At 34.9% G+C, this 72,089-nt stretch overlaps 1 protein-coding gene, 1 long non-coding RNA gene and 1 other non-coding gene across 7 annotated transcripts; 2 read left to right on the forward strand and 1 right to left on the reverse strand.

Moving 5' to 3' along the window:
- The first annotated feature begins 14,133 nt into the window (after nucleotides 1-14,133).
- On the forward strand, nucleotides 14,134-21,586 carry LOC120278030 (protein PLASTID TRANSCRIPTIONALLY ACTIVE 12, chloroplastic). Of its 5 annotated transcripts, none has more exons than XM_039284920.1 (11): nucleotides 14,134-14,215; nucleotides 14,405-14,511; nucleotides 14,593-14,663; nucleotides 14,853-15,512; nucleotides 15,694-15,806; nucleotides 18,463-18,722; nucleotides 19,394-19,515; nucleotides 20,559-20,627; nucleotides 20,756-20,809; nucleotides 20,908-21,006; nucleotides 21,280-21,586. In XM_039284920.1, exons 2-11 carry the CDS (start codon nucleotides 14,478-14,480, stop codon nucleotides 21,373-21,375), a joined length of 1,578 nt encoding a protein of 525 aa, XP_039140854.1. In that variant the 5' UTR covers nucleotides 14,134-14,215; nucleotides 14,405-14,477; the 3' UTR covers nucleotides 21,376-21,586. The 5 variants fall into 5 exon arrangements, with proteins under 5 accessions (XP_039140854.1, XP_039140852.1, XP_039140855.1 ...); XM_039284918.1 differs by having other exon boundaries at nucleotides 14,162-14,282; XM_039284921.1 differs by having other exon boundaries at nucleotides 14,164-14,282; nucleotides 14,448-14,511.
- Nucleotides 21,587-32,938: 11,352 nt separating this feature from the next.
- On the reverse strand, nucleotides 32,939-33,045 carry LOC120278351. The gene has a single exon (XR_005541685.1). It is a non-coding gene; the product is annotated as a small nucleolar RNA R71 (small nucleolar RNA).
- A 460-nt stretch (nucleotides 33,046-33,505) lies between these two features.
- LOC120277997 lies at nucleotides 33,506-35,219 on the forward strand. The gene is made up of 3 exons (XR_005541539.1): nucleotides 33,506-33,632; nucleotides 34,127-34,199; nucleotides 35,028-35,219. It is a non-coding gene; the product is annotated as an uncharacterized LOC120277997 (long non-coding RNA).
- The last annotated feature ends 36,870 nt before the right edge of the window (nucleotides 35,220-72,089 follow it).

Here is a 72,089-nt window from a genome sequence, read left to right on the forward strand (position 1 = left end):
GCCCAAGTCACTTGTTCAGCGACCCAATTGGTTAGGACATCGATTCACTCCAGGGTTCTTCCAAATTTGGGTTTTTAGTGGAACATGGTCAGACGGATGGTCTAGGTTTGAAAACCTCAGGAAATAATACTTGAAATTTTCTCTCATTATATTAATTTAATTTTATTTTATATTTATATATTTAGTGGAACATGACTAAATTATAATAATATTATACTGGTTTATTTGGATAGGCCAGAATTATGGCATAATCTGTACAATATGCCATAATTTAATATTTTTAGAGAATTATGCCATATTGGCTATTTGGGTACTTATTTCAGAATATAAAATTATGGCATAATATAGGCATTATGGCATAAAAATATTCCACTCGTAGTGGAATATTTTTTTATTGTAAAAAGTTTCTCACTTTTGATCCAACAACCAACCACCAGTCCACCGGTGGCTCGGCCAGCCTCCGGCCACTGCTACCGATCCGACCGGCGATCTAACCAGCCTCCAGTGACCGGTCATCGGTCCACCGACGGTCCGATCACCAGTCCACCGGCCTCTAGTGACACGCCGGTGATCCACTGGTCCGGCAAGCTTCCGGCAACTGGTCACCGGTCCAACCACCAGTCCACCGCCCTCTGTGACACACCGGCGATCCACTGGTGGTCCACCTGACTAGCCTCTGGTGACACACCGGTGATCCACTAGTGCTCCGACCGACCTCCAACAACCAACCACAGGTCCACCAGTGGTCTAGTTGCCTATCGGTCGATCTCCGTAATTTTTTTTTATTTTAGTAACAAAACACTCATTCTGTAGGAACAAAATATATTATAATCTCTGTAATAATCACTGCACTTCCTACATAATAAAATTATGCCATATTTTTTATTTTGCAACCAAACAAGACAATTTAATTTGAGATTTATATTATAATTTATAATTAATTTAAAAAAATCAAACATTATAAATAATCTAATCATTTAATGAGACAAATATAATAATATAATAATTTATCTTATAAATAGTAAATATATTCTAAATAGTTAATAGGATGCTAATGAAATACAATTAGAATATATAAATAAATTAAGATAAATAATTGTTGAAGTAATATCTAACACTTTAAATCCAAGAAAAAGTAATATATACACTATGAATTTAAAATTTTATAGCAAAGTACTAATTTGTTAACCTCGTCCCCTCTTTTTAGAGTACATGCATATTTTCTTTCCTCTTACCAAAAATGACAGCTAAAACATTGTACAATTAAGATCATAACAATTTGTATCAATTAAAATTTACCTTTTTTGCTCCTCCAACTTTCACGAAATCTTCCCACATCTTTATTTAATTTTACTATTTCTTTATTCTCTCCAAAAATAACCTTTAAAAATTTGAACCAATTAGGAACAATCTAATCTAACCCTCGCCTCTAAATTTCACCAAATCTTCTTACAACCCACTAAAGAAAACCCCTTTCTCCATTATTCATCTTTTTAATTGCCTATCTGAGTGAGAAGTAGTACATAATTTTCTCCTAAAACAACCACCAGGTTTCTCCACTATTTTCCACTAATAGTATGTTTTAGTTTTAGTTTACCTTTCAATATCATTTCCTTTTTAAATTTACTTATCATTGTATTTCCTCTACTTTTTATCGGTTAATTATTGATTTTTATTGAACTTTTATTACAATTTCAAGTGAGATGAGTTCTTCATCAACTGAATTATTGCCATCAAAAAAATTAAATTGAAGGCTAGTGAATAAACTGCATCACATATCAACTAGCTTGGCATTTGTTTTTGAAAGATTTATGTTTATCAAGATGTGAGGCTGTTTTATAATTTTTAGGATTTGTCTTCTATTCAGATACTTAATGTTTGAAATTCTAAGTTTGGAAATGTTATTGATTTCTTTTTATTATGTTTTCCTTTATAATATGATATAAAATATTATATATTTTAACTAATGATGTGATGAAAAATGATATTAAAATATTCATGATGAATGGTAAATGGATCATGAAAAAATTATTTGTCACATTTTCATTCAGCAAATGCCACAAAATGTTAACATTAAATATCTGGTGATGCTATAAATGTCACATATTCAAGTGATAATATACTAATGTCATGATTAATTTAACATTTACATTATCCCGTGATGTTATTTTCCAAAAAATAGTGACAAAAAATTATGCCACCTAATAATGAGATGTTCATGTTTTCGTCATGAATAACTGAACATTTATCTATGAAGATCTAAGTTATCTAGTGACATTATTTTTAAATAATGGGTGATAGAATATGTCACCTATTTGGGTGATGGTTTTCATTCTATCATAAAATGTTGAACATATGTCCTCTATTAGTGTGATGAGATGATTTTCGTCATTAATAGTTAAACATTCAACTCATATTTTGTGATGATCCATGATTTTTGGTGACACTTTATAATCTATTTTATGATAAAGATAAATGTCACAAATGCATAGCTATAATGTGATGTTTGTATATGCCATCACATAAATGTTAGCATTTGATGACAACAATGTGCATATTGTCATAGTATATCTTTACCTACAGTGAAAGGGTGAAGATCATTGTGACAATGTGTTTAATGCCATCAAATATTATATGTGACAAGAATTTCACATTTTGTGACACGACCTGGTGCGCCAATAATATTCAAATTTGTTGTAGATCTACAATAAGACTCACCAAATAGTCTAATGTTAAAAACAGTAATGATTAATGAGAAAATCCTCAATTAGTCCACTATTATAAAATCTTCAACTCCATTCTTATTCCAATCTATATTCTTCAAAATTATCATGGGCTTGTGATCTATATATATCATAAATTATATATTCTTCTTGATATGGTTCTCCTTCAATATCTAATAATTCATAAATATTTCTTGGTTTTGTCTCAATAATAGGTGCTCATGTAGAATCTTTTAATCATTTAATATAATAAACTTGAGTTGCTTGGGATGCTAGCACAAATAGTTCATTTGTATATAGTTTTTGTGTCATGTTAACTCTGATAATCCCAGAATTATCTTTACTATAACCAATACTCTTTTGAATAGTATCATACCAATCACATCTAAATAGTGCAACTTTATCCCTCCTGCATAACGAAGTTCAATTATGTCTAATATTACTCCGTAATATGACAATTCTCTATTATCTCCTTACCTTTCAACCATAACTCCACAATTTTGTTTTGTTTTTTTAATTTTTATTTTCACCATCATCTTTTGTGTGGAACTAAAAATAATTGATATATTGTAACCTGGGTAATACTTTACTCTTCGCTCAAGGCCCTATGCTAAGGCAAGCATATTTATGTCCGTTTCTTCATCATTTTTATTATATGCATCACTTATCTACATAATATATAAAAATTTCAAAAGTTTTACTAAACCTTCAATCCAAGAAATTAGAGGGCAATAAATTACAATAAAATAATTAACTTACTCTTTTCTCAAACCAAGAAGGGAATTCATGTTAATGAGCCTCATCAACATTTCTAACTCCTTTTTTATGATCATACATTTTTATGCTAACTATAAAAATCATAAAGAGACTTTAGTATTAATTTGATTAATGTTATAATATAAATGAAGGATGTGTGTTTTAAAAGTTATTATTTTGATATATACTTATGTATTGTTCATGATTTTGAATATTATTATTCCTGTTCCTTGAGGTTAACATGTTATATTTTGGAAGAGTTCAAGAAGATGCACTTGGTCTTGAACCATAGAACTCCTAAAATGAGAAACATGTGATCACTAAATAAGTTTGCAATCGTGGTAATTAAGGAGGAACATTAATTACTGTGTAAGATTGTCATGTCATCAAAAGTACATTGTAGTTCTATAAATGTTGATAAGGTATTATCGTTTGATGGCATGAATATATAAAATGTGTGTTTTATATATTGAACATGACCTATATAGTTGAAACATTATATGGATTGTGTTTTGTGTCATTGATGTTTCATTGTGTCTTTGGAATCTTAGATTTGAGACGTACAGATTTTCACATGAGAAGTGTACGATGTGATTACTATTTGAATACTATCCTGGGATAGGAATGAAATAGTAGTTCATTGTATACAACTTGTGTGGGAGAAATCTATATGTTAGTCCTATCATTGTCCCTCGATTTCGAGTGATGATATTGTTGGGCCCCTTGGTAAAGTGGAATTATATTGCATGCAATATAACTGATGTAGTTATAATAATAATTCACTTGAGAGACCAAGAAAATGAATATAATGCAAAAATGACACGATCCTATTTTGCATATTATTCATAATATCATGAGACAAGGATAGACACAAAATTAGTGGATCAAGCAAATAAATACTATATCACTTGGATAACTATAATGTAATGATAGAACCTCTTATAGTCAATAATATAAAGTTTTATATTATTACCAAGGTGACATAGATCCTCTATACGGTCACACCAACTGAAGAGAAACAACAGTTATTTTATATTTCATGCGAATGCACAAGATAATGTGCAATAAATGAAATACTAAAATAAAATGTCATAATATGGCGAGCTTAGACAATAAATAATTAAATTTATGGGATTATGCAAATGTTATTTGGTATAATGCTTGAGAGCATTATAAGAATATTAGAGGCATTGCATAAACAAATAGTATGGTTGATATTATTTGTTCATAAGTTTATTTATTGAGCCACTAGGAGGAGAGATTAATGAGAACTTGAAATGGCAAATAAAGCTAGTGGCATTTGTGTAATTTGCACAAATATTTGCCCTAACCCTTGCTATATAAAAGGGATCATAATGAAAAGGTTAATCAAGTGTGTGATGAGTGTGAGCAAGAAAAATCCTCAGCCGACCTCCTCACTTTGGTTCTCCTTGGTTCTCATTATATCTCCTCATGCAAGGTGGTAAAGTCTAAGCTTTGAACTCCACATCCATCTATCTAAGTGGTGTGGTAGTTTGTTGTTTAGGTTCAAGGTGAATCAAGAGGTGTTTTGTAAGAGGGTGTTTTCAAGAGGTCAAGAGGCAAAATACATTTCTACTTATCAAGAGATTCTACAACCTTTTGGTAAGGAAAGATTTCTTTCACTAGATATAGATTTGTGGTTCTTCATGGCTTCTTTTGTTTTCACATTTAGTGTTTGTTCTAATGCTCTTGCCTTGCTCCTTGCCATTGTCATTTTTGAGTTCCTTTGTGTTTTGGCCCAAGTGATAAAAATTTATCACATAGCCATTCACATTAAATCCCAACAGTGGTATCAGAGCTTTAGGTTCCTTTTGTGACAATTAGGCTATTTAATTTGTGCTTAATTAAGTGCTCAAATGTTTGGTTAACTATCTCTCAGTTTTTCATATAAGTTTCAAATGTTTGAAATTTGGTATATGAATATTAACAAAAGATAATGGAGATCTTTTTGGGATTTAAAACGATCTAGGTGGTTCTGGGTCTTGAGAGATATAGGTTTAACCAAATAAGATTAATTAGTGCGGCAAGAATGTATTTGTGTACTAACCTTGTTTTGCAGGTTAGTAGTGGGTTTGTATGGCTCCAGTTTTTCCTGTCTTATGTGTTGTAATGATTGATATATTTAAAAAAATTTGTGTGGGTGCTTGTAATCCGGCTTTTGATGCCATTGAAATTTTATTAGCATAATTCTCTCCTGGCAAAGTTGTTAGGCTGCCACTCATGTATTCATTCCTTCTTGGCTTGCATGCCACCTAAGTTTTAGGATTGGGTAGTTCTAAATGTAATTTTTTTTTTTATATATATCATCACCTAAGATAGGATGGGATTTGGATGGGTTCTTGTAGCCTAGTTTTCTTTTTCTCTTTCCTGAATGTGTTTGGTGGAGCTACAAGAATTCCAGGAGGAGCCATACAACCCACACACACCTTGTGTATATTTTATTTAGTTTATTGGTGGAATGAGGTTTCATTATTTGATTGCATTACCTGCCAATATTATCCTAGATATCACATATTTGGTATGTCTGTGAAAAATCTGAGAATATCTTTCCTTCTCATTTATTCACTTTAAGCTAGTAGCTAAGATAAGCATGAGTGTGATCTGAACTGCTAGAAATTGTGGAACTTGCATGAATTTGTTGTTAAGCCACAAATGAATGGGAGATATGTGTGGCACATCTTCCTACTCATTATGTGGGAATGACTTGTTCATACTTGTTGACAGATAAAATGAGTTTTCTCATACAAATCACCAAGATCTAGGCTTGGGTTTTGGGAAAAAGGAGTTTTATTAAGAAATTGGATCATTCTTTCTTAATGAAAATAACAGGAATCATAAAATTAAGTTTTACTTAACTGTTATGATTGGTAAATTATACCTACCTGGACAAATATTTTAGATGAGTCTATTTATTTGAAAAGGATCCTCTGTGACCAAAAAAAAATTTTTTTATGCATGAACATTTACATATCCCTGAATGAATTTTGCAGTCATGACTACACTTCCTAATCTACTGCGTTCTATGATCGAAAAACATCCCCTTGCTAATGATGGCTCAAACTATTCTGATTGGATCCTCAAATTGAACATTGTGTTGCGTTTGGAGGATCTCTTACACATTCTGGATGGTAGTTGCCCAGTAGAGAAAGAGAAAGGCAAGCCAACTAATGAAGAAAAGGAGGAGCAAAAGAAATGGAAAGATCAGCAGCGAGTTGTGCAAACACTAATCTTGGCCAGTATTGGTGATCAGTTGCAAAGGAAATTCCTTGAAACTCCAGCCAAGGAAATTGTGGCACAACTAGAGAAGATGTTCACTGATAGTGCTCGCAAGGAGCGCTATAAGACCACCATCGCACTCACAAGATGCAAGATGATGGAGGGTGAATCTGTCTCAGTACATTTTCTCAAAGTACAGGGATATCTGGAGAAATTAGAGAAGTTGAACTCTCCAATACCCGAAGACATTGCTGAGGACATCATTCTTGGGTCTCTTCCATATTCCTATAAGGATTTTATCATGCATTATCACATGCGTGAAAAGAAGATGACATTGAATGAGCTTCACAATGCGCTCAAGACTGCTGAAGTTGACATGGGAAAGACAAAGGAGAAATCTGTCCTTGCCATCGCACTAAGTAGCAAAAGGATTATCAAGAATAAAGGTAAGATCAAGAGCAAGACAACTAAGGCGCATTCCTCTCTCAAAGGCAAGAATGGAGGGGCTCATGTGAGCGCTTCCAAGGGAAGCAAGAAAGGAAATGGTCCTACCTCTGATACAGAGTGCTTCTATTGCCACTAGAAGGGACATTTCAAGATGAATTGCCCCAAGTATAAGCATGACTTGGACGAAGGCAAGATTGAACGCAAGCGCCCTAAAGGTATGCTTGTTATTGAACTAAATCTGAACTTAGCCACAACTATCCAAGATTGGGTAATGGATACCGGATCGTGTGCTCACTTAGTCTCTAATGTGCAGGCACTAAGGGATAGAAGGCCTCTCTCGAAAGGAGAAGTAGTGTTGAAGGTTGGAAATGGTGCAAGTGCTTCTGCAATCACTGTGGGCACCATTGATCTTCACTTATCTAGTGGTTTGTGTTTAAGTTTGAAGAATGTTTATCATGTTCCTTCCATATTTCGAAACATTATTTCTGTATCATGTTTGGATGCAGAAGGCTTTTGTTTTGTAATAGATAACTCACGTATGGTTATTAAGAAGGATGATTTATTTTATGCAAATGCTTTCATTTTAAATGGATTGTATTTGCTTAATCTGAATGAGGATAAGCATGTATTAAACGTCAGTAACAAGAGACTCAAGGTGTCTCATTCAAATAAGACACTCTTATGGCACTATCGCCTTGGTCACATAAGCGAAATGCGTGTAAAGAAATTGCATCAAGCAAATCTTCTAGATTTACTTGATGATGAAGCAATTGGAACATGCGAAGCCTGTTTAACTGGAAAGATGACCAAATCACCATTCAAGAAGAAAGGTGAGAGAGTGACTGGCCTATTGGAATTAATACATTCTGATGTATGTGGTCCAATGAGTACAAGTGCAAGAGATGGTTATAGATACTTCATTACATTCATAGACGATTATAGTCGATATGGCTATGTATATCTTATGAAAAACAAAGGTGAGTCCTTTGAGAAATTCAAAGAATACAAGAATGAAGTAGAAAACCAACTTGATAAGAGAATTAAGGCTCTACGAACTGATCATGGAGGAGAATACTTGAGCAATGAGTTTAACACATACTTGAAAGAGTGTGGTATCTTACCACAACTTACTCCACCCGGGACACCACAATGGAATGGTGTTTCCGAAAGGAGAAACCGAACATTGCTTGACATGGTTCGTTCAATGATGTGTCAAACAGGACTACCTTTATATTTTTGGGGGCATGCACTCCAAGCTGCGGCTCACACACTAAACATTGTTCCGTCAAAATCCGTTGTGAAAACTCCACATGAATTGTGGATGGGCAGACCACCAAATTTGTCCTATCTCAAAGTTTGGGGTTGTGAGGCATACGTCAAGCGTATGATGTCAACAAAACTTGAACCCAAAGCGGATAAGTGCTTCTTTATAGGATACCCAAGAGAAACAAAAGGATATAGCTTCTGGCACAAGACAACGAATACTATATTCGTTAAGAAGGGTGCAACATTCTTAGAGAAAGAGTTTCTCGAAAGAATTAAGAGCAGTGGGAGTAGAGTGACACTTGAGGAAACTCAAGAAGACCTACTGATGAATGACCATGAGATGAATGATGACATTCAAGATGGTCATGATATGCCACACAAAGCTCCTTTAATCAATGGGAGTAAAAATGGTCAGGCCTCAGAAGGAATTGTTGAAGAGACTATGACCTCCCCATTGAGTGTTCGTTTGACTCGAGTTGAGCGCGAATCCATTCCGCAAGACATTGTGGATGAGGTTCAAGAAACTCAAGATGAGTCACAACAACAAAGAGAGCTTAGAAGGTCGACAAGGGAAAGGAGAAGACCCGATTTTTACATGGGTCTTCATGAAGTCTTGGTAATGGATACTGACGATCCCTTAACATATGAAGAAGCAATGGAAAGAAAAGACTCCGAAGCATGGCAGGATGCCATGAGATCCGAAATACAATCCATGTATGACAACCAAGTATGGAGCTTGGTAGATCTTCCTGAAGGATCAAAAGCCGTTCGAAACAAATGGGTTTTTAAGAGGAAGATGGACATGAATGGTAGCATGACAACCTACAAAGCAAGGCTTGTAGCGAAAGGTTTTAGTCAAATCCAAGGAATTGACTATGATGAAACCTTCTCACCAGTTGCTATGTTCAAATCTATTCGGATTATGCTAGCTGTTGCCGCATTTTATGATTATGAAATATGGCAGTTAGATGTCAAAACAGCCTTCCTAAATGGGAAGCTGGATGAGGATGTGTATATGGTACAACCTCAAGGTTTTGAAGATTCGAAAAATAGCAGCAAAGTATGCAGGCTTCAGAGAGCCATTTATGGCTTGAAACAAGCGTCAAGGAGTTGGAACAAACGATTTGATGAAGAGGTGAAAAACCTTGGATTCATTCAAAGCAAAGAAGAGCCTTGTGTATACAAGAAAGTCAGTGGGAGCGACATTATGTTCTTGGTCCTATATGTCGATGACATATTGCTTATAGGTAATGAAAAATCCTTGATGGAGCAAACAAAGAACTCATTGAAAACAATCTTTTCAATGAAAGACATGGGAGATGCTCAATATGTCTTAGGAATTAAGATATATAGGGATAGGTCTCGTAGGCTCATCGGTCTAAGTCAAAGTGTCTATATTGACAAAATCTTGGAAAGGTTCCATATGGAAAGATCCAAGAAAGGAAATGTACCAATGAGTATGTCTGTGCAATTAAGCAAGTCGCAATGTGCTGTGACACGCAAAGACATTGAATACATGAAGAATGTTCCCTATGCATCTGCAATAGGTTCCATCATGTATGCTATGACTAGCACAAGACCAGATGTCGCGTATGCTCTGAGTATGACAAGTCGTTATCAAGCCTCACCTGGTCCTAATCATTGGACTGCGGTGAAGAATATTCTTAGGTACCTGAAAAGGACCAAGTGCAAACTTCTTGTCTATGGTGGTCAAAAAGAGCTCATTGTAAGGGGCTACACTGATGCTAGTTTTATGACAGACATGGACGATAGAAGATCTCAATCTGGGTATGTCTTTATTCTGAATGGTGGGTCGTGAGTTGGGCGTAGTTGGAAGCAATCAACTACGGTCGACTCAACCACCGCAGCCAGTCATGGGCTGCCCATGAGGCGAGCAAGGAAGGAGTTTGGATAAAGAAGTTCCTCGAGGAACTAGGCGTCGTTCCATCCAGTGAGAGTCCCTTGGAGCTATTTTGTGATAATAGCGCATCAATTTCGCAAATCAAGGAACCGAAATCACATCACAAGACAAAGTACATGGACAGAAAGTACTTTGTAACTCGTGACTTCATTGAAGAAGGCAAAATTTCATTGTTATGGGTTGACACCAACAGTAACACAGCTGATCCCTTCACTAAACCTTTATCGCAAGCTAAGAGTGAAATTCATTTTGAGTCCATGGGTCTACAAGACCATGGGGAATGGCTTGAAAGCTAAAGGGGTTACTACTTTTAGAGTTTATGCATTTCTTATGAGAAACTTTAAAAACAAGTGGGAGACTGAAGGATGTGTGTTTTAAAAGTTATTATTTTGATATATACTTATGTATTGTTCATGATTTCGAATATTATTATTCCTGTTCCTTGAGGTTAACATGTTATATTTTGGAAGAGTTCAAGAAGATGCACTTGGTCTTGAACCATAGAACTCCTAAAATGAGAAACATGTGATCACTAAATAAGTTTGCAATCGTGGTAATTAAGGAGGAACATTAATTACTGTGTAAGATTGTCATGTCATCAAAAGTACATTGTAGTTCTATAAATGTTGATAAGGTATTATCGTTTGATGGCATGAATATATAAAATGTGTGTTTTATATATTGAACATGACCTATATAGTTGAAACATTATATGGATTGTGTTTTGTGTCATTGATGTTTCATTGTGTCTTTGGAATCTTAGATTTGAGACGTACAGATTTTCACATGAGAAGTGTACGATGTGATTACTATTTGAATACTATCCTGGGATAGGAATGAAATAGTAGTTCATTGTATACAACTTGTGTGGGAGAAATCTATATGTTAATCCTATCATTGTCCCTCGATTTCGAGTGATGATATTGTTGGGCCCCTTGGTAAAGTGGAATTATATTGCATGCAATATAACTGATGTAGTTATAATAATAATTCACTTGAGAGACCAAGAAAATGAATATAATGCAAAAATGACACGATCCTATTTTGCATATTATTCATAATATCATGAGACAAGGATAGACACAAAATTAGTGGATCAAGCAAATAAATACTATATCACTTGGATAACTATAATGTAATGATAGAACCTCTTATAGTCAATAATATAAAGTTTTATATTATTACCAAGGTGACATAGATCCTCTATACGGTCACACCAACTGAAGAGAAACAACAGTTATTTTATATTTCATGCGAATGCACAAGATAATGTGCAATAAATGAAATACTAAAATAAAATGTCATAATATGGCGAGCTTAGACAATAAATAATTAAATTTATGGGATTATGCAAATGTTATTTGGTATAATGCTTGAGAGCATTATAAGAATATTAGAGGCATTGCATAAACAAATAGTATGGTTGATATTATTTGTTCATAAGTTTATTTATTGAGCCACTAGGAGGAGAGATTAATGAGAACTTGAAATGGCAAATAAAGCTAGTGGCATTTGTGTAATTTGCACAAATATTTGCCCTAACCCTTGCTATATAAAAGGGATCATAATGAAAAGGTTAATCAAGTGTGTGATGAGTGTGAGCAAGAAAAAAATCCTCAACCCGACCTCCTCACTTTGGTTCTCCTTGGTTCTCATTATATCTCCTCATGCAAGGTGGTAAAGTCTAAGCTTTGAACTCCCACATCCATCTATCTAAGTGGTGTGGTAGTTTGTTGTTTTAGGTTCAAGGTGAATCAAGAGGTGTTTTTGTAAGAGGGTGTTTTCAAGAGGTCAAGAGGCAAAAATACATTTCTACTTATCAAGAGATTCTACAACCTTTTTGGTAAGGAAAGATTTCTTTCACTAGATATAGATTTGTGGTTCTTCATGGCTTCTTTTGTTTTCACATTTAGTGTTTGTTCTAATGCTCTTGCCTTGCTCCTTGCCATTGTCATTTTTGAGTTCCTTTGTGTTTTGGCCCAAGTGATAAAAATTTATCACATAGCCATTCACATTAAATCCCAACAATAAATACTCTTACAAATATGGAGTTAGAACACATAACAACGATTCAACATCTTTATAATTTTGAAGGATGTAAATAATAGCCCAATTTAAAAAGTCATTACTTAACTCTTGCATATTTAGTTCCACAAAAGATTGCCTAAGTGCACAAAAAAATTGTCAAGGATGAGGTGTCTCTTGAAAATGAATCTCCATCAAAATTTCTTTTTGGACTATTAAATTTTATTACAATACCATGTAAGTATCGAGAACAAAATGTCAAGCATTCTTTTGCTAGGTATCCTTCCACAATGGAGCCCTTAGGTCGTGATTTATTACGAACATACCACTTAAGTTTGTGCATATATCTAAATAAGAACACTCATTATAAATCTTTCAAAAGCAGCAAAGCAATGTAAACAATGAAAAATTATTTTGACATACATCTTTCAATGGAATATTGGAATACATCCATCAGTAGTTCATAGGGCCACCAACTTTGGCCTCCCAAGTTAAATGAATCGCTAGATGTACCATAGTTTCAAAAAATTAAGGAAGGAAAGTTTTTCCCAGCTTACAGATTGAGTGTTAGTGTAATTTATTCTTGGAGATGATCCAAAACTTTTGTTTTAAAATTTCAGAGCACAAAGCTTTGAATATGCTTAATTTTGTCATAGTATTAGAAACAAGCCGAGGTCTCATACAGCTAATGGAAGTAATCTCTCTAAAAACACATGACAATCATGAGGTTTCATTCAAGAAATTCTGTCATCTTTCACATTTACACATTTTGATAAATTTGCTGAGTAACCATTAGGAAACTTGATTTGTTGCAACCATTATCATAAGGCAAATTTTCATCATTCAATAACAAAGAAACCTTTTAAAAGCATAGAAAAAATTCCAATTTTCTAGAATTAGTACACTCTTTTATATGTGAATTGAATGACATATTTACTAGCTTTTAATACTATCAGGTATTATAAGGCAGAAGTAGAAAAACAATAAGAAAAAAAGATTAAAATTCTTAGAAGAAATAGAGGAGGAGAAGATTTTTCTAATGATTTTAATGCATTTTGTAAGCAACATGGTATCATACATAAAAAACCTGCACCTAGACTTCCTGAACAAAATGACTTGGCTGAAAGAAAAAATTCAAAGTATCTTGAAATGGTTAATGCTTTATTATATGTTGAATTGCCTTTTAATCTTTGGGGTAAAGCACTTCTTGCTACATGTTATATTTTAAATAGAATTCCTATAAAAAAAATAAAATAAAATTTCTCCCTATGAATTATGGAAGAGGAGAAAACCAAATATTCATTATTTAAAAATGTGAGGGTGCTTTGTATATTACAAAGATAACAATCCAAAAATAACTAAATTAAAAGATGTAGAATATGTTTTTGTTGGATATTTTTTTAACTGTAAAATCTATAGACTTTTAAATTTGGAGTCTAATATGATAATTGAATTAAAAGATGTAGAGTCATTTGAGCATTATTGTCCTAAATAAGGAATCAATGGTTTTGAGCTTGAATCCTTCTCCATGTCCAATAAAAAATAATAAAAAAAATCTATTGAGAGAATGATTTACCTTTGTATAGAGTATCTCCTCCTATGTGGGTCAACAACCATAAAAATTGAAATAAAATAAAATAAAATAATAAAATAAAATAAATAAATCAATCATGCATGGGGTTTAGGGGTCTTATGAAATTTTACTTAATTAAATTATTTATTTAGGAAGGGCTTAAATGAAATTTCGTTGCAAAACCTCAAATCTGCAATTCCCCTGAATACAAGGGTTTATAGTTATCCATTACCCGTCCGCGAAGAAGCTGCGAAAAATGGCGTTCAGGTGCCCTTCTCCATTTTCTTTCTTCCCGGTTGTCTCCAAACCCTAAGATCGATTGAATTCGATTTCGGTATCTAACATTCATCATCTTATATTGTGCATACATTGGATTATTGCATGATTTTTTTTTTTTAATTCATTCGAATAAATCTTAATTCTTGGGATTTTTTATCCCGTTTTCACCATCTTCAGTTCGATTTAAATCGATCCAAAATTAGTTTGTTAATCTTTCAAGTTTGGGTACTGAGCTGGAAGAGAGGGAAAGATGGCATCTTTATCATCTTCTTGGCTAATTCGAGGTTTTTATTCATGCTTTTCAACTCAAATACTTGAGTGAATGCTGTATACTTGCTTTCTAATTCATGTGCTGCCTTTCTCAGATGGAATTGTCTTTGGTATTATACATGACACAGGATTTGATACGGTTAAATCAAGAAACTGGCTATTTAAGGTGTGTGGGGTGCTGATTTTATTTTCTTGATTTACTTTATGACATTTCTCTTTAATTTATCACACCTTATAAGTCACTACTCGATGCTTAATCTGTACATGTGAAGACTTACAGACTCCTTTATTTGCTTATTGTAAAAGCTTTCTGTCTGACTACAGTTTGTATGTTTGTTATGTGTGCAATCATCAGAGACCTTTCTTAGGTGTGTCTCATTCAAGGACGATACAGGTTCTTGTAAGACCAAACAGGACATCTAGACTACCTCATATTATAAAGTGTGCGAGAAAGGATGGGAAATTTGACCCATCGTCAATTGAACCCCCTCCATACTCTAGTTACATGGATTCCACATCTGGCCAGCTGGAACCTGCGTCTGGTGCCCGCTCAAGCATACCTGGGAAGGAGTATTGGCCTGAGGGCACCATGAATAGGGTGAGGGCTGCTCGCGCCCCTGAACCAGTAGGCGAGTCAGAAGGGAAGCCATCATATGGCAAAAACCCAGGAAGCAGGAGGAAGAAGTATAAAGAAAAAGCTGCCACTTCAGAAGCTGTGGAAACTAGCACAGATAAAACTGATGAATTTCCTGTTCTGGAAACATCCGATGATGCTTCTGATGAACCTAGAGACCCATTTGACGAATATGTGACTTATCAGACAGAACCAGAAGTAGAGAATCTTACCCCTTATGAATTGGACAAGAAAATTGGTCGGCCACACCCCTTTGTTGATCCCTCTAAAGTGAAGCCCATTGAAGAACCTCGTTCAAGTGAAGATTTATGGTGGAATTGGAGAAAACCTGACAAAGAGCAATGGTCAAGGTGGCAAAGGCGGCGACCAGATGTTGACACGGTTAGTCAAGGGAAATCAATGAACAAACTGGTTTGAGAGTAGCTCTTATTTCGTTCTGCCGTATTTCTGGTTGTGTATCATCAGCACAAAGAGAAACCCTCAGAAATATGATTTTTATCCCCCTACTAAGCAATTTATGTCAATTAATCACTAAGTTTCATTTTTTGATTGTCGATTGTAGGTGTTCGCAAAAGCAATGGCAGAGACTGGGCAAATTATACTCTTTGGAGATCATCCAACACGAACTGAGACTGCTCTTGCAAGGGCAAGGAAACAAGTATTAAAAGAGGAAAGGTACTGTTAAATCCTTGATGATTATTTATTATAATTGCCATCTTTTGTCTAAAGATTAAGTACACATTACAGTTACATCACATGAAATAATGTTATTAGATTGTCATTATGAGAATAGCACATGGTGGTGCGGCATGGTGGATTGTTGAACATGCGACTCTTACAGTGAACTTGACCTTGTAATTGACAAAATTGAAACATTCACTGTGAAAGTGACAATAGCAACAACTTTAGAGGTGTAAAATTACTTTTATCCTGGTAATTAGGTTAAGACTGGATTTTGTATTCCCATTTTTCCCATGCTTTTCTGTCTCATGCTTGATTTAAATAAAACTAGTAAAAATGTCAAATGTCTTTTAAATTATTGAAGGTTAGAGTTGTAGTTTCAATTTTACGTTTCTTACTTTAGATTTAATATGGATGAAATAAGTTGATAGGCATTCGAGCCGTACAATAAACAGAAAAACTATGGAGAGGTGGCCCATTAATTGCAACGAAGACTGTTTAATGCCCCAAAGTCATAAGGCAAGGGAGAAGTTCTATTCATGGTGGAGCCATGAGATAAAACCATCCTATTCTGAGAACATTAGCAGTTCAGGGAATAACTGATCAGTTGCACATCGGAAATGATAGTATTTGTTGGGTTTATATGTAGAGACGTCCACCAACCGTGGCACATTTTTCAGAACAAAATTGTAGGGTAGGTCAAAGTGGACAATACTAATGGTTGAAACTTGAATATGCTGTATTGGTTGAGCTAGAGTTATTTCCTCTGATTTGGTCATTTGGCTGTAACATTTGGAGATTCCTTTAGACTTATCCTTCCATGTTTAGTAATTTTATAAAGTACAAGATCCTACAACATTTTGCATAGCTCAGTAGTTCAGCCACTTTCTCTTCTATTCCTCTACCTTCATTTCTCACTCATTCTATTGTATGCATATTTAGATGAATTTGTTGGTCTGCTTACTTGTAAGATGTATGTAAAATTCATTGTACCCTGTAATAGTAGTCCATCTGACGCTGATTAATCTGTGATATTGTGCTACCTTCCTCTCAAATGGGTTAAGCTTTCCCCATGCTTATCCTATAATTCCTCCAATACATTTGATATGACCATTAAACACAAGAATTCACATGCGTAACAATTTTTGTATTCATTGCTGTTCTCAGAATGTTGTTGCTGTAATTGGCAGTTTTTGCACTTGTGGTCCTATTGTATTGATATTGAGTCATTCTGGTTTCACTAGAGTTGGTTGACATTGGAATTTATCACCATATGCAATATATAATATAGTAATATACCAAGCTATGTGTGGCAACCATTTCTGCAGCTATGTTTCGCCTAGATGTTCAGAAAAATAGCATCTGCTTCCCCTGTAGTGAACTATAAAATATAGTTGTTCAGATCCAGGCCTATTATACCAATTCTTCTTCCCAACTTGCTTCCCCGAGCTTTTCTATCATTTCGATTTCTTGCACTTTACTGAAGTTCTGTGAATGAGGTTTGTTCAGTTCTTGTGTTAGATACTGCATTTTCATGGAAGACTTCTAGATACATTCCTTTCAATTAGGTGCTAAGGAGTAAAGCACATTGTGATGCAACATTTTATATGGCCGTTTAGAGTGATTGTTTCTTCTGACGATGAGGAACTTCACCAAACAGTTTTTTTTAAAATGAAATTTTAACATTTTTTCCCTAGGCAAAATTTTGGTAAAATTTATTTGTTCAATTGTTGCTGATGCTTCTTTCTTCTTTTATTACTTTTCCAAGGGCCATTTCTAGGGGTGAGCATAAATTAGATACGTGATTCGAACCCGAAAGTCTAGACCCAATCCAAACTTATCAGTTAGTCATGTAATCAGATAACCAGTTACCCGAATTTTTTTTTTGTTTAATTCCAACCCAAATCGATTATATTTTATATATTTTTAAATTCATTTTTACCAATTAATTATGAAGTTTAATTTCATGTTAGCTTTCAATTTATACAGTAAGTTTGTTGTTTTTTTTTTTTCTAATTAACTGATTTCATAATCATATATAAACTATGTATATATATTAATATATACAATGGGTCGGGTCATGCAGCCAATCTGAATTGTTTTTTACCCGACAACCAGAACATGAATTTAAAAAGCCAACCTGAATGACTGAATGCTAGCTGACCAATGTGGTCAACCAAATTTTCCATTTGGTTTTTCAGGTTTGGTTTGGGTTTTCGGTTTTTCGGGTTTCCTTGCCCACCCCTGGCTATCACCCTTGTATTTAGTTATGTACATTATCTGCTGTTGATCCGAAGAATATTTGATGCTCTTGCTGACAGGCTAACAGCTGATGATATGGGAACATTTTTATATTTTCTTGTTTATATAAAATCGCTTTCTGTTTCTTCTTATGAAGCTTCCTAGGTCTGGCTCACTCTCCTTTTGTTCTTTATTTATATGTTATATCAGTTATTTATCCTGGATAAATTAATTTTCTCTCAGTCAAATTTGGATTTTCATAAATAATGATATAAATTATGTCTCTCCTTTTTCTGGTGATCACCTGAAACCAGAAACTTATTATAGATTTTTGTGAAACGAGCTGAATATTTTCATTTCACTAAATGTTATAACAACTGGTTTGTTGACTTAAAATATGCTATTACAGGCTGGAAGCAGAACAGAGAAGACTGGAAGAAATAGGGCCCATTGCATACTATTCAGAGTGGGTTACAGCGTGGACTAGGGATACTTCACGTGAAGCTGTGCAAAAGCACTATGAAGAGACGGGTGAGGATGAGAATACTCAACTCATCACGATGTTCCAACATCAAACTGCTGAAGAATACCGCATCATGATGGGCACTGATGCTCGGATTAAAAGAGATCCTCTAGCAATGCGTTTGCGTGAGGACCAAATAAAAGAGAGTATGCATCTCATTTAGTCATTCTTTCTGCAGATCTACTGATCCGTTAGCAGTAAATTTCACTTAAAATTTGGTTCTGTATTAATATATTTGTCAATGTTTTGGGTATCAATTCCATAATTAGAATGATGAATTCCATGATGGAGTGTTCTTTTTTGCTTACACATTAAAAATGTCTATAAATTTCAATTTCTGAGGATTTCACCTCAAAGATAGACAGAAATCCATGTGATAACTATAAGGTTCAGGCAATTCTAATTTCACAGATACAAAGAGCAAGAAGAGTACAATGTTAAGGCAATCATTTAAGCTTATGATTGGCCTGCCAATTGTTCTGCTGCATATATATGCTCAAAATGACCAATTATTAAATATATCGCAACTATAGTTTGTTTATCCAATTCTCTTATAATTGCTCATACAGTTTATGGTAAGATAAGTAGCAACTCTGTGTTTCAATTTTCTACATCAATCCTTTAATTTGGAGTGGGGCATAAAATATATTGGTCTTTGATATGGTTAATTAATTTATTGTATTATTCGCTTTCATAGATCTACTTGAACAATCTTATTTGATTTTTATTTTTCAAATTGTTTTTACCATTTTTATTTTATACTGCTTACAGTTCATTAAGTGAGGTTTGTCTACTAATACTCCACTGTCCATTGCAGTATGGGGTGGTGATCCAGTTTACCCAACAATTAATTACATCCAGGATCCAGATGAAGTTATTGATTATAGGGGACCTGATTTTCATGAACCTACACCGAGCATGCTAGCATATCTAATGGATGTAAGTGATGTTTTGCCTGCTTCAATCTTCCAGATACATCCACTACCATTTTGATAGTTCTAACAGGTTTCTATTTGAATCTGTTACAAAAATAATCTTTCCAGACTCCTTTTTTCAATATTTGGCTATCAGTGGTTTGCAATGGGACATGAATAACCAATCAACTCTTAGTTTCCACATTAATAATGCTTTTACATATTTTATTATCTTCTTAATCCCTTGCAGACATGATTTGTTGAAATAATGAAACCGCTTGATTTTTAAATTGAATTGTTGTGTACTGAAAGAACCTGTGAAATTTATTTTTATATACTACTCGCATAATTGTTTCCAGGGGAAATTGTTCATTTCTGTATGCAGTTCTACAGAAACTTATTAGGCATCTTATACCTTTTTATTCATGAGTTTAGTAAGTCATGAGTAAGAACGCTATCTATCATCAGAAACTTGTGACTGATGATGCCTGACAACATCTTTAAAAATAATTTTTTTGATGTCTATTTCCTACTCCATTTGCCACATCTGAAACCATGGCATAGGTTGGCATATAACAATTGCTGATTATATGGGATCTTGATTTCAATCATTTTTTACTGTAACCACATCCAACTTATTTGGTATTTAGAATGCTCACAAATTTTTTTTTAATGAAAAGAGCTCTAGAGCTATTTATTAAAAGAAAAGGACAGATACAAAACAAACATTAAGCTGACCAACAGCAAGAGAAAACAAAGGGAACCAAAACTAGGAACTTTACAGACAGAGGCCTTCTTTAACAAATTTTTTGCTTGTGCCATTATTTATCTTCTGGAAATATCTGAATTCCTTGTTATGCTAATAAAATCTTAGATGTTCATAGTACTTCATACTACTAGCATGAATTTGAACAAAAGAATACTTGAATAGACAATTCAATGAATTCATTACTCTATGTGTTTTGGCCACACTGTTCTTCCTGAAATGAAACAATTTAATCCTTTGACATGAATCCCAAAGTTACCCATTCCTCTCTTGGTGCTAAAAATTTACTGTTCTGTTCTCAGCAAGGGAAAATCATTTCTAGAGAGGAGCTTGAGGAAATTTTGGCCAAAGAAAGAAAACCAGAACTTGAGGTAATTGATAATATTGAGGTTGCAATACAGCTGTCAAACTTACTGATAATTTTTATAAACTAAAACTGCCAAGGAGTTCTGTAAACATTTGGTATTCTCCATCTCATTAGTGTGTTGAACTGCTGCAGGTCACAGATATGGATGAAGCAATGGCAAGTGCAGTTGATATAGGACAAGATGATGTGAGAGAAATGATTTCAATTATGGTTCTCATAATTGATTCCTCGCGCCTGTTTAGAAAAACTAAGATTTCTTTTATGTCTTATGTTTATTGCGATAGGATGAAGAAGATGGGGAGGATGAAGAGGAAGAGGATGAAGGAAAGATCACTCGGAATTGGAGTGTTCTGAAAAGTACACCTCCACTTCGAAAAGGAAAGGTACAATTTCTTTATTAGCCTTCAGACTCTATTCTGCCTGAATTTTCTTGAGTTTCCTGATTTGAAAATCTGTTTAACTTTTCGGTTTGTTTAGGTCCCACTTTGTGTGTGCATTTAATTGCTTAGAAATTTAGAACAATGCAGTGTTTTACTGTAGAAACTGAAGTTAAAAACTAAAGTTTTTTCCATCTAGATATTGTGTTGAAGAAATTAATTCTGATACCATCTGTTAATTAACTCAGGTATGTTCTTTTTGTTGTGTATTCTTTCCAGGAAAAACCAAAGAAAGATAGCCCAATGACATTGGAAGAGGCCATAAACGATTCAGAAAACTTGACTGATTTTCTTATGGACTTCAACGAAGAATGATTCCTTTATGTAGTGCCCACTAGAATTGCTGTCGATCACTTCACAGGACTTCTTATTCATGTTATCATAATTCATCTTTATCAGAAGGTATTAATCACAGCAATTTGGGTTAAACTAATTTTTGTAAATTTGCCATCCTCGTTGTTGACGAGGGAGGGGTAAACCTTGTTGGATTTATGTGAAAACTAATTCAAAATAATTTTTTTTTTAAGGACTTCGAGTTTGCTTCTATTTTACTTCAATTTGCCCACTTTATGATCTTTAATTAGGTGATGGTGGAATTGAAAAATTAGTTGTATAGTGAGACCGACTGGTTGAACAGGGATGAAAGCCGGCCATAGTGATCTAAGGGTCCCGTGTGGGAGAGCTCTCGCTCAACGGATCAAAGGTACACTGGGCATACTCATAAGAGCTCTTATTGACGGAGTCCGTTATTTATATTATTAAAATATGCATTAATTAAGAGTCATTTAAATTTACATCTAATTATAATTTGAATGAGTTTTAAATATTATGCAAATAATCCTGAATGGTTCTTATTAATACATATTTTAATAATATAAATAAGAACAAAAAAATAAATTTAAATTCATAATTAACGGAGTTAAATGTTTTGCTATTTTTTTTTAAATGATTTAAACTATAAGATACTAAAATTTTTTAACTCAAAACTGTTGATAAAGATGCAAATCATAAGATAATTTTGTTAAATTTTTTCTATTTTTTTATTATTAATAGGAATTAGCTTTAACTGTAGACTATTACGGCGACAACTCAATTTGTAAAGTTAAGAAAGCAGGTGTTATTTGACAGAATTATTTATGATGGCAGACTGGCAGTAAATATAGACAGGAGTTTTTATTGAATATTAATAATATGAGTATTAAGTTAACCTGCACTATATGCATAAGACAAAAAAGAACCCATTATGGAAATATATCCCTCAAAAACATGAAATTACTCCTAAACTCTCAAATTTCTTATACACACGCACTGACGCACACACCTATATGGTAGTTAGTCCTGGTTTGTTATGCATAATCAATAATCAACAACATATTATGTAAAAGAAATCCATTTTGTAAAGAATTTTGACATGAAAGTTGCTTTGATCCAATATCAATATAGCTAATGGAGGATATTGTCAAGATATACTTCAAGTTTAAAATAACAAATCAAGGAGCTCATAAAGTTTAGCACATTTAAATTTATATATATGGCCCAGTGGGAGATTATTGGAAATTTTCAATTTAAAGAGCCACACATGTAAATTAAATGTGTGTTATTTTTATTTAAGCCAACTAACATGATCTAATTAAGTTTTTTAATGGGTTAAGGAGTATAATTATTATGGGATTTTTGTGTAGAGACTAGATATACTTTTCAATTTAGTGAGGGGTTAAATTGAATAAAGTGCAATTAAAAAAAAACTAAAGGGGTAGTATTCCCTAATTCATATGTAATTTTTTTCAGAGAGTTTTCTCCATCCCCATTAGAGAGAACGAGAACTTTTTGGATTGGACAAGTGCAGAGAATTGGAAGATTATAACCCATTATAGATCCTTTATTTTGAAATCAGGTACACTTCCGCATATTTAAATGTTTATTCTCTTGATTTATCATCTATTATGATTCTTAAAGTTCCACGAGACTTCCAATTTTGGATCTCAATTATGTGAATATGTGTACTTTATTAATTTTAATCCTGTTCAAAGTTGATAATGATTAACATAAATGTTTGCATTTGGTTAGTTTGGCTCTAACTAAACTAAATTACAAGATGATCAATTTTTTTTTAATTTGTTATGCATGGATACCAAAATGAATTTATTAAATACCTTCAATTCTTATAAAATCATTTTTACCAAAGTTGACAGATGAACAGAGGAACACCATTTGTGGTTATTTCTTTAGAGATGGACAAAGGACATGTTGGTTTTGAGGGTGAAGAGATTCAATGTACCACACACATTAAATATTTTATAAAATAAAAAAAATAAACTATATGTAATAATATTTAGAGAAATTATAAAAAAAAACATGCAGTTTTGGAGTTTCTTCATTTATATCTCTTTAATGTTCTTTTGTTCTATCTTAGCACTACACTTTATTATTTCACATCAATTAAGGGCATGTTTGGGTAGCCCAAAATTATGGCATAGTCGGTACAATATACCATAATTTAACATTTTATGAGAATTATGCCATATGGACTGTTTGGTTACTTAATTTTACTACATAATATGGGTGTTATGACATAAAAAAAATATTCCACTCAAAGGGATTATTTTCCACATTGTAAAGTGCATGGCTTTTACCCTATTTGGCTTCTCATTGGAGTTCGAGGTCTTGTTCTCTCTTTCTCGATCGAGCCCAATGGAAATCTGGTGATTTCTAGGGTTTTTGGAAGGGGATCGAGTTGGGGAGTCGAAGGCCACACTGAAGCATCCAAGACGTATCCTCAATAGGCCAGAACCATCAGGAAGAACGGGCTACATCGTCATCAAGGGCAGGCCCTGCAAGGTATTGTTTGATTCCCTTTTTTTTCTCCTCTTCATTTGTGCTTGATTCTTGATTGAATTGGTGTGTTTTCGTGTTTCAATTTGATTATCTAGTTCTTGGTGATGCTTTTCCTTTGTAACTAATTGGATTGGGTTTTCTTATTGTAATCTTAGATTTAGTTAAGGGGCTTGAATTAATTGCATGAAATTCTTGGGTTTTGTGGGTTTTGATTGAACATTGAACATTTTTGGAAAGTTTTAATTGGTCTTAAGATTTGTTGTAACCTGCCATTTGTCGAATTCTCTTGAATATGGATAGATAAATTAATGAATGAACGAATGAGTTTCAGTGATGATAGGTTTGATTGATTGATTTAAAGTTGAAATTTGATTCTTGAAATTGTTAATCTTTTGATTCATTTGGGAGGAATGAATTTATCTGATTTAAATTTTTGTTTTCTTGTTTGTTGGGTATTATGAGTTCTAAATATTTTTAAATTAGCTTGTGTGGTTTTTTTATATGTATGAAGTGTTGGATCATTAGATAGTTTATATACAATTAATTTTTAAATTGGCTGCTCTTATTTGTATATATGCATCTCAATTTAGGTTTCCATTATTGTTTATTTAGAAATAACATGAATATGCCATGAACTATAGAGCATACTAAATATTTGTTATTTGTAATTTCATATGTTTCTAAAGTTTTCTCTTCGATTAGCTTTCCATCAATAACTATCAATTGTGGATGGCCTTTGTGATGTATGTGGTGTGTTATCCAAAGCCCTTCTTCCTTGTTGTTCAGCACCTCTTATGATTATTTAGCAATTGTTCTTGGTGTGCTTTAAGTAATTAGTATTTTACCTCGTACTTGGAGATTGATCATATTGCTCTAATGGAAGGGATCTGGCTTGCAAATTTATTTCCTTATCTCTAGCTTGAGAATTTATTTCCTTATGCAAGGGGTTTGCTACATTTATAGTAGCATGTTGATCGGTGGCCATTTTTTATATCAATAATTTTTTGTTATTATTTGTGACTTTAAGCCAAATGGCAAGTGAAGGTAAATATGAATGTAGGGCAAAGTGAAATAAAATTCACAAGGAACACTTAGTAAGATTATTGGGTGAGTATAATAGTCCTGCATATCGTTCACAAAATGGATGGACTAAAGAAGCATGGAACAAAATATTACATGACATGATAAGAAAGTTTTCCAATCCAAGCATCACCACAAACGAAATTAAAGCATTAGAATAAAGCATTAGAATAAGAGTTTAAAAAAAAAAACACTTACAAGCTTCTATAAGGCTTTTATGAATTAAGTGGCTTTGGATGAGACTATAAAAGACATATTGTATTGGACCCTAATGATGGTTGGGCACCATTGACAGCGCCCTTTTGCGTGTGAACCATAAGTGCACGGGTTTGTCGAAGTAATAATATCATGGTGAGTGGGTAGCCGTATCCACAGGTAATAGTGATAAAAAACACAAAGATTGCTATTTAACTAAAATGAAGATGAATTGATAGTGGTGCGAACAAAGTCAATGAGAATGGAAATAAAGAAAGAAGAAGGAAGAGAGACACTATAAAGATGAGAGGAAAGGCAATCGATAGAAAGTGGGGCACCCGGACATTGCCTCCCTAGGACAATTGTTTCAAGTGTAAAACCAACTATTATGTCTCCTAACTGATGCTTAATGAGTTGTGAAAATCCTAAAATACACAGTCCCAAACCTAAGGTCAACCGTGACTAACCCTACACTATGCCCTGGCGGAGAAATCTCTTAGTCTCAATACCTCACACTGTGTTAAGTTTCTTAAAGCTCTAGGGACTCCAAGTGATAAACACTATTCCCTAACATAGATCTAATCATTTGGTCCATGCAAAAGATCCCTAGTCACAATTAAGCCCCAGCACTAAGGATTACTTCAATGCTTCACTCTCTTGCTTGCGCAACTAAGCCCCAGTGGAGTTCCTCTCTTAGCACTTCATTCTATTGTGACCCCAAAGAACTCTTGGAACACGGAGGTATGATAAATCACACCAAATGGGAAAGAGAACATTCCGCTACCTCTCGACTCACCCTTTCCACCCTCTCCAATTTTGCTTTGTCAACCCTCATGGTGTGTCACTCACTCACAAGGATTATCAATGTAGGCTCTTAACCCTAGTGTCACTCTAAGGGAAAACCCATTCAATAAGTATTTAAGATTGGAACTCAATTAAAGACATCAATTAAACAAACATAAAAGAAAGGTCAAAGAAATAATATCATCTTAGGGTTTACAAGTCCAAGTACCCACTAGAGATTTAACTCTCCATGGAGCAAGATACAATCAATAATGAAATTGAAAGTAAAAGCATGCGATCCATAAGTAAAATCCCCTTGGTATTTGTGTTGATGGTCTTGTGGAGTGGCCGCGTCTTCTCCAAAGGTTCCCTCGTCAAGCCTAGAGCACACCTCGCTGAATCGATGCCGACAAAAGCTCCCTCAATAACTCTCTTCCGAAGGAATGCAGTGTTGAAAGCTGTAGAACCACTCCAAAAGCCTTACCAAAGCCCCTCTAAACCCTAGCCACTAGCGCCTCCAAAGATGGTGAAGAGATGGGCAAAAGATGGGAAAAAGATTTTTCAATCGGGCTAAAATCGCGGCTTTAAATAGGCTGGAATCGGGCATCTACACTGGCATGTGGAATTTCCACACGCCCGTGTGAATCTGAAGGAATTGAATTTCTGCAGCATGTGAGCAGTGACTGCTATAGTACTTTACTACAACGATTTTCTACAATAACCTGCTACAGTAATCCGCCAAAATACTCCTGAATCCACACTTTTCATTGAGGCCACATAAATGGGTACACATTCATGCAGTAGATCGTGTTGTTTTTTCAACAAAATTATATTTGAGGACAATCTTGCTAGGTTTGCACAAGTCGGAATACATGAGTGTGACTGCGTTTGTGCCCCTCCACTTTGCATGTTCACTCGAGCACAACGGAGGTTGGCACATACTCACGTATCTTTGAGCACGACTTGTGTCTTCATGTTTGTTCACTTCAAGATTTCATCAACATGTATTCACGACCTACTTTGGCTTCTTTCATACTTGTCTCCACAACCCTACATGCACAAAAGTAACACAAATACACATGTATGAGCGATAAAATCTAAGCAAAGTAATGCTCATTATAAGAAAAGAATACTTCGTATTACTAATACACAAGCACTTATCAACCGTTACTAGAGGTATACATGTAAACAATGAATGATATTTTCATTAATTACTTTATATAATTTGGAGCAATTTAAATAGAGGAATAAAGATGCGAGGAAATGGTATAAAAAACCATTTCTATATTTTATGGCATTGCAGGAGGTTTATGAGGGTAAGCATATATTTTCTAATATTTGACTTTTATAAATTTTTACTTTTACTAATATATTATATATTTGTTATGTAGGGAGATATGCTAAAAGTAAATAATCCCATGGTATAGAAGATTATGAAGATATTTTTGAATCGCTAGTGCACACCCTAACCTTCAGTGTTTTTACTCCAAACGATCTACTCCAATCATCACTTATACACGAGACAGAGGATGATCAAGATGATAGCATGCAAGTGGAACCTCCTTGTTCTCAACCACGGAACCCTCAAACTCAAAGTTCAAGCAATGAAATGCTTCGAGGAATAGGATATCAAGATGGACAGAGAAGAAAAAGGGAGTGAAAAGGAAAAAGGCCCAAGATTCATCATTTAACATGGAAAAATACATACATTTCGAGAGCACGAGAATAAAGAATATTTTAATGTTCTCAAGGGCACTCAAGTAGTACAAAAGTATACAATAGAAGATTGCATGAAGGTGTCTAACGTGATGAGTGCATTTTTACAGAAGAAGAAATGTTTAAAGCCACCCAAATTTTCATTAAAGATAAGCATTATCATGAACTCTTCTTATGTCTTCAGCAATAGCATAAAGTGCCATGGCTCAAAATGATGTACACGAAAATGGAATAATAGATGATGAGTGTGACATTGTGATGTGCTTTGCTTTTTTTGTTTTCTTGAATGTTTTGATTATGACTGTGGCATTCTTTATGTTTTCGATAATCAGGTTTCATCCTATTGGGTTTACTATTCTTTCTTTTTTTAAGCATGAATTTGTTAAAAATCCTTTTGGCTTGAAATTTACTTTAAGCTATTCAAGAACTTGCAAAATTTTTTAATTTTTAGATTCTTTTCTTACATTAAATCAGCATGGCCAATGGCTTTTCAACAAGACCTAATATTGTTTAATCCAAAAGACTTAAAGAAACAATTTCATGATAGCTACAAACCTATGTTCTAGCTTTGTAATAGCTACAATAATCATCCCACATCTGCATTGTTATTTCATCTCTTTTACGAGCATTTACATTTTGCTCAGAGTTCATGGTGTCAAAATCCACTATATGAGTTATCTCCATTAAGAAAAATGGTTTCTTTAGTTTCATCATCAAATTCCTTAACAATATCTTCACCATTATGTATACGGATGAAGTTATGCAACATACAAGCAACAACTACTATATCAGTTTGATAGTTGATGGGTGAAAAGTTGCTACTTTAAGTATCGGAAATCTCATTTTCAAAAGGCCGATGATGCGTTCAACATGATTCCTTAATGAAGCATATCACAGATTAAACAATTCTTTATAATTGCTCGGTTTAGATTGTGCTTATCCTTGTTCCAGCAAATGGTAACAGACACCTCTATATGGAGCAATAAAATTTGGAGTATTAGCATATCCTACATCTACAAGATAAATTATGCCCCTTAGGACTTCAACTATATAATTGAAAGATCAATCCCTCTAACTATGTGATCATCAAGTAATTTGATACTATATCTAGTGCTTAAATATATGAAGTAGGAAAAAAAACAGCCATGGGAGCCATGTATAGTAGAAGATTCATAGAATTTAGCTTCTCCTTGAGAAAAGATAGTGTACTTTTCATGTTGTTGGAAATTTTTAGTAGATATAATAGAAAATAAAGAAAATGTAGTAGGAAAAACCATATATGAAATGAATAAGCATGCGTAGCATATAATGGCTCTAGATAAATTAGGCTAGAGTAACAAAATGTTCTAAGTAGAAAGCCAATTGACATTTGAACAATTTTCGGATGAATTCATTACCATTCGGACGATAATCAAATCCCTTGTAAGATTGACTTAAGTGCTCTTGTGGTGGTAGCACCAATGCACATTATAAATTCAAACAAGTGGAAACTTGGTTCTCCCTACATAGTTAAATCATGAGATGGTCAAATTTGTAAACAATGACCAACAATCATTGCATTCATTGCAGCATGTTTGTAAAAAATTAAGAGATTATCAATTGTTTTGACATGTTCAAAAAAGCTCAGCTATGAATTCATCTAATTATAAAAGGATTGAAAGGTTCTTACGCCATGTAAATTCTAGACTTAAAATCCACAATTACACATAAAGAGTCAAAGCTAAATGATTGCAATGGACTTTTGGCCACCAAAATTGATGGGTTTCAACTATTGAGGGTTTTCTCTATATAATGATTGTACTTGGCTATGCTCTACCTAATACTACTACAAAACTAATGTGTAAGCAATAATGTTTGCTACCTATTTCTGTAAAGATCTTGTTTATCCAAAGAAATCGTGATAAGAATATGAGTTCAATCAATGGTACCAACACAATCCTAAAAAATAAACAAACATATAACATTTCATAAATTAATAAAGATAAATTAAATTAAATTCATAATATATAGCTTTGTCCACCTTGACATATGGGAAAATTTTCTATTATTTTGAATAACCGGCGATGAGATTGTTGATGGAGATTCTATGTATTCATGAGCGCATCGATTAACAGCTTTAAGTACTTTACTAAAGTAATGACTAACCATTTCTACAGAATGTTGAAATCGCTCTTGCACATCATGGTTACTAACATTATGAGCAAGAGTGTACATAAACATTGCTAGTTGTTCTTCTGCTGTTGTCCATTTTGAGTTACAGAGGAGAGATTTTTCTTAAACAATCAGCCAGTGCTTGAAATATATAAGGATCCAAATCAAATTCTCTTTTGCAACGTTCCTCATGACCTTTAAGAATTTATTGTAAATATGTAGCACTTGTAATAATGGATGTGTGATGTTTTATACTTTTGGAAGTCGCTAGACGTTGTCTCGACCAATTGCTGAGCATGAATAGACCGACTTCTTCATTTTTTTCCTCAAAAGATTTAAGGAATCCATGTTGAAAAAATGGTTAGAACTATGAAGATTTTCAACTAAAAAAAAAGAGTATGTATAGTGCGAAGGAGTTATGTTGTGTATAAATAGAGAAAAATAATAATGGCTATATTTACAATGACTATTTTCAAACAACTATTTTTCAAATTTTAATTACCAACGGTTATAATCCAATGACTATTTTTATTATGTAATCATTTTTTATTATACTAACTAAACACTCATTCTGTAAGAATGAAATATGTAATATTTTATATAATAATTTTTTATTTGTTAACCAAACATTCATTCTGTAAAAATAAAATATGCCACAATTTCTGTAATAATCACTTGTACTTCTTACATAATAAAATTATGCCATATTCCTTTATTTTGTAACCAAACAATGCCTAAATATTTTATTAATTTCTAATTTCTCCATTAGTTTGTTGCTAGTTGCTATTACAAAATATGGTATAGTGGTCTAGGGGCGAATTCATCATTTTTTTTAAAAAAAATTCATGCAATATCCTAAGTTGCTAGAATATGTTTATGCAATGCTTTACTTGAAACCTATATGGTTTACTTCAAACATATGAGTTCAAAATCACATTCAATGTTTAGAAAATATATCAAACATGACTATGCATCACAAAAACATTTTTGTTGGTGTTATATGCAATTCCAAGATATGTGAGTTCATGACTTTTACTAAAGAAATTAATTATCTTAAATGAAATAATTCGTACCCCGATTAAAAAAAAGTGCAAATGAGATAAGTGACAAGATAAATAAATTCATTTATTTCATTAAAAATATATATGAATTGACTTTGATAACACACAAGCTTGACTGCTAAATTTAAAGATACCCGAAAACCGCAAATGTCGCTTTCCTCTAAATTTTAGCTTTTGCCATGGAGTATTTTGACCATTAAGTTTTCAAGGATAAGCAAGGTCTAAAGCACACGCATACTTGAAATACAAGTTTCAGGATAAGCAGGGTCTAAAGCACACGCATACTTGAAAGCACGGGCATGGTAAACCCCCGTGCATTTACTAGAGTCTGTACAGAATAAGAAGCATGGTTTCACTACCCCTGACACCATCATGATGAGGGAGCACGGGCTTGATTACCCCCGTGCATTTTACTGGAAGTTTCATGAGAAGATCAGCATGGTTACCGTGTTCCTTGTATGAGTGTGCTCTCCAAGCATGGGCAATAAGCATGGGTATACTTACCCTCGTGCAATTTACTAGATTTACGCAGAAATCTATCCCTAGGATATGGAGCCAAGCACGGTCATTAGAACGTCATAGAAAGGAGCATCTTCTCTCTTTTTGGAGGCACGGATTAGGCAGTAGTCAGCACCGTTCAGGGCTAGATCTAGATGGGATATAAGCGTGGAAAAGGAGGATCATTGGCGATAACTATTGTCAAGCCTTCTTCGACTTGATTGTGAAGAAAGAAGGGAGTTTAATGAATTCTTTCAATTTCTATTGTTGCTTTCCTATGGTTGTTTGTAAGACAATGAGGGGCTAACTATCTTTCGGTGCCCCAGATTATGAACCTTGACTTCTAATGCTTTGATTTTAGTTATATTGATTTTTTTGAGTTTGCTTGTGGTCTTCCTGTTGTTCATATCGCTTATTGTTCTATGTGTTTCTTACCTTGGTGCTTGTATGTTGCTAACTTAATGAGGACTTGCCGACTAGCCGTGCATGCATGAATTGCTAGTTTCCACATTGGTTGCCATTGCATTTTATGTTATTATTTAATTTTAGATCGATTTGTTATCTAGAGGGTGATACTCGTCTAGCTAGGGCACACATAAGGAAAGGGGTTGAGTCCACTTTGAGCCTTAGGCAAGGATGTACGTTACCAAACCCTCCGCGGTGTTTACCACAGCCCAAACAAACTCTTGAATCATTACCTAATCATTGCATTTGTCAAGGGGATAAATATAGGGCATTGTCCTTTCCACTGCTATCTCTTCAACCCAAACCCCGTCTCTTTTTTTTTTTCTCTATTCTTCTATTTTTTTGTAGATTAATTAATTCAACCCTAATATTTGAACTGACTAGATATTGGAAAATGAGCTAGTATTGAGAACTATACCAGTCTCTATGGATTCGACTGCCCGATCCTATTAGGCGTATCAAGTTTTTGGCGCAATTGCCGGGGACTGGCAACTCTTGAAAAGCTTTTACTATCTAGTAATCTAGTCATTTTTCTTTATTTCAATCTATTTTGTTTTGTTTTATTTTTATTTTTTTTTGTTTCGTGGTTAACTGAACTGGTTTACAGATGTTCTTGCATGACCAGAGGAAGTTCCTCTTCTCCACTTGTGAGTCCTGATCCGGAGTTAGAAAGGACATTGAACAGAAGGTTAAGACAAGTCAATCTCAGAGGCACATGTTCAGTGGAAATCAGCATTGAGGTTTATTAGAATGAACCAATGGCCGAGAATCAGCAAAGAAGAATTTCATATTATGCTAGGCCAAACTTGAAGGGAGTAGGGTCCAGCATTGTTCGTCCTTGAATTTCAGATGTGCCAGTTTGATGGATTTCATGACGAGGACCCGTAGGAACACTTGAAGAACTTTTTGAAATCTATGACACATTCAAGGCAAATAACGTGTCTGATGATGCAGTTTGCATTTGACTCTTTCCATTCTCAGTGCGAGGAAGGGCCAAGCAATGGTTAAGTTCCTTGCTATAAGGGTCGATCACTACGTGGGCACAGTTGGCCGAGAAGTTTCTTAGTCGATACTTTCCTCCTACAAAGATTACGAAGCTCAGAAATGACATATCTTCTTTTTGGCAGATGGAGTCTGAAACCTTGTACAAAGTATAGGAGTGGTATAAGGAGTACTTAAGGAAGTGTCCTCAACATGGGAATGTCGAGTGGATGCAGATTCGGATTTTTTACAATGGTTTGAACTTGGCTACCAAGCATGTGATACCCTGTCCTGAACGGTTAAAGATTTGACCTAGGAACCTGAACGGTTCATAAAAGAGAAATATCTTGATTTGTTCAGTGAGTCTGGTAAGCAGAAAAGAGGGTCAAGTGTGATACCCTGTTCTGATTTTGACCTCATGCCTTTTTAGATGTTTTTGTGCATGCATTAGGGGAAAAATAGTCATTTTGTATTAGTGGCATCTTTGCATAACTATACAGAAGGTTGTGTGAAAACCAACCGAAAACTAGGGGTAAAACGGTCTTTTGGGCTCATTTTTTTTTTCAATTTTCTATTAGTGAGGGTATTTTGGTAATTTTCCTTTTTTTAAAAAAATCTGAAATTGAATGGATAAGAGAGAAGAAACGTGGCTTCTCTTCTCTGCCTCTCATTTCCTTTATTTACCTCTTTGTTTCCATTTCTTTTCCATTCGGCCGAGAGAGCTTTGTTTGAAAAAAAAAAATTCGTCGACGAGGTTTTTTGGCTAAGCAATGCTTCTATCCTCTTCCTTTCATTGTCCTGAGCTTGGTAAGGCTTCGATTCAAGGTTTTCTCCTTGTATTTTCTTCGTATTTAATTATTTTTGACAATCCTTGAAACCCTAGAAATTAACCTTGGTTTGAGTTGTTATTGCACTCAAATCAAAGCCCTCTATCTTGTGATTCATGTATGTGTATGTTTATCAAGAAATTTTGTGTTTTGGTGTTGTAAATCGTCGAAAAACTATTGAAACAAGGGCGGTTTACTGCAGCAAATCCGCGGGGGTACTGTAGCAATTCCGAAAACACTGTAGCACAAAAAAACTTGCCTCTTTTTGTATTTCTTTGGTCCAAATCGAAGTCCTTCTTGCCTGGAAGCCTTTGGAACTAATTTTCCTTCAGTTTAGGGTTGTTTGGGGCATAAATGATGCCGTTTTCCCTTAAAACCCTAGCGTTACATGTTTGACATGTAACTAGGCATTTGCATGCATTTTAGTTTCCATTCTTGGGTGCATTGGTTCTTAGATTCGTTACTTGATTCTAGATGGTGAAACATCTTCCAAGGGGAAGGAAACTGCTGACCAGTGAGCACGCCTCGAGGCGAGATGACGCATTCAGTGAGTGGTTTACTTGTTAATTGCATAGAGTTAATAAAAGTATAATGGTATTTCTTTATATGTTTTATATCATAAATTTGATGTTCAATCAGATTTAATTAGCTATATATCTATATATGGATTTGTTGAGCCTGAAGTTATATGGCAAAATGATTCTGGTATAGTTATACATATTTATTTCGAAAGAAACATGTTTATATGTAAATGTCTTTTACATGCAAATGGAATATGGATTGTGGTATATTTCCGCATTTATACATCATATGCTTGATCCCTCGAGTTGGAATTGGAAAGAATTGCATTGTGGCATTCGGATCTTGATGGTGACAGCGGACTTAGGTCCGACACTGCAGTGTGGGGTTCCACGGTCCGGCCAGATGGGAGATGGCGTGGTCAACCCAGAGTTTACCCTGGTCAAAAGGTGCGCGGGGCCATTGACAAGGGGGTCTTTCATGTGAGAAACCTGGGGTCACCACACATGGATCTCAGTGGCCAACACCAAGGAAGGAAGCATTTGTAAATTTTAAAAGTCTTAAAACACCTTTGTGGTCCCGTAGCTAGTCGTGGCCACGATTAGCTTGGGAATTGTTTAAGGCCAACCTGTATTTTGAGCGGTGCTCAATGTGTTGGAAAATGTTACTTACCTGTACCATATATGAACCATTGTGTTATCTGTTAACTTGTAGAATACTTAGAACTACTTTTATATGTTATTATTATTGTGGTTACTACTATTTGAAATATATATTTTTTACTCTGTCATCTCTATGCTGTCACCACTCACTGTGTAACACCTGTTACTCACCACTCTCCTTTCTCTTTTCTCAGACTGCGATGTTGGACTGGGTTGTGCTGGACAGGCAGTAGAGTGATCTTCCTTTTTTTTTCCTTGTTTAGGTTAGTGCGGTGTGCATGTAAACTTTATGGATCCACTAGACTTAAGTATTGTATACTGTTTTTGTAGCTATACTTTTTGGTTGTATGTGGAACCTTGGCGAGTCCTGTTATGGACCTTGTACCTTTTTTTCATAAGTTGTGTTAACAGGTTTGTTATGAGCCTTACGGTGAATAGGAGGTGGGACACAGTAGGGTCCACTCCTTGTTGTCGTGGTGATTTCCACATGCTCAGTTAGGGTCGAGGCGTGACAAAGCAAATGTTAGATGTGGTAGCTGGGGGTTATCTTTGCAGTAAAAAACCAACTGAAGCCTATATTCTTATTGATGACATGGCATCAAATGGTTATTAGTGGAGCTAGAAAAGGAACAAGCCAGTAAAGGCTACTGGAATTTATAAGGTTGATGTATTGACTACCCTAGCAACATAGGTGGAAGCTATTGCCAAGAGGTTAGATGTTATGGAAGTTCAACAATAAGCACCGATTATTTGCTGTGAGGCTTGGGGTGGCCAAATAAGGCTGATTGTACAATCTTAGGAGGGGCCTTTGATGAGATTCGCAAGTGCACGGATCATCAAGTAATATCTCTCGTGCAAGCACGAGAGGGTTGTATTCCCTGGGGTCCCAAAAGTTGCTATTACTTTTCCCTATACGGCATTGTCTAGTCTAACAAAGGTAGGTTTAAAAAAAATAAGAAAACTAACAAGAGAGATAACTATAGACAAATTGGACTAAGGCACACCACATAAATAGATTAAAGAAGCAAACAACAATGGAAGTGCGAGGCTTGGGCGATGGTGTTTTTGGGCAAAGAAGGATGTTAGAATTACACAGGTAATGGTGGTTTTGGGCCAAGAGATATCCTAAAGTAGGTTACCCCGATGGTCATGGCGATGCCCCCTAATGCCATACAAGTATTGGCTCTAAATCTCTTCCGACCAAATCATCCTACAATTACATTACAACTAGGGAAATCTCTAATTAGGGTCGATACTCAATACATAAGTTCAGCCCTAATGGTTGGAGGGTTATGAAATACCCGATGATCATGGTGTATTCATACATGAATCTCTTCCAAGCTAAGTGAGTCTAGTACAAGGGCGATGGTCACACAACCAAGTATAAACTAGAAGTTGAATCACAGAGTTCTTATGAAAAACAACACATCAAAGAACACAAAGCTTGAATCACAAACCAAACCAAAAACACTAGAAGTAAATAACAACATCCATACAAGCAAGTTCATCCCAAGTTTCACCGGATGCTCGGTGACCTTGGGAGTCTAGTTCAACATGAATAAAAGAGAAATCTCAAGATATATATAAAACATGAACAAAACAAAGAAATCCCTTTGAAATGTCGACTAGAAGGTAGTACTGAGAACTTGTCGATCTGCGCTGGAAAGCTCCTTGATGATCTCCTTGATAGCAACTTTCTTCTCCCCTTGGATTTGCCCCTTAGATCTACCTTCTCCCACTGCCTTTAAGCCTTAGGTGATGAGGGTGGAGAAAGGATGGCCAAAGACCCTTTCATTGATGCCATAGATCTATTTTTAAACTCAGTCGCCCGAACCTTACGGGCTCCATGCAGGCGCATGGAGCCCGTGAGGTTCACTATCTTTTCTGCTCGAAAATTTATTCGGTGCTATAGTATCTAGTGAGTCTCACAGGCTTCATGCGGGCGCATGGAGCCCGTGAGGTTTACAACCAAATTCCTGTGACACAACAATTCCTCTGCTATAGTGCTAGAGCTCTAAAGCGTAGTTTTTTATGCTGATTTCTTCCTAATTACATTCTTGAGCTCCTCTTACCTTCCTTGAGGCATGTAACAAAACTACAACCAATTTAAACATAAAAGGGGCATTGATTCCATAAAAAACTCATGCTAGCATGTAAGAATATTACATATAAATACATACATTTAGGCTCTTATTAGCCTTCTGGCATTGAGCAGGTTGATTATGTGGGTTAGAATAACATGTTTCAAAACAATCTTGATGGAACGATTATAGGTTGTGTAAATTATGCAAATATATAAGCATGCAAGTATGCACTTAATACAACAATTGGTGTGTGATACCGCAAGTGTACGGTCATCAAGTAATACCCCGTGGGTGGACATGAGGGTTGTATTAAAATAGTGAAAAGCTCCTATTGCTTCTTTTTCACTTAATCAATAGCCAAATCGTTTATGCTCTTTCTTTAGTGTACTTATACAACACTATTAAACAATACACTTGGAGACATTGTTAAACACACTTAGAAGGAGTTGGGAGTATGTACTATAGTTATCTTGATTATTAATTATGATAGGCATTAAGTGTCAATCGTGTTCTAGTGTCAAAGGCCTACTAGTCCCAATAAGCCATGGTGACTAGGTCTAAATCACTAAGAACTTAAAAGATGAAATCTCTTCCACCCCACCCTCCTATGTTTGCCTTAAGTGTGGGAATACCACAAGAATAGACCAATCAAACCCTAAGCTTAAGGGGTAATCAATCCCTAATCTGAAAAACTAGCTATGTCTAATGCATAGATCTATCACGGCATGGGCGCCATCAACATGGGGGCATAACCTCCTCATCCACATCAACCGTAAAAATCAATTAAGAATATGTCTAACCTCTTAGAATCATATATATTAATCAATCAAGATTCATAAATAATAACTGAGGAACCTAGACATACAATTTTCCTCGAATTAGGTTTTTATACATCAGAAAAAGCAAAGTATCAAAGCACAAGAGAGCTACATGACCAAATAAAGAATAAATAGGTGTTCAATGTATTCTTAAACTAACTCCCTATAATAGTTCTCTGAAGGTTAGGGATTAAAGGATCCCAAGATTATCAGAATGATGTGTGTCACTCACGTTCCTCTGTTAATGATCTTTGAAGATTCCTGTCACGCGCGATCTTCTCCGATGATGCTTCTTGATGTACTCTTGAGAAATCCACCGGAATCCACTGGAATATGAAAGAAACCCTGTCTCTCGTTGCTTAGATCTCTAGAAATCCGCCCACACTACCTTATTCGGCAAAAGAGTCTCTTCAAATTTAGAGAAAACTGTGGTATTTATAGTGATCGGCTTCGCCATGGCCTCGCCACAGGGGTTGTGATCCCGTGGTGAGTAAGTTTTTGCGTGGGCTCGAAATTGCATGGGATCCAAATTGATCACATGGTGAGTATGTGTCTTGACAACAACCATGATGGTCTTCACAATGGTCGTTGTGACTTCTGTGTTGCTTCTGGTGGTTCCATGCCTCCACAGCTTGATCACGGTAGTGGTAAGTATAAACACTGGATGTGGTAAGTTTCTTTTATTTTTTTAATTATGAGTCATGGTGCAGCCTTGATTCAGCAACTTGCTTCATTTTGTTTCAAAACACCCCCAAATTCACTTCTTTTTTGCTTAAACAAAAATAAGGTTCGTTGTGAACAAAATAATTAAATTTCGTACTAATGAGGTTCTAAACAAGTAAAATTTCATGTTAAATGTAGTGTAAATGATATAGAAAATATGGACAGTTTAGCACTTATCAAATTTCTACAGTGGTACCTATAATTCGGGATGGAGGAACCACCTATACTTATCTTAGATACAACAGGGGCAAGGACCACAAGGGCAGTTCAAGCCACCACAACCCCAACCTGCACCTCCTCATTATATCAAGAAGGAAAGGGGCCAACTCTTGAATTTTTGTTAGTAAAGTACATCCAAGCTAATGATGTCCATCTTATAGGGAATGAAGAGTTGATGAGGAACCAACAAGCATCCTTGCAGAATTTGGAACATCAAGTGGCACAGATTGCCAAGACTCTTGCTGAACGTCCTCCAAGTTTACTGCCAAGCAATATAGAAGTCAACCCCATTGAGTCCATTAAGGTAGTCACTTTGAGAAGTGGAAGGGAATTGGCATCTATCCCAAATCAAGTGTTTGATGAGGCATGCTCCGAACCTGAAGTGCTAATTATGAAGGACCTATCCATTGGAAGAAATATTGAGAAAAATGAAAAGCAGCAATTCAAAGGAGGAGACCAAGATTCCTAGCTTCCAACCTAAGCTACCCTATTCGGCTAAGGTGAAGAAGGATCAAAAAGATGAGCAATTTAAGAAGTTTCTTGAAATGTTCAAGACCTTGCACATCAATATCCCATTCATTGGGACCCTCGATCAAATGCCTCGCTATGCTAAGGTCCTCAAAGAGTTGTTGACTAACAAGAGAAAATTAGAAGAGATGCCCACTATTACATTGAGTGAGGAATGCTCCGCCGTCATCAACAACAAGATCCCCAAGAAAGAGAAAGATCCGGGAGGGTTTGTCATCCTCTGTACTATGGGGGATGCTTGATGAGAAAGCACTCACCGATCTTAGGTAAGTATCAACTTGATGCCCTATAAAATTTTTCAAAAGTTGGGGCTTGGTGAGCTTAAGCCAACAAATATGACTCTACAGCTCATTGATCATTCAGTTCGTCATCCCATGGGCATTGTCGAAGACGTATTAATCAAGCTGGACCGATTCATCTTCCTAGTGGATTTTATGATTCTTTCTTTGGATGACAAGGCTGAGGTTCCCTTGATACTTAGGTGACCATTTTTGGCCACATCACAAGCATTGATTGATGTTAAGGATGTCCTAATGGAATTAAGAGTGGGTGATGAAAAGGTGGTGTTCAAATTGAAAGATGTTATGTGCCACCCCATGGACGGTGATGACAAGTGTTATGCTTTAGATGATATTTGATGAGCGATCCGCAAGTGCACGGAGTCATCAAGTAATACCCCTCGTGCGAGCACGAGAGGGTCGTATTCCCTGGGCCCAAGAATCTACTCTTACTTCCTCTTTGCGTATTGTCTAGCCGAATAATTCGAAGGGTTTCTCTAATCTATTACTTGAAATAAAAGAACTACAAATGGAGTCTATGATAAGGTAGGGGTATAAAATCAGGGGAAAGAAATGGTCACGGATGCGGATTCCCTAGGGGCTACTAAAGTGCAAAGGATGCTAAGAATGTCATGCAATTGAAGGTTTGGACCTAGAGATTTCCTAAATTAGATCAACCCGATGGTCACGGCAATTAACCCCTAATCCGGTATAAGTATTGACACGAATTTCTTCCGATCAAATCCTCATACGATTGCATTAACAAGTGGGGAAATCCCTAATTAGGGTCGGAACACAACTTGGTCTAGCCCCTAATGGTGGAGGGGTGCAGAATACCCGATGGTCACGGCGTATTCGTACATGAATCCCTTCCAAACTTGGTGTGTCTAGTACAAGGGCGATGGTCACGCTACCAAGTACAACCTAGCGGTTGGTTTTACTGAGTTCTCATGTAAGCAACACATCAAATGCACCAAGAATGAATCACAAATACACAACAATTGCAATAGACAAAAATTAAATCATCCAAATACACAGTTCACCCCAAGGTTCACGGCATCCGGTGACCTTGGGGTCTACTCATCCATGCAAACAAATACAAGCAACAAGTCCATGAAAAACAACTACAAATGGCATAAGAAAACTCCCTCAAACAATAGAAGTAGGAAGACAAGCCAAGCTAGGTGGAAATGCTTCCATGGACGCCGTGATGGGGACGGCTTCCCTCGTCGTCTACAAACTCCCAAAGAAGAGATCGATGAAGATCTAGCCAAAACCGAGCTTATCCCTTTGATTTCCCTTCTCCAAAACATGTGATCTTGCCTCCTAAAGACTGGTGAAAATCGGCTCCGAAAACTCTCCCAAAAACTCCTCTCCCTTTGCCCTAGAAAAATCGGTTTCATTTATATTCCGTCAGTCCATGCGGGCATCCATGCGGGCGCATGGAGCCCGTGAAGCTCACAGCCAAATGCCCAGAAAACATGCCGGTGCTACAGTACTCAGTTACAGTGTTTTCCCTGCAGTATTTTCGCTACAGTAACCTAGTATTGAGAATTTCCAGCAAACCTCACGGGCACCCATGCGGGCGCATGGAGCCTGTGAAACTCACAGCCAAATGCCCACAGCAAGAACAATGACCTGCTACAATACCGCTACAGTGCCGCTGCAGTGCTGGGACCCCAAAAATGCTGTTTTTGGTGTCGAATTCATCCGAATTACATTTTTTAGCATCGTTCGACTCATTTAAGACTTGCAACACCGAAATAACCAATTTAGACATAAAACGGGCATCAATTCATTAACATATTCACAAATGATACAAGATTAATACATATAAAATACATACATTTAGGCGTTTATCAATATTGATGATTGTGTTGTGGATTTTGTGCAGGACACATGGTTGAAGTATAACTTGTCTGAGTTACTAAATGATGAAGAACCACCTGATGGACTCTTGGAGCAGCTCTACCATCAATGCCACATTGAAGAGTCTGAGGGGGAGCTGAAGTTAGTCAATCATAGTGTCTCTCGGACCAAGAAGAGGTGGAAGCATGTTGTCGCAAACAAGAAGAGCATTAGTCCACCGATCTCCCCTAGGGCTCACATGTATCCTTTTGATTTAAGTGAGGGGGAAGTTTGTTTGATTGATACATTAACCCCTACTCATGTGTTTAGGGTGCAGGAAATTTTGGGGAAATCGATTTTATGATCCCCCGTGAGCGCTACAAGGTACATCAAGCTAGTGACATTAAACAAGCGCTTCTTGGGAGGCAACCCAAGTATTTTCGTGTTTGTTCTTACGTTTTTTTCTCTTGGTTGTGTTTTGTTTTCCTTTGTTTTATGCTCTTTGTTAGACGTTTGTTGTTGTTGGGCTCAGGTTTTTCCTCGATTATGTGGGTCATTGTATACTCAATTATATTCATATTTTAGCTCCATAGCTGTACTTTCATGCTAGTAGGTACTCGAGAGAGTATTTGTTCCATTTTTTTGCTCCTATTTGTTTCCAGGTTAAGCACGGGTATTCTTGTGGCCGTGCAATTTACAGGAGTTGTAAAATTTTTGTTTATAGGAGCAAGCACAGGCGTGCTCTCGCCCGTGCTGTTGACCATGCTTGTACAATCACGGTCTGGCTGCCCTTTGCAGGGTCATACTTGATTTTCTAGGTTTTCTGAAATTTTCCTGTAAAAATAATGGCCCTAAGAATGGTCTTAAGAACGACCTTGCTCCCCTAGGGTTTGGCGGTTTTATAAAGGGGGTCAGCATGACCTTAAGCATGACTGTGCTACTAGGTGTGCTCTGGCACAACTGTTCATCTTTCATTTTTCGTTCTTTTTATACTCACCACCGGAGCACTCGCCATCTTCATCTTTCTCCTGCCAAACCTCTAGATCATTTTATGCTAGATTTCATCATTCTCATCGAGTTTTTGAGCCCTTATTGTGTGGTTTTTCTCTCTCATCCATCTTCTTCTCTTCTTCGAGCAAAGATACGAGTCTTCACCATTTCTAGGCCCTTGTTTATTGTGATTACCTTTTGTAAACTCTTGTATTTCATTTTATTCATATTATATATACTATGATATGCTTGAAACTTGATGAATGCTAGAAACCATGCACTATTGCTCAGTTTTCGTGTTCAGGAAGATGACTGAGCACTGGCGTGCTTTGTAAGGAGCATGACCTTGCTAGGTTGTGCCCTAGGTCATTTTCAGGTAATCACGATCATGCTCATTCACCAGCACGGCCATGCTTAATATTTTCATGACTCATTCTTCAACACACTCGTGCTCTTTTCCAATCAGCACACCCATGCTGTGTATGCAACATAGGCGTGTTGCAGCTACAGGTCCTTGCTTGTTTGCTTGTTTATTAAACTTTTATGTAGGATAATGCCAAGGAAGAAGATTACCTCATCTGGGCCTACGCCTGAGAGAGCGAGAGGCGAAAGCAGCTCGCAGGACACCCCTATGGGGCCTACTGTTGGTGTACCGGCATATTAAGTGCGGTACAACCGGCTAAGCACCCGATGTATTGGCGAGTCTAGAGAGATTGATTAGGATGTGTTACATGATGTTAGACTTAGTGTGGAGGTGTGTGGACTACTACGGGTGGGACCTTGGCATCAACTCTTCTCCATCACTAATACGACCTATAGAGAGCTGGCATTAAAGTTCCTGGTGACTTCTGAACTGGGAAGGGGCCCATCAGCTTTCATAGGCCTATATGATTTAGTTTCAAGCATTTGGTGCCATATATAGGATGAGCCTGATCGAGTTTTCAGTCCATCTAGTACTGTACGATGAGGCATACACTTGAACACCTGAGTATGATGCACTTTTAAATGTGCGGCCAGTAGAGCAGTCTCTCAAGTTTTGCTAGTGCCACTTGAGCACCATTGATGGCTACGACCGTCGCAAGTCGAAGGCCACCTGCCTTTGGTCCCTTGCTCTTAGGTACATCCATCATTTACTGAGTTACTTTTTGATAGGACGGGGAGATAACACCGGGGTGGTGAGTAGGAGGGACTTCAATTACCTCCTTAGCATGGTGGATGGGTTCCATTTGCACCTAGCATATTAGATCACCTTAGCTATGCATCATCAGGTGATTGAACATACAGTGGGAGTCATATTAGCTAGCTCCTACATCTTCCAGCTCATCCGGGGGGGAATCAGCGATATGAGGATCGAGAACGATATCACCTCGTTCACCCTCGATACTATTCGAGTTATGAGGATGGTTCAGCCTGTTCGTATTGCACACTTGACTCAATTCCGGGTTATTGGTGTTGTTGTTCCTCCTGCTAAACCTACATCGCCTCCACCTCCACTAGCCCTCACTCACCATCGACACCACCTACCAGACCCTCCAGTAGCCACACCGTATTGTCGATGAGTTCACCACTCTACCAGCATTGGTTGGGTAGGAGCATGATAAGGATCAATGCCCATCTGGGTGTTCAGCTATCTCCCCCCACCATCTTCTCCGGCCCCCGCACCCCGTCACATGGGGGTTGATACTGCTGATTTGGAGTCTGAGGGATCCGAGTCCTCTGATTCCGATGGGGGAGATGATTCAGGGAGCAAGGGAGGGTCTTCTTAGAGAGATGAGCCTGCTGATGCTGTTACTAATGCTGCTGCTGCTACTGAGGAGTCCAGTTCTGACGACCCGGATGCCACAGAGTCTGAGTCCGACTGAGCAGCATTCACCCTTCTAGCATTTTCATTTTCTTTTGTTATATTTGGGTATTATATTTCATTTACTTTCTTAGGACTTGTACTTTTTATCACAGTTAGCAAGGGGAGTCCTTGGTAAACTGATTATCTTACCGCTTTCAGTATTTTATTTTAGTACTTTATTTTATTTATTTTATTTTGGATTTGAGCTTCATGTTGTGCCCTTCTTGCTTTATAGTATGTATGCCGTCTTTGGGAATTTTGAGTTGTTCACATTGAGAGCGGCATCATCACTCTCAATGTCCAGGGAATCCCTGATAAGTCTCCTCAATTAATTATATTGTATTCTTTTATTCGTATGTGTGCTTGCATGTGTTACATTGAGGACAATGTAATTTTCAAGAGTGGAGAAGGGTTATCTTTGTATTCATTGTGATGATGTATGACTTGTTGTTAGGGATTCACAAGACTAGGGTTGACATTAGAGCTAGTGTACTTTGTTGTGCTAAGCGTTGTTTTACCTATGCTTTGGAAACCCTTTTATAGTTTACTTTTCGCCTTAGTTGTGGGTTTACTTGTATCCGAGGAAAGATGGTAGTTTATAGACCATTTTCTTAAAAGGAATAAGTGTGAAAGACAACTTGTTTCTCTTTGTAGTTGTTGGAAAGTAAGATTCGAATGAATGCCCTACCAATGGTTGTAAATAGTTTGTGCAAAATATGGTAGAAAGAGTTATCTCCTTTTTAAGTGTGAATACCACCCTTGAGTATTCGGATCTTGGGCTTTACCATTATTCACTTGATGACCTACCAAGGGAAAGGGCTACCTCTAGGGAGTATGAAGCTATTACCCACTTAGTTTGGTTGGAAATAAGGTCTATTGAACTAGTTTTCTTCTCCAAGGAACATTGGACACATTCCTACGGTGAACACACATACACACGGGGAGTATAGAGTATTGGGTGAATCTATTTATTGAGGAATCAATTGTTTACGCATTAGTCTCTGATGTTCCCCTGCCGTCTTTGAATGTCCTATATTTTATGAGATTCGAGGTCATGCACTCATCTTCTTTTCTTGTGAGCCGAGTGTTTGCTTGGTGACAAGCAAAGGTTTAAGGGTGGGGTATTTGATGAGTGCATTTTATATAGATATTTTATATACCCTATTGTGTGTTTTACTTGTCCTTTTAGCACGTTTTTATAATAAACTGATGCTACTTGAGGTATGTTTGCTAAATTGTGTAGTTAATTGGGTTCGTGACCAAGAGGAACGAAAAGAGACCAATTTGGATGCAAACAACATTGGAATACAAGTTTCGTTACAAGCATGGTCTGAAGCACACCTATGCTCGGAAGCACGGTCGAAAGCACGGGCGTGTTGAACCCCCGTGAGTTTTACTGGAGTCTGCACAGAATGAGAATCATAGTTTCGTTACCCTAGCACCATCATGCTGAGGAAGCACGGTCGGTAAGAATGGCGTGCTTACCCCCATGCATTTTATTGGAAGTTTCATGAAAAGATCAGCATGGTCACAGTGCTTCTTACACGAGCGTGCTCTCCAAGCATGGACCGTAAGCACATGTCTACTTACCCCCATGTGATTTACTGGATTTGCGCAAAAGTCAATCCCTAGGATCTGGAGCCAAGCACGACCATTAGCACGCCTGTCACCACAGGTGTGCTTACTTTTGGAAAATGGTTATTTAAGCCCTAAAGTTAGATTTCAAAAAGAGCATCTTCTCTCTTTTTGGAGGCACAAGTTAGGGTAGCCATTGGCACCGTTTAGAGTCAGATTTGGAGGGGAGATAAGCGTGGGAAAGGAGAATCGTTGGCGACAACTATTGTCAAGTCTTCTCTAATGTGATTGTGAAGCAAGAAGGGAGTTTAATGGATTCTTTTTATTTCTCTTGTTGCTTCCCTATGGTTGTTTGTAAGACAATGAGGGGCTAACCATCTTTCGATGCCCCGAATTATGAACCTTGACTTCTAATGCTTTGATTTTAGTGATATTGATTCTTGAGTTTCTTTGTGGCCTTCTTGTTGTTCATATCACTTATTGTTCTATGTGTTTTTTGCCTTGATGCTTGTATGATGCTAGCTTAAAGAGGGACTTGCCTACTAGCCGGTTATGCGTGAATTTTCGTTGCTATTTTCCTTGTTGGTTGCTATTGCATTTTAAGTTGCTATATAACCTTAGATTGATTTGCTGTCTAGAGGGTGATACTCGTCTAGCTAGGGAACACATTTGGGAAGGGGTTGAGTCCGCTCTAAGCCTTAGGCAAGGACGTACGTTACCAAACCCGTCGAAGCAAACTCTTCAATCATTGCCTAGTCATTGCAGTTGTCAAGGGGATGAATCCGAGGCATTGTCCTTTCCACTGTTATCTCTTCAACCCAAACCCGGTCTCTTCTTTTTTTTTCTCTCTATTCTTCTATTCTTTAGTAGATTAATTAATTCAACCCTAATCTTTGAACCGACTAGATATTGCAAAACGAGCGAGTATTGAGAGCTATACCAGTCCCTGTGGATTCGACTACCCTATCCTATTGGGTACACTTTACTACTTGTATGACTTGTGAACTTGTGAATATGCAAGGGCGTATTAGGTACCATTATATATATACACACATACACACAAACACATTATATTAAAATTATCACTCAAATATCTCCCCTTTTAAGCTATCTTTTCGAGGGATATTTGTCTAGAGGTGGGCACGGGCCGGTTAACCAGGCCCGCTGGGTCCGGGTTTGCTTTGGACAAACCCGGAACCGTCCCATCCTATGCTTTGAACCGTCGGGCCGGGTTGGCCCGGCGGACCCGGTGGGTCCGGGTCACCCTTTAGTGTGACTCGGGCCTCTTTCCAAAACCGGCGGGCCGGGTCAAAACCTGCCGGTTCTGGGCCGGCCCGCCGGGTTATTCTTTTTTTAAAAAAAAATAAAATAAAATTATATATTAAACATTAAATTTTATACGAATTGTTAAAAATAATAAAAAGTTTGGAATACTTATGAGGCTATGACTATTTTATAGGAGGTTATGATGTTTTTTTATAAATTAACTGATGTTGGCCTAAAATTACATAGCATAAGAGTAATTTATTTTATATATATTTCATTAAAGAAAACCTAGCACTAAGAGCTCATAGGTCAGTTGGTGTTGTTATTAAATTGTTCAAGATGCCATGAGTTCAAACTAGAGGTGGACACGGGCCGGTTAACTGACCCGTCGAGTTGCGGTTCACTAGCCCACCAACCCCAGACCCGGCCCGGCTGGGACTAGAACCCGCCGAGCCGGGTTAGCCCATCTGACCCGGTGGGTCTGGGTCACAGGAAACCGGGCCCGGAACTGGCCCGGCTTCCATATTGACCCGGCGGGTCAACCCGCCGGGTTGGGCCCTACGGGCTGGGCCGGGTTGGTGGATAAAATAATTAAAAAAACTAAAAAATTCTGAAAATTCAAAAATAAATATGAAAAAATTCAAAAAAAATTCTGAAAATTCAGAAAAAAAAAATAGAAAGAAATTCTGAAAATTTTTTAGAAAAAAAAACTAAAAATTGAGATTAAGATAAAAGTGGGAGTTGGGAAATATTGAGATTAAGATAAAGAGTTGGGGAATGATGATAATTAATTACTAAAAATTCAAAAAATATAGAAATTTTTAAATTACACTAAATTTGAAAATAAATGGCTTGCACTTAATCCGTTTACTTGTCGAATCAAGTTGCTTACGCATCCTCCTGGGTGTCAAAAGAATCAAAGCCCACGTAGTTCTTTTACATTGTGTAGCTGGTCACCCATTATTCAAATATATATATTTTTTTACTAATATATTTTTTTATAAATTGATATACATAATTTAACAACAATTCTTTGTAATTTTATTTTTTATTTTATAAATTGAAACAAAATAATCTAATATATATGTGACAAATAAGGGTGCCCCTACTTAAGAGAATTTAAGAATGTGCATGTGTAGGGACTTAATGCTAATGAGCCAAAAGACGATTAACAAAATAAATATTTTAAAAAAATATTTATGAAAATTTATTATTTGATACTTTGATATTTTACAAATTGATTTACATAATTTTTTAATTTATTATATGGTCTCTTAATTTTTTATAAATTAAATATATATGTAAAATATTTTGATTCATATCCTACATCTATCTATATATAAGTTTTGCCAACAAATATTGAAAACAAATAATTTCAAATAAATCACAATAATTAAATTTATAATTATTAATTTATTTTGTTAAATAAAAAATATACATTATCTAGAAAAAAAATTTAAATATTAATAATTCTTAATGAATATTTTTTTTATCGTAATTTAGATTTATTTCTTTAAAATATCTTGTTACAAAAGATAAATAAAAAATTTGTAAATTACATTTGAGAGAAATAACAAAATTTTAAGTTAATTATTTATTCATCAAGATTTTAGTGATTATTATAATTTTAAGTTAATAATATGTCTAGAAATACATAAGATTTTAGAAATTTCACCAAAAAATTGACAAACATGTGTAGAAAGATTATAGTTTTAAATTAATAATCCGCTTATACTATTATACACATTTTGTTTTTCTATTCGTTTTAAATAATATTAATAACGGAGGTGAGTATACAAATAAAAACAATGGATTATAATGTTGACTAATACACAAAGATGGTGTGTAATATCTATTTTGTTTATATATAATGGTTACTAATAATAATTAAAGTAAATAAATTGACGCTAAATGCAAAATAATGGGATGTAAAAAGTATATATAAGATTAAAAAGAAAATGAAACATAATTTTATGTTCTTTTTAAAACATGTTTTTAGATTTTTGTTTTTCCCAACTAATCAAAAAATAAGGTTTGGTTTGGTGGTTAAAATGTTTGTTTGATGGGTAGGTCACCGGTTCAATTCTTGGTGAGTGAGCAATTATATATATTTGTTGATCCTCGGTTTGGGTTCACCAGGTTGGGATATACTAACCAGCCCATTGATTTAGCTGAATCGGCCGGCCGGGCCGAGTCAAAAGACGGCTCGTGCCCCCTCTATATTTATCCGCCTGCTATTGGTTGATTTATTTATTTTTAAAAACCCAAATGTTTGTCCTTTTCTGAATTTCTATTTTTGTTTTTTTTTAAATGGTATTAACCCTAGCCATCTCCGTCTCTTTCCTTTTGGGGAGTTTGCAATCAAAAGGGCGAGGAAAGAGTTTTGGGATCAAAGACTACTAATCAGAAGTCCTTTGAATGTGCCATCTTAGAGTTTTTCTTTGTTTGGATATAATTTTTTATGTTCCTTTTCCATAATGTTGAGATTTTTTTTTTCTCCCTCTTGTGTTTTAGTATCTATGGTTATGAGGATATGGGATGTTTTGTTCTGTGCTCCTGCTTTTTTTTTTATTTTATATATATATAAATCTTTTTTTTATATATATAAATCTTCAATTTGTTTGGTTTATGATGTTAAGTTTTATTACCTTTTTGCAATAAATGTTTTTTAAGATTATTTCAACAGTTATAAATTGATGCTTTTGCTTATTGTGTGTTGAAGATTTTGAATTTTCGTTCTTTATATTTGATTTTTCTTTCTCTTTGATCTTCAAGTGATTAAAGGGAAATATATGCAACCTTTCTTGAATTTAGCATGTTAATCTTTTTACATATGGTTTCTTTTCCCTTTTTTTTTGTTTAGTCTAATTTTATAGTAGAATGATTAGTGATCACTTTCATTATCAGTAAAAATAAGTCCATTATCATATGAAGAGGTATTGGCATTGTAAATTATTTTTATACTTTTTTTTACGCAGTTGAATACTGAAAAATTGCTATAATGGTATACAATAAATCTAAAATATGGCAGCAAATATCAAGCACTAAAAGATGGTGAAGTTTTTATAACATTTTTTTTATATGTTTATTTTTAAGCCTCTTTTTTAACTTTTTAATTTTGATTAAGTTTCCTAATTATTTTATATATCTAAACCAATGAATGTAATTATTGAAAAAAGAATCTCATTTTAAGTTATGCCGTCCCCTGCACAATGTGTCAAAAAGATGCATTATATTCTTATCGGATTTGGTATATATATATAAAAAAATCTTCCTCATATAATTTATAAAACAAATTATTTAATTTCCAAATATTTTTGTTGTTAAAATGAGTACTTTAGTCTTTAATTCTCTGATTTTAAGGGCTAATAAAATTTAATGATCCAATATAGCCTATCAGTTAGGACTGATAGGCGGTGAGTAGCCCTTTGGAGGAGACAAAAATTAGTCTATAAAAATGAGGAAAAAAAGATTATTTTCCAAAAAAAAAAATACCACAAATGAAGAGATTAATCATTGTCTACCTAACACACACATATATAGATTTGTGGTGTGTGTTAGGTACATATCAAAGTTGGGACCCAAATATCACTCTAATTGAGTACATATCAAAGCTGGATGTGTTTTTTAATACCTTGGCACACACCTAGCCAAAAACTGTTCAATGTTTTTTGTGGGTTCATAAGCATGGTTTCAAATTAATTCTAGACTACTTGAAATGATTTATTAATTTGATAATGTTTTCATCATGTGCATTCATTTGCTTGGTTCTATTTTTTGATTTTAGGTGTTTAAAAACTTAAAGGAGTTTTCATTTTTTTAATGCAATACAAAGTTTCAAGTGTTTCACTCTCTTCATTTCCTTTAGATATACACTAAAATCTCTACTAATAAACATTATATAAATTAATAATCTCGATTAAATAATATTTTTTTCAGTTCCGGCTTAGGCCAATATGCTAAATTAATAATTTCACTAAATGCATAAGATAATATTTAAAAAAACACTCCTTTGGGCCTACTAAAAATATAAATTAATAATTCATCTAATACATAGAAAAATAACATACAAAATTCACAATATTAAAGTTTTCAGCCTACTATATTTAAATTTTACTCTTTTCTAAAATATACATAAAGCCATTTGTTCTTTTTTATCTGTGAACTAAATTCAATCTTATCCTTAAGTTTTTACAAAATACACACCATATTTGTTATATATATATATATATATATATATATAAGTTCAAAGCATCTATTGCTAGAAATTCTTTGTTTGAAAAAATATTTGGTAAAACACAACTATCATTTGGATTTAGATCCTCATCAACTGGTGTATCCATTACCAATAATCTCCTCATATGTAAGTGATTTCATTATAGTATTATTTTCACCATAATAGTTCAAAAGTTGCTCAACATCCATTTCATGTCAATACTATAGACTAGAATTAACTTTTTTTTATTCCACATATGCTTTCTCTTCACCAACTTGCTCAAAAGTCATTCTTTTTTATGATCAGATTTTGCGATATGGAAAATAATTTGCAATAACTGTTGTTTGTACATTAATATTCCAAGCCACATTAATAAAATTAATAGTATTTAATATGTTAATTTTTTTGAATTTTTGTTGCTTGTAACATATTATATAAAATATAAAAGCTTCCACTATATTAATAAATTATTTATTTACCGATAGATAAATAATCTCTATTAAATAATAATTCTTATTAGTCCCAAGAGAATTATTTTATATAGAGGTTTACTATACATGTATATATAGTTAACTTCTTCAAACTTCACAAGAAAAAAATGAAATAGGTTAGAATTTTAATAAATAAATACTCAAAATCCCAAGCCCTCCAAAAAGAAAATTGCAAAAGCTTGACAATCAGTTACTTAGTTTTTATAAAGAAACCCTGTACATGTTTAAAAAAAACAAAAAAAACGCTTGGTGATGGGTTGCATAGGGAGACGATATCAACATCAATAAATGGGGTTAAAATGCATAGGGTCCCCAATTTTCTCTCCCCTTGCAGCCCCGTTTGGTATTTTATCCAACTTTTAAATTTATGGGTTCCAATAATGTTTTTATTTATATATGTATATATTATATGTATAAATAGAACAAAATAAAACAAAAACCAATTGGCAACACACAAATGCAATTTTATATAATAATTTATATACTAGCATGAACAACTGAAAAATATGACATTGTAATGAAATCTCAAAACAAGAATAAGTGATTTTCAACGGTTTGAATATAGAGTTTTTCAACTTTCTCTGACTTCCACAAACGATGCTCTAAAGTCAATCTTCTCCTTGGTTGAGGGTTTGCAGTCGTTTATATATGAGTAATGCTATATAGAACGAAGAGATCACACGAAACCAGCCACACGAATGATGTGGCTGGTGACGTGTGATCTTTTTTTTTTAAATTAAAAAAAATTGAGGAAGTAGAAAAGAACATCACCACGAATCTCTCTTTCTATCACACTCTCTCTTTCTTGTGGGGCTCTCTCCTAGTCCTTGCCGCCGTTTCCCTCCCCCGCTCCCGGTCCCGCTTCCCCGCCCTCGCTCTCGGCCAGCATCCCTCACCCTCCCGGCCCCGTGATCTCCTCGCTTTGGTTTAGAAGGGAAGCTAGGACACAGGTCGGTGGTGCACCAGAGAACCATGCGGGGGCTGCCATTTCGTCTGGCGCAGCTGGTTTCATTGCCGATCCCATTGCCCCAGAGGCGCCACATCCTTGACCGGGCCTCACGGCGAAGGCTTTGACTTCTCCACGCTCAGCCCCTTTCGAGTTCCCAAGCGCTCGTGCGTGGCCGCATTCGAATCTCACAAGAAGGTTTCTTCACTTCTTTCATATCTTGTTATCTCTCAAATGGGAAGAGTTTCGTTTCCAGCTTTTGGATTACTCGGGGTGCGTTCCAGGTGGTCTCATCATTTGTGTTGTTTTTTTTTCTTGGATCTTTAATATTCGGTTGGAGTTTTCTCTGATAACGTTGTTCCCATAGGGAGAGTTGGGATTTGGTGACTTAGCGGTTAGAAACTTAGAATATATTTTTCTGAGAGATGAATAGGGTGAAAATGTTTTCCAAATTTGTGTTCACCATTTTCTTTGGCACTCCATGTTGATTGAGTTGTAATCCTTTCTACAGGATTATGTGGCTCCTTTTTCTCTAAGGTGGGATTTTTCTTTAGGAATTGTAATCACATATTGTATTTGTAATTTTTAAAACTCATACCAGTCTGGGCATCTTGAATCAAGGGACAACTGTGTGGAAGACATGTAGATTCTTTTGCTATTCTTTCACATTATGTGAGATGTGATATTTCCCTTCTCATTCATTTTGCACTCATTATCAACCCACAGATTTCTTAAAAGAAGTATAATGCCATTGTATGTTGCCTTTTTTAATTGAAGTAGGAATTATAAAGCATAAGAAGTATAATGCCATAATCTCTTATCTGTGTTAATCAAAAGCAAGACATTAGGAGTTATATGAATTGTGAAATGTTCATTTAAATATTTTGCAGTACACACCTGCAATTGACATTTGGAGCATAGGATGTATATTTGCAGAAATGCTTACATGAAAGCCAATATTTCCTGGTAAGAATGTGGTTCATCAGCTGGATATCATGACCGATCTTCTTGGTACTCCTTCAGCTGAATCCATTGCAAGGGTTAGTTCTCTATTGGATTGTGCGTGTATAAAAATTCCTTTGATAACTTTTATTTTTGGTCTATTTATTTCTTCATGAATTTCTCTAAGGTGACAATAATATTGATTTCTGAAGAACAGCTCTATTGATACAATGTTGCAAAGAAGAGCTATTTTCCACATCTGCTATGTTGTTCAGCTCTATGATTCGCCAGGAACATGATCTGAATAAAGTCCATAGGATGTTTTTCATCTTCTGGGTTTGATTAAATCGAGCTTTGAATCATTCCATCTATAGAGAAAGGGGTCATTGCTAGCCACTTCCATCAACTGGAAAAAGTGAATCTTGGGTCGTTGCTAGCCATCAACTGGAAAGAGTGAATCTTAAGTCAAAACCATTTGCATTTCATCATGCTATTACCATTCAAGTCCATTTCATCCAATATCAACACCTATAAAGCAGTAAAGAAACAACGAATCAAATAATACCAAAGATGCAGAGATAGAAGTACCACCTCCACCACAAAACTATATCATAACAAAATCAACGAATTCCCCTAAAACTCCATCAATGTGCATTGCCCACACCATAGTTAACAGATAAATCAACAATATCCACTCAAAAAAAAAAAATCAAATTTTGTCTAAGAGAGATTAATTCAACGAAACAAAGAAATATTTTCCCATAGAATTAAAGCAATTCAAAGTGCTAAACCTTGGTTGTATCAGTGAGAAGCCACGTAGTACTGATCGGCTTTAGACATGCCAGCCCTAGTTCTAGAATTCCATAAACAAAGAGGATTGGAGTGAGAGGGTGATGATAGATTGCCTTAGAGAGAGAGAGAGAGAGAGAGAGAGAGAGGAGTACGTGTTACTGGTGTAAGCGTAGCTGATGAGGGTGACGAAGCAGTAGAAGCCCGCATAGGAAACCATCCTCCTGAATTTCTGGATCTACAAGATGGATTTCCATTGCTCGTAGAGCTCTATTAATGTCAAAGGAGATGATGAACAGAAAGGACGGTGGCGGCGACCGCAAAGGAGATGGAGGTGGAACGACGGCCCGATTGACACGAGGAGGAGACGAGGCCTTATACTTTTCTTTTCTTTTTTTCTTTTGTAGTTTTTTCTTTTAGGGCACGAGTGAGATAAGGATAGTGATCTACCGTACGAGAAAGGAGAGGAGGGGGAGCGGCGCCTAGCTTCTCGTGCACCACCGATCCGGCCGCCGCTCCCTTCTCTTGTGCACCTCCGACTTACGGCCGCTGCTCCCTTCTCTTGTGCACCTCCGACCTATGCCCTAGCTTCTCTTCCAAACCAAACGAGAGAGATACGGGGGCCGGGAGCGGGTGAGAGAAGCGGCGGCCGAGAGCAGAAGCGAGGAAGCGGCGGTCGGGAGCGGTGACCGAGAGTGGGGGAGGGAAGCGGCAACTAGGACTGGGAGAAAGCCCCAAGAGAGAGTGTGTGTGATAGAGAAAGAGAGAGAGATTCGTGGTGATGGTCTTTTTACTTTCTCAAAAAAAAATTTTTTAAAAAAAAAGATCACACGTCACCAACCACATCATTCGTGTGGCTGATTTCGTTTGATCTCTTCATTCTATATAGCATTACTCTTTATATATATATATATTCTGGAAATGAGATTTTAAGATTTTATTAAGTTCAAAAAAAGAAAATATGAGGTGTTGGTGTGCCACATGGATGGTGATGGAATTTGTGAATAATTGAATGGACTTTCACTTAGTTTATTATTATTTTATTTTATTATATATATTTAAAATTTGAATGAAGTGTGAATAGGGGGCTAAAACCATTTGGTTCAAGTGGTTAGTGGTACCAAAAATAAGTCTCTCGTGTGGCATGACAATTATTGCCCTTAAAAAAAATGAGAATAGAGGTTCATTGAAATATAAGAATAAAGTTAATTTTATTTTTTAAATTTTCATGATAGACATGAGTTAATTTAATTAAGTGAAGATATTTTAATTAGAAATAATTTGTTATAATTTTAATCAGATTTATTTGAATGATTCAAATTATTTAAATTTGTCCAAATCAGAACAAATATAATAATAATAATAAACTAATTATGTATAATAATATATGTTAACACACATTCTTACTTAATATAAAATATGTTATTATATACTAATAATAGATAATAATTATATATTGTAAATCAATTGGAGATTAATTGAGCACAATAATAGATTTATTTAATATTAGTTTATAATTAGCATAATATGTGTATTATTAACTTATATTAATATATGACTAAGTAATATAAAACAATGTTTATTATATAATTTAGTTATTAAAGAGGGGTCAGCCAAAAGCTAAAGAGCACCAACATCTTACAAGATGGGAATGAGCTGACCAGAGATATGGATGTTTATAAGGTGATCCAAACCTCTAACCAGGTTCCTCCTAATGAACACCACCAGAGACACTGCCACAGGCAGTATCATTGCATCTCCACTATGCATCTTAGCAATCTCATCCATCAATGCTAGCTCCTCCGGTGGTCCTTCATAGATCTCACACTCTTATAGGTTTGCCCTTCACTTTTGCAATAATCTTTTAGCCATGTATATCATACAACAGCCTCTTTTGCCAATAATCTCCACCACACTTCCCTTCACCATTCTTTTCACTACTTCCTGTCACCACTGAACCCTTCACCATTGTCGACAGCCAGGCTCGCCTTAACACTTGCTCCATCTCCATTTTCCTTTATCTTTCCTAATATAGAACTTGAAATTGCTCTCCAAAATTTAAATTTATCCAAGAGATAAACCATATATATATATATATATATATATATATATAAACACTAATAAAAAAAATTCAATTTGAAATTTTTAATGGCAACCAATTGCAATAGTTCTCCTTCTCCATCATACCTGTTATTCAAGAAAACATAAATGTGACGCAAAGAAAACACAAAAATAAAGACAATTATGTAGTAAAACTTTAGATTTTATGATAGGTACCAATATTAATATCAATTCTTGGATTTGGTGCTCTTCTAATTTTTTTACATCTTTTTATACCACATAATTAATATACTAACCTATATTGTAACCTATTTCTATTAATGTTCATCAAAAGGTTACTATGATATATATTAACATACTGCCTTTATAGTATTAATAGGTCACCTATACTACTAATTAATACAATATAACAACCTATTAATAGCAGTAAAATTCAAAACTATATAAAAACCGATATTAAATTGTTTTTTTCTTAATATCTATATTATGCTATCAGTAACTTGTTACCTATTGATATGCATATTGCAAAACTATAATGGTAATATCATGAATCAGAGGTTCCTATATTGTCTTTAATTAATTCTAATAATATACTTTAATTCATTATGACTCCTGATTGACTTAGTTTCCCTATATTCACTACAAGAAAAAATACCATTTGCGACACATATATTTGCAACACATAAATGTGTCGCAGATTTGCGACACAAATTGCAACCATTTGTGACAAAAAACCAAAAACGTTGCAGACATAACCAAATTGCGTCGCAAAAAAATGACCATCCAAGAATATCGCAAATTTTGTTGCAAAAGTTTTTGCACCTACCATGTAATGGTTTGCGACACATATTGCGACACTTTATTTGCAACGATCTATTGGTGTCGCCAAATTTGTCGCAAACGTTGGCACCTAGCATGCAATTGGTTTGCAACACAGATTGCGACACATTATTTGCAACAATTTTTTGGCGTCGCAAACTGTGTCGCAAACTTTGGGTGCACATGAAATTGGTTTGCGACACATCATTTGTAACGATCAATTATCGTCGCAAATTTTAATAATAAAAAAAATATATTTCTCCCATCCAAAAAGGCAGGTTTTGGTTACGGATGACAAAATCCGAACCGCCCCATGGTTTCCGACTTGATCCGCCCCGAACAGGGAGGTTTTTTTTGGTGAAAATCGGGCGGGTTTGGTATTACCTTGCCTCGCCCGGCTAAAAAAATTACATATATATCCTATATATATTGATATATACATATAACGATAAAATTTCTCACTTTATAAATCAAAAGTAAATAAAATTATATTCACTAGTTATGTATTTTGATTAAATTTATGTATTAATGTTTTAATTACAAAAATACATTACTTGAAAAATATAATTTGCTAACATTAATAAATACTATATATTACAATAGGGATGTCAATTGGCCCCAACCTTGAAATAGTAAATATTTAATTTAAATATTATATATATATACATTAATTTGCAGGATGACCTGCTAAATTTGAAGGTAAGTATTTTTAAGAATATTTATCCCTTGAGACATCCTCCTCATTTCATTTTAAAATTTTTTTTCTTTTATATTTGGCCGGCTTGGCATCTGAATAGAATGGTTAAAGGTGATGCTGCTTGACTAAGTTATTATCTAATTCATGAGTTTCTTCTCTTCAAGTGATACAAGCTTGTGCTCCCATAACTAGAGTGCCTCGAGATGGAACCACACAAGTTATAACCCAATCTCGAGATCACTCCCCAATTGCTAAAACCCTAGTTTGATTTATGAGCCAAACACTGAAAACCCTAGCATCATCATCGTCCCTCGAAAAACCCTAATCCCTTCTCTCTCCTCTGGCGATGGTGGGATGGCGAATCCCAGCCATTAGAGAAGCTCCTTGTCAACCCTTCTTGGATTCCGTGCTTGATTTCAATCCCGTGGTTAGGTGGCTTGTTGATCTTGATCTCTCTCCGATGTCAATCTCTAATGCCGGAGACGCCAAAATTGAGCCAAAAGAAGATGATGTTCCTGCTCTACATGAATCCAGAGTCGAGGAGTCCAAGCTTCTCAAAGAAGATGATGTTCCCGCTGTGCATGAATCCAGAGCCGATGAGTCTGAGCTTTTAGGTTCTCCAATCGATGAGGAAATGGATAAGGTTTCTCTTAATCTAGTGATCAATGGCGGCAGTGAAGCTGTGGCTAGCCCTGATGAGAATATCAAGAAAATGGGGCATTTTGAGGAGGCTCTCGGTAGTGAACAAGCGAATGGCACACAAGGAGTAGGTTTGGATTCTAAGGGGGAAGAGGAGGAAGTTGGCAGTGAGTTTGAGAGTGATGAAGAGTCTTCGAGTGAGGAGTCTTCTAGTTCTTCTAGTGGTGAAGAAGAGGATGATGATGGAGGTGATGAGGTGGAGGAAGCGGAAGAAGGTGAGATTATGGAGGATGTGATTGTTTCAAGTGATGAGGAAGTGATTGTCATGAAAGGGCCTATTAAATCGAAGAATGAGATTGAGGTATTTCTTTGCTTGTCTTTCTTTTATCCTTGTTGCTTGAATGCACGAACTTGCATGGAGATTGGGTAACTAGTCTGATGGATGATTTATGCAAATGGTGAATTTGGGGATTCATGAGTATGTGCTGCTTATATCTTTGATTGATGGTATTATATTTTGGAAGATTTGCTATGTTTATCTCTTTGCCATTAGCTACGTTGATACTTCCATCCTGGGTATCTCGATGATTTATGCAAACAATAAATTGAGGATTTATGACTATGTGCTGCTTATATTTTTGAAATGTTGGAATTATATCATCTTTGAGCATCTGCTGCTTATATCTCTTTTGTTGTTATCCATATTAATTAGAGATGTGGTTTATGTTTGCATTACAGTTTCCTGATCACTTATGCAACTTGTGAATTGGGAATTTGTGAGTTTGTTGTGCTTTGAATGTTTCTGATTCATTTCTAATACATGTTATATGTGTCTTTGTCCATTTTGGTGAGATGTAATAATGCTAGCCTTTTATTTGTTGTAGTTCAGCAGGGAGGTTGTTCCTGCTGATACAATCATGTGCGTGGTAAAACTTGGATTATTTAATGGATTATTGAATACTTATGGATGGTTTATACTGCAGGATCACAGTGGCTATAAAGGTTCTGAATTTAATCATTGTGAAGGATTTTGTTTCAATTCTTATGATGGATTTATGCTCAATTGCCTTCCTTTTATTATCGATAAAACTCTGTTTATGTTATAATTCCTACTGTGGTAGTGAAGGTTTTGAATTTCAGTCCTTGTGAAGGATTTTTATTGGTTCTTATGATAAATTTCTGGTCAAATGGCTGCTTTTATTGTTGATGAATACTTTTTAAGTGTTTGAAGACGTTGTGATGGTTTTGAATTTCAATATTTGTAATGTATTTATATCTCTGCTCTTATGATTAACTCCTGAGCAAATACTTGCTATTTATTCTTGAAAGAAACTTCATATTTATCGATGTGAAAGTTATATTTTAACTCATGCATAAAACACTCGGTGTTTAGGTCCATGTTTCTTACTGTATTTACAGGTTCTTCACGATCTCATTGGTCTTGCTACTTCTTCCCGGAAACATCTCAAGAATGTCGAGACTGAGCATTTGATCTCATGAGTTCGGAAGCTTGGAACAATGGTATTATAACTGTGAAGGAGAATTGCACCTCAAAGGAAATATAAACCAGTCGAGTACCTAGGTACATTTCTTCACATATTATTCACTTTCTTTGTGAAGAGATCGAATCATATTAACTTGTGATGAAATTTATATTTGATGAACAGAGTATGGGGAAATCCATGGGATTATTTACAGCCTACAACCGATGTTGATGGAACTTGTGCCCACACATATGGAGTTGGGATTTTGTTTGATTAATGGACCATTACTCAATTGCATAGTCTGATTAAATACCTCAAGTAGTCAGATTTCTAAAGAGAACAAATTTCATATTTTCTTTAGATTGATTGTCTCAATACAAACTCTTAAGTGAGTTTCCTTTTTTTAGTCTTTTTATTTCCAAATATTATTATGAATGAATTATATGTACTATATGAAGAGCATTTATTCGATTGCATTGTGTCCAATTATATATTGGAGCAAAGTCTAATAAAACCCCGATGACTTTAATCTTGATTGCATAATTACCCATGTCAGTTGATTTTTCCTATCTAAATCTGTATGATTAGTGGATAAGGCATACTTTTTATATTACTGTAAGTATAATATGGTGTTTGCTCATTTGTAAAATTTGCAGATTGGTTTAATAAACCTTGAAGATAAGGACTTCGCTAAAAGTGTGGTTGATGCAAGTCAAACCATCTTACAGGTAACTCATGGCTGCATTACAATTCTCCTTCTGATTGCATGAAACAATCACTCCACATTTTAATTTTAATCTTTTATTTTCCATGGTTCCAAATCTTAGGTTTTCATTGTCTGCGAGGATTGAAATTCAATTGATAAGTTATATATATAATTCATTTTGTTTTTTATTGTACTTTTGTATTTTGTTTCTTGCTTGACGTACATTTTCAGCTTGGTTAGTTGTGAGATGGTGCATAATATGCAAATTTAACAAGTGGTAATATTCAATGTGCATGATTGCTATGCAACATGTAACTTTGGTATCTGTTGTCTAGATGATGTTTTTATATATTTTTAATAGAAATTGAGTCAATAATCATTTTGCTACCAACATTTCAGGAGGCCTTGTTTTTGGGAAATTGTGACAGAATTCGTATAATTATGCGATTCCTAACAGGGTTGGTAGGTTAAACAAGGTGCTTTATGAAGTCATTCACCTTTCCTTTAAGCTTTCGATTCTTTTCTGTAATAGTCTGGCTTCTTTGCCATGTTTATGAATTTCACATAGCTTGATTTAGATGTGTAAAATAACTAATCAAATAACAAGTGCCTTGGATGCAAGAGCTAGTCAAATGCAAGGGTAATTCTTCTATAAAAAGCACTTGTCTCCATTTTTTTCCCAAGATATTCTTCTAATAAATTATTCATGTTTTTCTCAGCTCTTTTACAAATATTATCATCACTTGCCTTTCTTATATTTCTCATTGGGTGTGTCTTATTGTTTCTGTGTTTGCTTTGTCGGTCAATAAAATATGCTTTGCATTCGTGAAATAAGTATGCACATTTTATGTTCTAAATCAAGTTTGATATTGATTTGTTGAGTTTGCTCTGGGATACTCTTCCACTAGCCTGTTCTTATTTCTCTTTTAGTACATACCAAGTATTCTTTTATTTTGTTGAACTTTGAGTGCAGGTTTCTTTTATTCGATGGTTGATCTGTTTAATCTGTGTCTTATCTTTTCTTATTGGCTATTTTTCTACCAGCCATCTTATGCTCAAATTTTTTTCTTATTCCTTTTGTGTAGATGTGCAGCAAAGTTCTTCTACCTGGTTCTATAATTGAGGTTTTCGAGAAACTGCTATCATTTGATTCCAAGGTCGTTGATGATGAAGGTGAAAATCCGTTGCAATGATGTGCTGACTTTTATGTTACATGTATCTTATCCTGCTTACCTTGGGGAGGTGCAGAACTATCTGAGGTAACATTATTTCTTTTCTCAAGGCATTTAGTGGTATGGGTGGTGGTTGGTCGGTCTTATGGTTACTGAGTTTATGTTTCTCATAAATTTCTTGGTAGTATGAATTAGGTGTATCTACACATGTTGATTCTTTGTTGTCATGAAATTGTGTTGTGAATTGGTTTTATAAACTTGTAGGGTTGATCCAAAATGTATGCCTTAGTAGTATGTTTCTGGATGTCTGTCTTAAAATACAAATAATACTTAGCAATTCCTTATGCTTTTGTTTCTAAGGTAGTTCAAATAATTTTAATGCTAGTGTATCCAAACATATATTAATATTTATGCATATAAATGTATATTTAGATGCATATGCATGCATTTTGCTTTGGTGGCAAAGCACATGTTTCTCGTGTACTAGTTGATGGGCTCAGTTATTCTTGTATGCCGTAGCATGTCTTGAAGAGAGTTTACACTAAAAATATCATGTATACTATGTGATAATGACATAATTATGCGCCTTCCTAACTATTTCTCACCTGTATTTTCATGGAAAGTTGATTAAACAGCTATTAGCATGGCATCCAATTTCAAGTTTGTTTTACTTATACATCATCCATATTTACACAAGCTATTATATGCAGAGCTTCTTTTTATCTTTTTTCCTACTGATAATCAAAGAGCTATAATAACAATTTTCCATTTGATCTTCTTGACAGGATTTTTTCTATGTCTTTTAAACATGAGCTTATTCTTTCTAGTTTTTCCAACATAACTTGTGAGATTGATTTACAGCAAGTTCCCGATGAGGTTGATAGTGTTATGGTCCTTGTTGAGTCTTATCTAAGCATGAGAAGGCATTCCGATGATGTTGGTTTCAGAGATTTTGAGTTAGATGAAGCTAAACATTCTGACAATAAGGTAAACTTCTTTATTCTGTAAGTTGGTTTATCTTATATCCTTAATGTGACTAGCTTCTTGACTTAAAATTTGATGCAGATTTACATGCCATTGATTTTATTGTTGTTAAAACTGATTTTTTATGTACTATTTTGACTTTGAATGGTTAGTTTGCTAGTAGAAACTGATATCTAATTATATTTTTTATAACTTAAGACTTAAGTACTTGGCAGTCTTAATGTTGCTAGGATACTAAGAAAACCCTTGAAAGAATGGACTTCTAACTTCTAAGTAATTAATTTTGTGATGCACTTTTTTCCCTTGCTTAGGAGCCATTATATATGGAATCAGTGGTCTTAATGTGGCTGAAGATTTGTTGGTATAATGTTATTGTTTTTTAAATTACAACAAAAGATCTCTATATGTAACCTTCAGAAGCACCAGAAATATAAAATAATAAGTAATATTAATTTACTTTGCTTTCATCTAGTTTTTGTTTTGAAAAAGAATGTGATCTTATTTGAAGAAAAAAATAATCACACTCAGTAAATTTTGTCACATGATAGCCTTTAGAACTGCAGTGTAAGTGTAAGATCCATGCATTCTCATCACTCCTTAGTCCTTACCCAAATAGAGCCTTTAGAAGCTGCGAGTGTAAGTGTAAGATCCATGCATTGCATCACCTATATGTCCGTTTAGATGATCTTGATAAGCCATTTAATATGCTTGTCATCTGTGATCTGACACTTACTATTATCTGAGCGTATATGATCATAGCTAAAGTGAGGAAACAATGAAAAAGACGTAACATTGTCATTTAGAGTGCATGTATGATATCAATTGTTAAGAAGAACCTTGAGAGGAGATTGATACATTTCTTAGTGCTAACCTAGTTATCAAATACTTTGCATTGCATCACCTATATGTCCATTTAGATGATCTTGATAAGCTATTTAATGTGCTTGTCATTTGTGATCTGACACTTACTATTATCTGAGTGTATATGATCATAGCTAAAGTGAGGAAACAATGAAAAAGACGTAAAATTGGCCTTGATTTTCTCATTCTTAAGTGGGTTACACTGAAATATCAAAATTTGCAAAATAGAATGTGGTAAGTTTTAGGAACCAATGTGTTAAAATTAATGGCAATACCTGGTATTTGAGTTTTCAAACTGGTTCAAGATTCTGCTAATTCTTTGAGACTAAGTTCATCCTGATTAAGCTGAAATTCAGGGCTCACGCCATCCATATCTGAAATCAGGCTTGACATTTAGGTTTGCTGATATATGTGTTTATTAATTTTTTAATTTGTTAATAGTTTTCTTAGCTTGTTTTATCAATTATAGAATTGCAAAGACATACTATATGTACTATATATATTATTTAATATTTATTACATTTTATCGATCTGTATTGTTGATTCAAATTGTACTATTCTCAGACACAAATTCTAATCCATGAGTGAACCAAACATCCAAATCCAATCCTTCACATGAATGACATACATATTTATATTATGTGCTGGCAAAATGCGGAATTTACTCAACATGACAAAGACTACCATTTTTTTTTATCTACATTTTCCAAGTTTTCCTCCAGCACAGAGCAAATAATTTGGTTTCCTTTGTTAGTTTGAGTTTACAAACCTCTGCACCAAATTGAAAATTCATATGTTCTTCACATAAGAGCGAAAGACTTTAGTCTTGTAAGATTGTCATCTATCAATGTCTAAGATGAAAAGAGAGACAATATAATATAAATAGGAAACTTAAAGAACATTATTGACCTTTATTTTATTTGGAAAATTTTCAGAGGTAGAAAAAGGCAATGTGATAGAGGGCTATGAGGTGCTAGGGTAGGAATAAAGAGAGGTTGAATAAGGGGTAGTTGGGTGAATGATTGCATATCCATACAACTGCCTATGAGCTTTTTATGGAAAAATCACAAAATTGTATCCTTGATATATATATACACACACATTTCATTCTGCATCACATTTCATAATTCGTAGCACTACTTCGCCCATTATTTATTTAATCATTGGTTCCTTTTTTGGTTCTGCTAGGAAGCTAGAGAGATAGTGTTGACTCATGTTGCAGGGTTTGTGAAACCAGAATTCATTTTAAAATGCAAGAAGGTAATAGTTTCATGCAATTTAAATGGCATGGTTGGCTGATCGAGGCTTTTATTGTATTTGAATTATATATATATATATATATATATATATATATATATATATATTTATTTTCTTGATCAGCAGTTCATTTCAGTTAGATATTTAGTTTTCTTGATCAACAGTTTATTTCAGTCATAGATTTGGAGGATGATGTTACCTCAAATATAAATACAGACAACATAAATAGTTTAGAAAACACCTTTGCATCCTTTTCATTGCTAAAAGAGGATGATGTTATGTTCAAATTAATAAGAAAAAAATTAATCTATGCCTCCAGAGGTAATGAGGAAGCTGAAATTTTTAGAGAAAGCATACGAGAAGCAGAAGCAGCAAAACCAGTACATCCTTTCTCTATTAGAATCTCGAGGTATTCAGGTAAACTTTGAGACAACTTCTCGTACTTCTCATGCTCCTTCCAGGACTGGAGAGTCTGCTTCCCATGCCCCTCACACTTCAAAGGATGTTGAACAGCCTCAGCCTGTCGATGATATTGCAACAAAATGAATGTGGTGTTTTGGATTATTACATTAGATACTTGGACTATTACATTTTGGACTATTACATTTTGTATTTGTTTGTTGTATTAGATGTTTGAACTATTATATTTTGTATTGCATTGTTATTTTGGATATTTATCGATCGGAATGTTTATTTTGAAAAATATTATAAAAGTTATTGTTCAGGATTGTAAATTAGGCTTTAAAACAGGTTTGTGAAAGTAGTTAAAAAATTATTATAAATAATCATGGTTATGAATAATTAATTTGCGACAATAAAATTGTGTCGCAGAATATCTCACCAAGATGCAACACAATTTCAGAAACAATTTGCAACAATCGAAATGTGTATCAAATTTTGTTGCAAAACATCTCACACATTTGCAACACAATTTGCGACACAAAAAGTTTTGCGACAAACAAAATGGGTCACAAAATTTGTTGCAAAAAGACTCAATATTTGCAACACAATTTACGACGCGTAAAGTTTTGCGACAATCAAAATTGGTCACAAATAATGTTGCAAAAAGTCTCAAATAGTTGCAATATTTATTGCGACACAGAAATTGTGTCGCAATCAATTGTCGCATATCGTTGCAAATTGAATGGCAAATATTGTTTCAGAAGATTCATGAATTGCGATTAAATTTGCAACGTTTTTATTTTGTGTCGCAAATTTTGCGACACAGTATTCAAATGTGTCACAAATATTTGCGACATCTGAAATGCGACACATTTTATTGTGTCGCAGATTATGTTGCAAATTGACATCTATGACACATTTTTAATTTTTTGTGTCGCAAAAATGTGTCGCAAATTGCGTTTTATGTTGTAGTGATTATACTATCAGACAACTTATATTGTTTACTATATTAATAAGCATGCAGTAACCCATAGTAATGTTATAATACAAATCTATATAGTAAGTTATATTTAATTTTTTCCTCTTAATATTTATATTATGTAATTGATAATAGGTTACTTATAAATATTGATATAGTTGTACATTTCTGTTGAATTACACTATTAGACACAAAAAAAATATTGAAAAGATAACTCACATGTATGCTTATAGGTTGTCATCTTTTCACCATCTTATTACTTAAAGTATATATTAACTTGTTTCCCTTTTTTATGCATGCTTATCAAAATAAGCAATTAAATGGCTCTTTGATGGCTATTGGGATAATAAGGCGTGCTGGCGCGCGCGCACACACACACACACACATATAGGGATGACGCAGATGAATCAAAATATTTAAGAAGTCAATGTTTGCTAGTGCCATAGGATGCCTCATATATGCCTTACATTGTACAAGACCGGATATAGCATTTGCTATATGTAAATTACCTAGATTTACAAGTAAGGCTAGTTCTGACCACTAGAAGAGAATAACTAGAGTGTTTGGATATTTGAAACGAAATAGTAATTTAATTTAAGTTTGCTTTACAATAGTTTCCCTAGTGTGCTCGAAGGCTACACAGACGCAAGTTGGATCACAAGTGCAAGTGATCAAAGTTTGACTCATGGATGGATTTTCACCATAGCTGGAGGACTATTAGTTGGGCATCCAAGAAACAAACTTTCATCTCACATTCAATAATGAAGGCTGAGTTTATAGCCTTGGCAGAAACTAGTAAAGAGGTTGAATGGCTTAGAAATCTATTAATGGAAATAGGTTTGTGGCCATAACCGGTGCCTCCAATTTCTATTTTTTGTGATAGTGAGTCGATTATGTCTCGTGCCCATAATGAAGTTTATAATGGAAAGTCTAGACACATTGGGTTAAGACATGAATATGTTAGACAATTAATTAATGATGGAGTTATAGGCATCATATTTGTGAGAACCTATAATAATTTAGTAGATCCATTAACGAAAGCATTGTCTCGAGATAAAATTATTGCAAGTTAAACCAAGATGGGCTTAAAACCCTTATAATTGATGACAATGGAACCCTACCTCATTCTTGCACATCACAAGTTTCGATGTTTAAGGGTAAGAACAAATTGTTGTGAATTGCCGATACATGAGTACCATAGTTGAACTAAGGGTGAGATATAGTTAAAATATTTCTTAATGGATAGACTATGTGTTGGTTTTGATCCCACCTAAATAAGTATAGAAGTGGAGCCGCTTCTAACAAGAGTTAAGAGTGTATCTCTTGTAAATACTTATGATTCCAGGATGAGCACATGGCCATATTAAAGTGCTACCAATTTATATCTCTTTAACTAGAAGGGTGTGAGTGTGTGTGTTTGTTCTCCGATCGAGACATATAGGATAATTGGTTCAAGCAACCTAGCCACTAGTTTTTCCATTTTGGCTTTGAGAGCTTACTCTAAAAGAATGGTTCAAATCTAACTATACCATTCTTTATGCATACTCATGTTGTTTGGAGACATGTGATTGTAAATATTAACAATCTAGTGGGCGAATGTTATATAGATTGTTAATTTAAATAAATGTAACTATTAGGCCAAAAGATGTAACCTTTTAAAAACATCTATTGAGTGTAATTAAATTGATTAATATGTTTTAAAAGAGTGTTGTGACTTTTCAATGATACTATTAAACCAAAAAGATGTGACACTTAACAAGCATCTTTTGAGGGTTAATGGTTCATTAAGTGTAAAGTTGTTACTCTTCAAAGGAGTCTTTTGAAGGTTATAATATTGGTTAATTCAAGACATTTGATGATAGAGGTTATTTTTTGCATTGAAACAACTTTGTCTTCAAGTTTTCTTTCTAAAATAGTGAGGTTTTCAAAAATCACATTTTCCTAAGTCGTGATCTTCTGTTGTATCCTAGGAGAAACCACATAAAACCGTCTTAGGAGATCTTTGTGATAGGCCACGCAAATCCCTCTAAGGACAGCGGAAATGTGCCTCCGAATTGATCTTGTGTGACAAATCAATACACCAACCCTTTTAATTCCTAATAGATTAAGTGCCAAATTTGTTACGGAAATTGAACCAAACCCAAAGGTAGTGACAAAGTTGTCATAGTATTTGGCATGGTTGCTAAACCATGACAATTTTGTCATAGTATTTAGCACCATTTATATTTTCATTTAAAATTTAGACAAAAACCTATGCCAAAACCGTGCCAAAAAACATGACAAACACATTATCCCTTTATTTGTCACGATTTTTGGCAAGGCCTGGCAAAAACTATGTCAAAAACCATGACAATGGAGTACATGGCATTCGGCATGGTTTTTGGCACAGTTTAGGCTTGCCTGTGCCAAAAATTATGACAAAGACTTCTTTGTCACGGTTTTTGGCGCGGCAAAACCAAAAACCGTGCCAAAAATAGTGACAATAGAGTATATGGTATTTGGCACAGTTTTTGGCACGGTTTAGGCCTGGCCGTGAGAAAAATCGTAAGAAATATTCCATATCTTTCTTTGTCACGGTTTTTAGCACAACAAAGCCAAAACCATGCCAAAAATCGTGACAATGGAGTACATGGCATTTGGCACTGTTTTGGCAAGGTGTAGGCTTTGGCCGTGGCAAACACCATGACAAACACATCAACCCTTTTTTGTTACCGTTTTTGGCACGGCAAAGCCAAAACCATGCCAAAAACTATGACAATAGAGTACATGACATTTGGCATGGTTTAGGCTTGGCCTTGCCAAAAACCGTGACAAACACACCATATTTTTTTTATCACAGTTTTTGGCACAGCAAAGCCAAAACCATGCAAAAAACCGTGACAATAGAGTACATGGCATTTCGCATGGTCTTTGGTATGGTTTAGGCTTGGTTGTGCCAAAAACCATGACAAGCACATCAACTTTTTCTTTGTCATGATTTTTGGCACTATAAAGCCAAAACTGTACCAAAACCGTAACAATGGAGTACATGACATTTGACACTGTTTTGGGCATGGTGTAGGCTTGGCCGTGCCAAAAACCGTGATTGTGACGGTTCAATCACGGTTTTTGACACGGCTAACCCAAAACCATATCAAAAACTTAATTTTACTCTATATTTATAGTAATTACATAATAATTGTACTCTATTTATAATAATTACTTACCCACAATAAAAAAAAAAACTTAGTTTTTTATATTATAATTTAAAATTAGATAAGTATAAATTTTGTTGCATAATTTAATTATGCATACACACGATATTCTATATTTATAATAATTGTACTCTATTATAATAATTTCATAATAATTATACTTTTTTTATAATAATTACCTACCCGACAATAAAAAAAAACTTAATTTTTTTCTTGCATAATATTTTCTTAGAAGCTCTCTACTATGCTTCACAAAGACATATGAGAATTTTGTTGCATAATTTAATTATACATACACATGATATTCTATATTTATAATAATTATGTACCCACAATAAAAAAAAGTGGAAATTGCTAAAATAACCCCCTAAATTTCTAATATTTCCAAAAACACCCCATTAATTTGGGAATCCCTAAAAACCCCTTCCTTTTAAATACAATGAATTTGAAACCCCCCAAGCATTTAATGGAGTTAGTTTTAAATTTTTTGGACGAAATTATCCCTTGCATGGGAAGTTGTGGCAAGTGAGACGTGGTTTGACCATAACGCCCTTTGTTGCAATAGTTTTTTCTCTTTAAGAGGAATCAGTTTTTTTTTCTTGGTTAATCCCCAGAGAACACCAATATTGGTGTTGGTTTCTTTTTTCTCACTTCATCTCTTCATCTCTTCAGCTTTTCTTTTTTCAAAGTTGTCATTGGCTGGACATCTTCTGTAGGATTGGACCACTGCTTCGAAGGAGAACTCCCACTCAACTCTTTGACATTTCATTAGTTTGCGCTCCAAGGTATTGAGGCGAGGTGGATGCCGTTGAAGATGTTGTGCAGTTTCCTTTTGTTTTGATATTCTGTGGGTTTCTTTTTAGTTTGATTTCTAAAGTATTCTATTAGAAAGAGAAATTTTTCGGTTTTATGGTGTGATTATTGGATGATCTTGTAGTTTGTAGGGAGATTTTTCGGCAAGAGTTTTGTTTGTTTTTCATTTTCGTTTGTGTACATAATCAAAAGCGATAATATTATGTTGAAGGAGATTTTTCGATTGTTTTGCAATTTCATTGTAATGTCCGACTCGATCCACATTTGTCTAGGACGGCCAGGTTTAATTTTCAATGTAAATATTGTTATTTCTTTTTAACTATCAATTGTTCTATTTAAGTTTCAAAGTTTATGTTTAAATATCAATGTTTCTGTTTAACTACGACAGTTTCTATTTAAATTTCATCATTTCTTTTTAAATTTGCGTTTGTTTATGAAAACGATTTTCATAAATAACGAGCAAAATGTACAATAATTTGCGATAGTTTGTGGCAAACATATGTAATGAATATGAGTTATCATTTATGCTTAGTTGGCGATAGTTTCTTTGCAAGATCTACGATTGTGTCCGCACTCGTGGTAGTGAAGTGAGTTTTTTAAATGGTTAGCGCCTACAAAACGTTGTCCGACATGCAATGATAAAACTTCAAAATGATCTAACGAGTTAGGAAGGCCTACTAAATCGTCAGGGTGGCCTTGAGGTGGGACGGATACGCTCTTAGAATCCGAATACCTACTAAAATCATTTCTGTCTAAACTGAAACTGGATATATTTAAACAGAGACATAACATTTTAAACAGAGACTTGATAAATTTAAACGGAAACATTTATGCTTAAACAAAAAACTGTATAATTTTAAACGGAAAGAAGGACATGACAATAATAGTTGAGAAAAAACATAAGTTTTAAGTGGAAACTGGGATAATTAATCAATAATTAACTAGTACAACTATGTTTATGTTTAAATATCATTGTTTCTTTTTAAATTTGCGTTTGTTTATGAAAACGATTTTCATAAATAACGAGCAAAATGTACAATAATATGCTATAGTTTGTGGCAAACGTATGTAATGAATATGAGTTATCATTTATGCTTAGTTGGCGATAGTTTCTTTGCAAGATTTACGATTGTGTCCGCACTCGTGGTAGTGAAATGAGTTTTTTAAATGGTTAACGCCTACAAAACATTGTCCGACATGCAATGATAAAACTTCAAAATGATCTAACGAGTTAGGAAGGCCTACTAAATCGTCAGGGTGGCCTTGAGGTGGGACGGATACGCTCTTAGAATCCGAATACCTACTAAAATCATTTCTGTCTAAACTGAAACTGGATATATTTAAACAGAGACATAACATTTTAAACAGAGACTTGATAAATTTAAACGGAAACATTTATGCTTAAACAAAAAACTGTATAATTTTAAACGGAAAGAAGGACATGACAATATTAGTTGAGAAAAAACATAAGTTTTAAGTGGAAACTGGGATAATTAATCAATAATTAACTTGTACAACTATGTTTATGTTTAAATATCATTGTTTTTTTTTAAATTTGCGTTTGTTTATGAAAACGATTTTCATAAATAACGAGCAAAATGTACAATAATTTGCGATAGTTTGTGGCAAACA

This window comes from Dioscorea cayenensis, chromosome 15, assembly GCF_009730915.1.
Source record: "Dioscorea cayenensis subsp. rotundata cultivar TDr96_F1 chromosome 15, TDr96_F1_v2_PseudoChromosome.rev07_lg8_w22 25.fasta, whole genome shotgun sequence".
Lineage (NCBI taxonomy): Eukaryota > Viridiplantae > Streptophyta > Magnoliopsida > Dioscoreales > Dioscoreaceae > Dioscorea > Dioscorea cayenensis.

Excerpts from the sequence above, each read along its gene's own strand:
- LOC120278030 (XM_039284920.1), top strand. The coding sequence starts at position 14,478 with ATGGCATCTTTATCATCTTCTTGGCTAATTCGAG. Across the intron at positions 14,512-14,592 it reads ATCTTCTTGGCTAATTCGAG|ATGGAATTGTCTTTGGTATT; the intron begins GTTTTTATTCAT and ends TGCCTTTCTCAG. Across the intron at positions 19,516-20,558 it reads TGCTAGCATATCTAATGGAT|CAAGGGAAAATCATTTCTAG; the intron begins GTAAGTGATGTT and ends TTCTGTTCTCAG.